This window comes from Helianthus annuus, chromosome 10 (genome assembly GCF_002127325.2).
Source record: "Helianthus annuus cultivar XRQ/B chromosome 10, HanXRQr2.0-SUNRISE, whole genome shotgun sequence".
Classification (NCBI taxonomy): Eukaryota; Viridiplantae; Streptophyta; class Magnoliopsida; order Asterales; family Asteraceae; genus Helianthus; species Helianthus annuus.
In genome coordinates this window covers 87785498-87857586 of record NC_035442.2, presented here as the reverse complement: position 1 = coordinate 87857586, position 72089 = coordinate 87785498, and the positions used below count along the sequence as shown (strand labels likewise).

The window sequence follows — 72089 nt, the reverse complement described above, 5'->3', positions numbered from 1 at the left end:
CAGGATATATATATAGCACACAAGTTCGGTCTCTTGGTTCCTAACTATAGTCTAGGTCTCTAAGACATCTACCCGGACTAGGTCGAGTCTTGCCTAATTCCCTATATTTATGGCTCTGATACTAATATGTCACACCCCAACCGATGACGGAATCATCGGGGCATGGCACTGAGCGAAACAGATTGTCCAGAAGTTTCCATAACAATTATTATTACTATTCAATTTATATAATACGTCCCATACCGTACCTCAAATAGCAAACAAATTATTACAAATAAAATCCAGCCAAATATTCTGTTCTGACAACTCAGATTTAAATATAAATATTGTTTTTCTGCTTCTAGAGACTCATGTTGCAAGATCTACTGACAACTATGCTCTAGACGCTTATTCTAGCCTCGCCTTCCTAGCAGATAAGCATCTTAAACACCTGTCACATACGTTAAAATAAAGTCAATACATAGAATGTAAAGGTGAGCATACAAGTTTGATAATAGCATAATAGAGTTCGAAATAGTTTACGCATAACCAGCACGTAAACAGAGGAAAACGAAGCATGTTAATTATCGACATGGATCTATCGATACCAGTGACTGCGGGTTGACTGCCCGAGGTAGTTCGCAATACATGATTACCACCGTAATCCATGCAAGTAATTGTCCTTAACAACCCCCGTGTGAACGGGTGCTGAGTCCAAACTATAGTACTATCGTCGTTAAGGCAGGTAGACAGCATTCCACGTGTAAAAATAACAACAAGCATTCATTTAGTCATGTAATACATGCGGTAACGGTTAGCGTTTAAAATGTTGCATGGTGTGTTAGATGTGATTTCGTATAAGTAACGTATGTAACACCTAAAAGTGCTAAAAGCAAAAAGGGATCGAGTATACTCACAGCGGTTGATGGATTGAAGGGAGCGCTTGAGAGTAGGGTTAGCCTAAATAGTTCGATAGCATAACGGTAAGCAACGTGTAAAACAGAAAACAAGTGTTGGAGGGTCGGACAGCTGGTCGATCGGATGGTAGTCCAATCGGATGGCTGACCGTTCGGTTGACAGTCCGTTCGGACAGCTGTCCGGTCGGTCGGTAGGCCGATCAGATGGTTGTTCGAGTGGATTGTTTCTTCCTTTGAGAAGGATGTGTTTGTGTATGATGGTTTCACTTTTGAAGTTTTTGTTGTAGCATTTGAGAACATCAGCCCGATCGGTTAGGTACTTCTGGCAAGACAAGTTCTCAGCAGGGTGTCACCTGATCGGACGGCTGGTCAATCGGGTGGCACTCCTAGTGCATTGAACATGTTGAAAATCGACTAAGTGTTGAAGTATAGTATCTCATGATCCGAAGAGTAACCCGATTGGTCGGTAGTCCGATCGAACAGCAGTTCGTTCAATACTAGACTTTTTAAAAAAAATAATTTTATTAAGTGTGGGACCATGTGCTAGCCGATCGGCTGGCTGGTCGATCGGCTGACTGTCCGATCGGCTGGCTGTCCGTTCGGACAGCAGTCCGATCGGTCAGCATCCTGACCTGGTCGGCCTGTTCGTCTAACAGTTGGCTGTTCTAATTTGTTTGTCGTCTTATTGAGGTATTTTGAGAACGAGTTTAAACAATAGAAAACTCGTCTTTACTTAGTTCTCCTGATCGGACGGGAACCACCCAAACCCAGTCAGTGAACTGTTCGGGACGGTTGTTTAATGTTTAACCCGAAATCGGTGAACCTCGTGGATAGAATCCGGATCTTGAACCGTACAGCTACTATAATGATTAGTAAGTCGGCTCGAGCTCTGTTTCTATCGGTTTGAAGGCATTGAGTGTAAAAGAGTTGAAAGAAAGTTGGAAAAACCATTTTTCAATCTTTTTCACCGTGTATATGTTTAGATCTATGAAAGATCTTTGTTTGTTTATGTGGAAATCGGCTACATCCAAGTTATTCTTGGTGGATTGAGGCCAAAACATGAAGTTCTTCAAGAACCCATGATGACATCATCCTAGAACACTTGAATCTTGATGATTTCATGGTTGGAAATCAAGATTTGAAAGATAGAAAGGTGTAGGAGTGCGTGTAGATCAAGAAAGTACAAGATTTAGGATGAGATCTTACCGGAATCGAGAGAAATCTGAGAAAAGGATGAGCTAAGCGTGCTGGTTGGACAGAGGTTTCCAAAAGTGGAAAGAATGACAATGACAGGGGTATTTATAGGATGCCAAATGAGGAAAGAGCTGGCCGATCGGCCAGGCAGCTCGATCGGACAGCCTGTCCGATCGGCTGGCTGTTCGATCGGCTGGTAGCCTGATCGATCAGCTGCACGATTCGAGTGTTCGGTGCAATGATTTTTTGATATTTCAATTTCGATTGCGATTGATGAGTATATGATAGAGTTTCCTATTCAAATTACTTTTAATCCCAACCACTATATCTAACATACAAGCATCTATATCTCGCACTATCTCTTCTCCACCAATTATCATGATTCGGTTTCGATTGAGTTCGATTGAGTTTCGATTTAGATTCGAGTTTCGATTATTTACCACACACAACATAAAGTAAACATGCACAAGTAACACATAAGGCACAAACGCACGTATAATAACAACCAACATTTGCGTAATTCGAGTTTCGAGTTCGATGATGATTAGATTAGTTCGATTACTAATTGATTGACTTTATCGCATTGTTACTTCCTATTATTCACAGTCGTTAAGCGGTTCGTATCGATAAATATACTTCTATTACTTCGATTATAATTAATTACTCCACATAATACAACTAATGTAAATCATAAAATAGACTAACTACGGTCAAAGAAATCAAACAGGGATTGAGCAAGGAGAGACAGATCGCAATTAGCGATCTTTTCTTCCTTTGACTTCAATCTTGACTTCGACTTTGACTTTCAGAAACACGGGGTGTTACACCTACTCTTTTCAACCAATCACAATTTTTTTTTGTTTTTTATATTTAAAAAAATAGTTTACTTCTACCAAGAGAGATCACCACCCCTTATATTTTTGGGCAAAAGGGGACTTAGAGAGGGGAGTTGACATGGTAATAGATTATAGGTGGGTGGAGAGTTTACCTCTTCCCATGAGTTGACCACCCCTTTCACCGTGAGTAGAAAATTTCCAATAGCTAATTTCAATTATGGTTGGCAAAAACCTGAACGCGACGTGTACAATCGAAACCCAAAACATCGAGGATAGGTATACCTGCTACCTAACGAGTATGAGATAGAATAAAAAGAAATTTAACATGTATGGGATTGGGTGATACCAATCCGATTACCCGGAACCATATACTCGTTTATCCAAATTCCCAATATTGTCCTTTGGCCAACACTTACAATAAAGACGCAATCACCAATTAAGGAGCCCATTTTTACTCATCGTGCATGGCATTCGAAATATCAGAGACGGCTCTAAATTACACAATATCTGCGGGTGTGCCCGATACTAGATGATTTTTGAACCACATGTGAGACTAGGAAAAGAATTAACCATATCTAGCCCATTGTTAGGATTAGTCATATCTGGCCCATTGTTGTCTCTAATTTGAAGGAAAAGTTTTCGAACATTTGATTAACATCAATGGTTTTCTGCATAACTTTATAAGTGACATGTAAGTTAAAAAAAGTTATTTGGTATGTACTTACTATATAATTAATTAATGATGACCTCATACTTCATACGAGTGGTGTTGGGTTCGACGACATAGGTCGAGTAATATATGGCTGAATGGTGCGGTACACGTGTGATACTTACTCTTTACAGTTATTAACATTTATTGTGAATAAAGAATAATCAGAGTGACGTAGTGTTATTGTCATGGGGTTAGTTTCAACCCCGTGAGGCGTCTCTAAATCCCCGGAGATAAGCCAATTCATCCCGCTTTTTTTGGGTGGGTCACTGGTTTCGTCCTGTCTTTGACTCATCATAAGAGCGATCCCAGCTCTCAACCAGTGGGGCGTTTGTCGTAGATACGACTAGGCACGTACACATCTTCATTGACACTGACTCCGTCCCCCGATAAAGTCTAGGACTTGCCAGTAACCCAAGCGTTCAAGCACAGCCCATAGCATTGCGACCTTTGAATATTTGGCCCGTGACACTCTTTCACCACCATTTCATGCACGTCCTCATGAATGCTCGCGGTCTCATCCCAGCTTGCATACTTGACTATGCATGGTCCCCTTATGTTGAGTATGATTCATTTTGGGAGGGTAGGACACCCGAAAGCACATCAACAATCAATGGCGAAACCAGAACCTTTTAAGTAAGGGATCGTAATAAAAATATTTTGCATTTGTAATTCGTTAATGTACATGGATTACTTTTTTTACCAACAGTTGTAAATTGTAAACTTCGAGGCCCCGTTACTTGAAATCGATGTAAAAGTGCTTCATTTTGAACACATGTAGAAACACATTCACAAATACTACCAAGAAAATCGTTAATGGGTTTTTTAACTTCTTTTTATTATGAATTAAATGCCCGGATAGTTTCTGTGGTTTGTCTTTTTTCACCTTTAGTCCCTAACTTTCTAAAATTACAGCTATAGTCTCCAACTTTTGCAACTTCGTTCCCGGATAGTCCCTAAAGCGAATGGAGGTTAGTTTTTTGTGTTAAGTGGGTGTGAAATGACAAGATTGCCTTTACTAATAAAATATTAATAAAAACAATATTAATTATCTAATAATAATGGGACCCACTTTTACCCACCCCCACTCCACCCCTTTTCTCTCTTTCTTGTTTGTGTCTGCACCCATATTCAGATCAAAGCACCCCACCACAAATAAATCTCAACCACCACCTCACCCCGTCATCAGACCACAACCACCACCTCATCCTGTCATAACCGGCAGACCACTACTTCTAGACAAATCCACCCCAACCCACCCACACCATCGCCGGAAAAAAGTCAATAACAATTGTCTAATATCTTTATTATCAGCAACTTGACACAAAACTCAATATCTTAGGCAGTGACCGCAATTAAAATCCCATTTGACAAGTAGATTTATTTGAGCGTATACTAAACACCCATTCTCTATGGCCTTGAAGACCATCAGGCTTTAAACTCTAGAATGCAACCATGATATCGGACCTAGGCTTAGCATCAATCCACCCTTTAAACATGAACCCGAATCCTCTTTCACCCAATATGCTATCCGGTGTAGAGTTTCCTATAGCCGATTTCAGCTCATGAAAGTTGAACTGAAGAAGAAGATTTGGGTTCAGATCAAAAGAGTTTCGTGGTTCGTTAGGAGCACACATCAATTGATATGCTATCCGGTCTATAGTTTCAGGTAGCCGATTTCAGCTCACGAAAACTGAACGTACTCCTCAGTCTCTGCAGCTTTTCAAGATTCTTCCGTATGCAATTCAAGATCAATTGATGCTTGAAAGGGACCCACATGGCAATGTCCATGTATTAGTGGTCTTTTTCCGGCGAAGGTGTGGGTGGGTTAGGGTGGGTTTGTCTGGAAGTGGTGGTCTGTCGGTTATGACAGGGTGAGGTGGTGGCGGCGGTTTGATGACGGGGTGAGGTGGTGGTTAAGATTTAGGTTTGGTGGTGGTGCTTTAGTCTGAATATGGGTGAATGTACAAACGAAAAGAAAGAGAAAAGGGGTGGAGTGGGGTGGGTAAAAGTGGGTCCCATTATTATTAGATGAGTTAAATGTCAGGATAGTCCCTGTGGTTTGCCCTTTTTTCACCTTCAGTCCTCAACTTTCTAAAATTATAGCTATAGTCCCCAACTTTTGCAATTTTATTCCCGGATAGTCCCTGAAGCGGATGAAGATTAGTTTTTTATGTTAAGTGTGTGTCAAATGGCAAGATTGTCCTTACTAATAAAATATTAATAAAAATAATATTAATTATCTAATAATAATGGGACCCCCTTTTACCCACCCCTGTCCACATCTTTTCTCTCTTTCTTGTTTGTGCCTACACCCATATTCAGACCAAAGCACCACCACCACACCTAAATTTCAACCACCATCTCACCCCGTCATCAGACCGCCGCCACCACTTCACCCCGTCATAACCGGCAGACCATCACTTCCAAACAAACCCACCCCAATCCACCCACACCATCGCCGAAAAAATGACCACCAATACCTGGACATTGCCATGTGGGTCCCTTTCAAGCATCAACTGATCTTGAATTGCATACGACAGAATCTCGAAAAGTTGTAGAGACTGAGGAGTAAGTTAAGTATTCATGAGCTGAAATCGGCTACAGGAAACTTTAGACCGGATAGCATATCAACTGATGTGTGCTCCTAACGAACCACGAAACTCTTCTGATCTGAACCCAAATCATCTTCTTCAGTTCAATTTTCATGAGCTGAAATCGGCTACATGAAACTTCAGACTGGATAGCATATTGGGTGAAGGAGGATTCAGGTTCGTGTTTAAAGGGTGGATTGATGCTAAGCCTGGGTCCGGTATCATGGTTGCAGTCAAGAGTTTAAAGCCTGATGGTCTTCAAGGCCATAGTGAATGAGTGGTTAGTATGTGCTCAAATAAATACAGTTGTCAAATGGGATTTTAATTGGGTCACTGTCTAAGATACTGACTTTTGTGTCAAGTTGTTGATAATAAAGATAGTAGACATAATTGTTTTAGACTTTTTTCCGGCGATGGTGTGGGTGGGTTGGGGTGGGTTTGTCTGGAAGTGGTGGTCGTCGGTTATGACGGGGTGAGGTAGTGGCGGTGGTCTGATGACGGGTGAGGTGATGGTTGAGATTTAGGTGTGGTGGTGGTGCTTTGGTCTGAACATGGGTGCAGACACAAACAAGAAAGAGAGAAAAGGGGTGGAGTGGGGGTGGGTAAAAGTGGGTCCCGTTATTATTAGGTAATTAGTATTATTTTAATTAATATTTTATTAGTAAGGGCAATCTTGTCATTTCACATCCACTTAACACAAAAAACTAACCTCCATCCGCTTCAGGAACTATCCGGGAACGAAATTGCCAAAGTTGGGGACTATAGCTGTAATTTTAGAAAGTTGGGGACTAAAGGTGAAAAAGGGCAAACCACGGGGGCTATCCAGGCATTTAACTCTTTTTATTAATATTTTATTAGTAAGGAAAATCTTGTCATTTCACACCCAGTTAACACAAAAAACTAACCTACATCCGCTTTAGGGACTATCCGAAAACGAAATTGCAAAAGTTGAGAACTATAATTGTAATTTTAGAAAGTTGTGGACTAAAAGTGAAAAAAAGGGCAAAACCATAGGGACTATCCGAGTATTTAACTCTAAAAGTAAAAGACTATCTAGGTAAGCAAGCAAACATACACACAATTTCCAAATGAACCACCTTTACTTTTCACTTCAATTTACAATACAAGTAATCATTACAAGTGAAATAGTGAACCACAGCTGCAATCAACAAACACAACATACTTCTACCTCAACCAAAAAACCACAAAATAAAAAATTCTAAAAGTGTTGTAAGAAACACAAAAAACCGATCCCAAAGGAATGTTTAGACTTCTTATGTAAACATTTGAAATATGTTTCGGATCGAACTCATTATTGAATTTATAATACTATGATTTCTACATTTACAATTTTATCGAACCTTTATTTTATATTTTATACTAGGCTATCAACCGGGATTGCTTACCGGGCTAGAGAAAGTTTTTAATATATCATTATTTGTTGCTTATGATTCATTTGTATAAATTACTTTGTATTAAAAGAAATAATTTTTTTAGCGTATTACATACAAAAGGCCTCTTAAAAAAGTTAAAATAATTACAAATCAATAAAAAAAATGATGTATTTTTATTACAAATCAATAGAAAAAAAGTTAAAATAATTACAAACCAAAAGCTAAAACTTGCCCTCCTTTGCCATTTCACTAAAAGCTCAATCTAGCTGCTCCACCAGTTTCATTCCTAACATAATTTAGAGTAAACTTCCGTTTTGCTCCTTGTGGTTTGGTCACTTTAACAGTTTTGCCCCAAACCATTAAAAATAGCCATTTTACTCCTTGATGTTTCGATTTTATCGCCAATTTACTCCCCGACTCTAACTCAGTTAAAAGTTTAAGTTAAAAATAGGGGTATTTCTAATTTTATATATAGGTATTACATTTTATTAATTCTTTAAATTTGTTTGTATTTTACTGATATTAAAAACATGAAATTTTAATTATATAATACTTTTATTAACATATACAATTATACATATACCAATCTACCATCACCATTCACCAGAACATCTCCTTCTTTAAAGTTTTAACCGTCCACCAGCACCATTCTGCCACCACCACCATTCTGCCATCACCATCCTCCACTGCTTAAACTATTTTCGGTGTAACAGGTTCTTCGATTCTAAACCATTCTCGGTTTTACCCGTTTCAGATATGCTTACAGATATTGCAAAAAACAAGAAAAAGTAAAAGGAAACTAGGGGCTCATACGTTTCCGGATCTGGAAAAAATAGATCGCGATGTTCAGATCCGGTGAAGATGCAGCGTCTGATAACCAGATCTGGAAAAAATAGATCAGGAGAAAAACGTCGGCAATGCGTGGTGGCTGCTGGAGAGGCAGTGACAGATGGAAGGTGTGGTGGCGGTTGATGGTGGTGATGTCGGGTGTTGGTGAGGCGGTGGCTTACGGTGATGATGTTGGGTGGTGGGTGAGGCGGTAACTAATTGTGGAGATGTCAAGTGGTGTTGAGGCGATGGCTTATGGTGATGATGTCGGGTGGTGGGTGAAGCAGTGATATTGGGTGGTGGCTGATAGTGGTGAGGTGGTGGGTGGTGGAGGTTGGTGGAGGCAGCCGGAGTTGGTGATGAGAGAGACAACAACTCAAGCTTGATAAATATCTCTATATACATGTATATATATGACATAATAAATATATATATGACATAAAAAATAAATAGTTAAACTTTCATTTTTTAATATTAAAATAAATAATTAAATGCTTATGTTTAAAATTACTAAAATACCCTACTGATTGCAAGTAAAATTGCCGAAATACCCTTACTTTTAACTTAAAGTTTTAACTGAGTTAGAGCCGGGGAGCAAACTGGCGATAAAATCGAAACATCAAGGAGTAAAATGGCCATTTTTAAAGATTTGAGGTAAAACAGTTAAAGTGACCAAACCATAGAGAGCAAAACGGAAGTTTACTCCATAATTTAAGAGAAATAGTTGATATAACACTTGTATAAAAACTTTCAAACTTCCTAGATGGATTTATCCAATCGAATTACATACTTTTTTTAATTATACAGTTTTGTAATGGCGCTGAAAACACTACAAGTAAAAATATTATCAACAAAAAAAGCAGTGGGATGTTAACCCAACCTGGCCTGCTTTCAACCTATTAAGAAATCTACTTTTTCCCGACCAGTTACCCTTTAGACCTTTTTTAAAAAAAATACCATTTTACACAACCCATTATGACCCTTGCGACCCAAAAAACCCATATCCGAATCGAGACAACATTTTTTTCACCAGAAGCCTTCCCTTTGCTAGAGCCAAACAACTTTTCAGCATTAGCTTTTTTAGTTTCCTTCTTGGTAGCTCCAACCTTGGCTCTTGCGGATGTAGACAGTTGTCGAGAGTTTCACAACTGATGCAGCGATGGTCAAGGTTGTTGGTCGAGGGTATATAATAATCCTATTGCAAAACAAAATAATAATATAAAGTTAATTCATATTATCTAAGAACCACTAACATGGTGAAATCATGCTTTGCATCAAAATCAACAATAATGGCATCAAAACCATTGAAACTCCCTTTGTAACTTATCACAAGTTGTCCTTCTATGAGAGATCACCAGTTTTAATCCTATTTTTTAAAAGCAGACTTTGATTTGCCTTTTGTTTTTTTGCCTAAGATTTGAAAGCCGTCATTTCACCATCCCATTTCTTCCTGTACTCGTCATACTTGTCATTGAAGTTGGCCTATACTATGAAAAAAACCAACCCCCGTTATTATAATAATAGATCAACAATTTAATCACAGTAGATCTAACTTAACAATATGCAATCAAACCTACCTTAATATCTTCCAGAATTATTTTTCTGAACTCCATTTTATCTTGGATCTTAGGTGTAGTGAAAAACAAAGCTTTTGCGGTTTTTGATGATAATATGAAATATTTTAAAAAAGTAACTTCCAACATTAAAAGCTAAAGGCGTGAGACGTTTAATTCATAAATCAAACATGAATCAAGTACATTGATCATTACAATGCAGTTTTAAGATGCTTAAAAGTTTCCATGGAATTCCTCTACTATGCAACTAACTAAAGTTCCTTTTGTTCTAGTAGCACGTTCGTCTTGAAAGTTTCGGATCCGGTAGGTTTAGAAGGAAGTTTGGATAAGATAACGCTAATTCGGTATAAATCTTGTACGAATAGTTAAAAGTAGAAAGCTTCCATTAGTACCGAAAGAGCATACATCGTTGACAGGCTGGAGAGAAATCAGAGGTCTCTCCAGCCGTTCCTCAAAACTTAACAAATTCTAACACATGACACTATATATAGACATGAGGATTTGGTGAGGATGAACTCATTCATGCAGATGAGTTGTCATCCGTGTGGATCAGTGCCCGTCCTCACCAAAATGTCAAGTGTTCTAATCTCACTATCAACTATACAATATTTAACACACGCTTTATGTAACACCTCGAAATTTTGCGTCCAATGATGTAGTGACGCGTGTCATAAGTATACACGTGGTATTAAATACTAATTAAAGGACTAAAGTTGACAAACATTTGAAGTATGTAAATTCGAGGGTTAAAAATGTCAATGAGGGATAAATATGTTGTACAGTAACCCTAAATGATGCTAGTACCTTCAAACGAATGAATCATGGATTGTACGGAACGAATTGTGAAAGAAAGTGAGGAATTACAAACTACAGGGGCCAAATGTGTCAACATGTTTAAGTTATACCTCTGAGTGACCTTTGGGCATACCCGAGGCTTTGTAATGGTAAATTATACTCACTTGAAGGCGTGGTTTAAATTTCGTGAAGTTCCGTTTTAAAACGAGAAAGTTATGATCAAATTCGTTAAAAAGGGTTGAAAGCGTCAAACAATGAAAGTAAGATTTTTCGGGTAGTAATTAAACTAATCGGGGACTTAACGACGCGGGTAAAAGTCACGGGGCCCTTAATCGTAAATAAACGAGGCCCAAAACGCAAAGTTACCCCTTCGAAACCGAAAGGCCAGGGCAATAATTATAAAAGATTTGAAAATCTTGAAATACAGGCCTCAGGCGGGCCGCGTCGAAGAAACCAAGAAGCTAACACGGGCCGCGTCGAAGAAAATCTTGAAATTCAGGCGACCCGCGTAAAGGTAGCCTGATCCTTAACGTGGGCCGCGTCAGACCGCCAGATGCAGAATACGGGGACAGGTTCACTGTTTGCTATTTTAACCGCCTTAGAATGCCATTATGAGAGCATGGGCGCCTCCTAAACGTCCCCTAGCACCCAGGGACACATGTTGATGATCAAGGAACCCTTGTAGCCTTAGTTGTGATGATCTTGTGCTTCCATTCTCACTATAAAAGGCCATGAGTTGTGCACTTAGTAAACACACCTCAAACCTGCATTCTTGATCACATTTGGAGCTCAAGAGCACTCTTCTAACATCTCTGGTCGTGTACCAAGCTTCTGTAAGTATGCCTAACCCTTTGTGGTTTAGTTTTTACATAGTTATAGCTTGAAAGTCAATCCGTCGTATTTAACGATTGACTTTACGATAAATCACAAATGGTCCAGTGGTTTGACGAATCAAAGGTAGTTATATGTTGGTAATCATGTGGGCTTTAAACCCCAAAAAGGGCACCCTCTGATTCCCACTCTAACTAGTCCGAATGTCGAGTCAAACTTGCTTAGAAAAAGTCAACAGAATGCTATTTTGCGATTTTATGCATAATCAGTAATGTAGATAGCGTGTAAGCTGTTTTAACACTCATATAACATGATATTAAGTATATTAACTAGTCTAAGCTTGTTTGATCCGACCATTTACTGTTTAGACCTGGTTCAGAACCGAAAGTCGCAAAACTTTGACTTTTTCTTTGACTTCAGTTATGACCCGTTATGGTATGAGTTAGATATGCCTTAGGACTCTCTTAGGACCAGGTTACATGATGGTATAACCCTCTGTGACCGGTTCGTGGGTTGTCCGAGTCTTTAGCACATTTCCGTTAAAAGCTTAAAACTTGACCGTAACGCCCTTTTTACTTTAAAAAGAGAATTTTGGACACGTGAAAGGACAATAACCTTAGTTAATGATTTCTAAGCATGTCCCCAAAATTTCACGTCAATCCGAGGTCTAGAATGGGAGTTATGCTAATTAGCGCAATTACGGAAACTTTAGTAATTAAACGGCGCAATTAGCATAAAGCCTGCCTAAACCTAAATTTCGACACCAAACCTTATACACACTGATGTAAAATAATATTTTGAGTTTTTTAAAGATTTTTAATCATTTTTATCATGCTCATAACCTGCGGTTATGGCATCGGTTCGGTAAATACCGAATATACCCCTTTTTGGACATAACTTGAGTTCTACAAAGTATTTTGACCCGATTCCAGTTGTTACTGATTTTAAATAATAAATAGAGTATTTTGGACTTTATAAACTGTTTGGAAAACTCAGATTTCTTGTAGAACTCAGAAACCTCTTTTATAATCTTTAGAATGACCAAAATACCCCTACGGGGCATATAATGGATTTAAACTCGTTACGGGCATTATGGAAGGTATCCTACTGATACCACAACCTCTTTAAAGCATATTAACTTAGGAAACTTGTGTAGGACTCTTACGGTTACCCGCTACGCCTTTTGCGCGCACGGTTCGGTTTATGTAACTAGTTTACATAAACTAGCCGAAACGGGTCAAACCTTATTGTTTTGACCTCAAAATCCAGAGTGTGGTTATTATACCCATATAAAACAGGTCTTCAAACTTGTTGGGTCCAAACCACATTCCATTCCCGGTTTTCGCCTTTCACGCGACTAAACCGTATATATCCTTTGAAACTGACCGGTCTAAGCTAAGGCTAAATTAAAGACCCGTTAGGATTCTAATAGGTTGTTTAAACCTTCGTTCCAGAATAGGAGACCAGTAAAAGAAACTTGCATTTGTTTATTAAGGATATTACTTGCTCAGGTAAATACTTTTAACTTATTTTCCGTTATACGGGCTTGGGTTACGGTATTTAAAATACCGTTTGGTCGGGCAATTGACCCCAACTCATTAGTAGTTGGGTGATTTCAATGTGACCTGTTTAAGAATTGGTTTTGTTGGCTTTACGCCTTTGGGAGCTTAATGACCATGTCCCGGATATCCTTGGCATCATTTTACGAAATGGCCACGATCTCGACACGCGGGTGTAGGCGTACACCCGACAAGGTGTCTATAATTATAAAGGTATAACCGTTGGTTTTCCCGCCATGGCTTTATGCTTTGTGGCGTGTCTATTAATCTTTAACCCGGCACGACCCGGGCGACCGAACGCATAGTGAACATGTAATTCTTTTACAAGATTTAATTATAAATTATCCCAAGTTATAAAGAGTTTGTGCCATGTGCATTCAAATCAATTTTATTAAACATTTTACAAAAGTGTCGGTTGAATGTATTTACCAGTGTAAACTGACGTATTTTCCCCAAAAGATTAAATGCAGGAACTACACGTAATAGGCTGGCCACTCCTTAGCATCGTTAGAGTCTCGCAAGCTTGGGATGCCAATATCTTTTGAACAATTATTTTCTATCTTATTTTGATCCCCTGTGGATTATATTTCGACGATTGTGATACTTGGATATTACATTCAATAGTTGAAATATATTTATCTTTATGCTTCCGCTGTGCATTTATATATTGTGTGGTTTGACTATATTGTTGCCAACTACGTCACGGTAATCCCCCACCGGGCCCACCGGTGATACACGTGGAAATCGGGGTGTGACAGGTTGGTATCAGAGCCAACGTTGAGTGAATTAAACACTATCCTTATGTGTTTAATCTCAATGACACAATTGCACATACTTGAGTCTAGACAAGAACATAGGACAAATTCGAATTGTTATTCCAGTTTGTCTTTTATTGTTTATTGTGATTTAAAGAATTGTTAAGCAGGAAATATGCCACCATCAATTAGAAGAGGAGGAAAAGGCAAAGGGCCGATCACTACTCATAATGATCACGATGCCGGACCTTCGAACATGCGAGCTCCTACCAGCACGAGGAGCGAAGAGCCTCACGACGTAGAAGAAACCTCTTTGAGCCAGCAAGACGGTCTACCTCACACAGTTCGACACCTTCATACCGTCACTCTTTTGGACCAGATTCGGAGAACGATCTCAGTAACCCTCAACCTTCGTTTATACCTCTCCAGCGATCTGCATCGCACCGTTCCTATGGCGATCCTACTCCTTTCTTTCAAGGCCGATTTAACCCGGCTGATTATGTCCAAGAACCAATAGGTTATAACCCTTTAGGACCCGAAGACCATTTCTCCGAAGATAATGCGGTAGATATGGACGAGGACACGGATCCCATAGAACCTGCACGAGGTACTCCCAACCACCCTATCGAGATCTCTGATGGGTCATCCTTTCATGGAACACTCTATCAAGGTCCCGACAGTTACCAGGCGAGGTTTAACCAGTGTGATTGGTACTTCACACCTTCTCACCACTTCTCGCCTCATGAGCAGCAACAGCAGCACGATCCTTCCGAGGATTCGCGCTTCGTGGCAATTACGCCACCGCCTCCACCGCCACCAGTTCAACCAGCACCTCCTGATCCGCCAAGGCACAGGAGATCAGGCGCGCGGATGTCTACCCGAGGAGGGGAATTCCACTTTAGCACCCCTCGCCACTCGAGTGCAAGTCACTTTCCGCCAGTGCATGAAGAACCACAGTTAGGGGAACCCTCTGGTCACCCTGCAGAGGTGAATTCTGCACCAGTTGCACCACCTCCGCCACCATTCGGCTATGACAATCCGACACCAGCGTACGCCGGTTCCACCGCGTACAACCCGTTTGAGCAGCCGACTCACACACACTACAACTATAATTATGATGCCGACCCATACGTGGTAGCGGCTAATTACAACGCCCTCCATCCCGACAGACCTTATGGGGATCCTTGGGGATTAGGATACGCAACTCATGGGTATCCAGCACCTCCTAGACCTCCGGTTCAGCAACCGTCGCATCAGCCACGTTTTTCTCCACCGGAGCAAGAAGAAATCCTCCACCGTCTAAACCGAGTGGAACGAGACTTTGAGCAAGAACGTAAAAGTAACCGTGGATTCCTCAAAGGCCTAGAAAACTTACTAAAAGGGAGGAAGAAACGAGATCATTAGTCTCTTTATGTACTATAGTATTTACTATTACAATCAAGTCCCTGCGAGGACATTTATCGTGTTTTGTCCCTGCGTGGACAATTGCATTTCAGTCCCTGTGTGGACTTATCTTTTTGTCCCTGTGCGGACATCTATCCTTGTATTAGTCCCTGCGTGGACTTGTTTTCTGTAAACCTCCGCGTAGGTATTTGTCTATTAAAAAGTCCCGTTTAGGGCAGTGTGTAAGCATTATTATGATTAATGGAATGTTAAGTTTATAAATTTCATTTTTGACATTTTAATACATTATTATATGAAATAAATCAAAAAAAATCATTCCTTTTAAATTAATCTGCTTAAATAAAGAATCTTAATGGTGAAACCTAGCCTGGTGTCATTATAAGACCCGGCCAAGATGGTAAGACTTAATTAGAAGATTCAGATTCCTGTTAACGTCTGTAAACATGTTAATGTTCTTGGCAAATGTGATTCGTTAAAATCACACGCGTCATTCTTATATAAGAATCCCTCAAAGGATTCCAAAACCCAGGTTAATGATCTGTGAATCATGGGTTAAATCGTCAATAAAGATGATCATTTATTAAACATCCATTAGTGATGTGGTGCCTACGGGCCATACATATCGTCATATAAGACAAAAGGCAGTTGTAGTCTATGACTCCCTATCAGAAAAGGTAAAAGAACTATGGTTCAAACCTTCATGCCTTGATTCTCTGAAATCCCGGCTTGTATTATAAAAACGTCCTTGTGACTAGGCTTTTGTGCCCTTAACAAAATTGTTTGTAATTAGGATAAGTTATATTCAAATCCTAAATGAAAGTGAGTAACAAATTAACCAAATATGGTCTATCTCTACCATGGTTAATGAATTGCCATAAAAGACAATTCCATAATAAAACTCCTAAATAAAACATTGTCATTATCTTCTGTAGCAGATTCAAGTTGCAATGGCTAACCCAAGTGGAGTTAATAGTCAATCAAAGGAGGATGACAACGATAACGCCCAGATTCATATAACGGGCGCTGAATTGAAAGCTTTAGTAGACAACGCTGTGAAGACGGCCTTAGATCGTCAATACGAAGAATACAGCGAGTCTCGAAGCAGGACCTTATCTACACCACACTCAAAGCCAAGAACCCACTCTAAATCTCACAGCAAACCACCCTCAACTCCGTCTAAGCCTAAGAAGGACGACGATAGGCACTCATCCAATGAGAATAGCGTCCACCCTAAGAAGAAAGTGGTCGATGATGCACCTCGCGCCAGGGGTTACACGTATAAGTACTTCGTTTCCTGCAAACCCCGAGACTTTACGGGGGAGAAGGGCGCTGTAGATTGCATGACCTGGTTAGACGAAATGGACACAGTTGTGGACATTAGTGGTTGTGCTGAGAGAGACGTGGTGAAGTTTGTATCACAGTCGTTCAAGGGTGAAGCCCTAGCGTGGTGGAGATCTCTGGTTCAAGCCTCTGAGAAGGCTGTTTTGTATAGTATGACATGGGAGGAATTTATTGCTCTCATCAAAGAAAACTACTGCCCTCAGCACGAGGTTGAGAAGATAGAGTCTGACTTCTTATCGTTGGTCATGAAGAACCTGGATTGCCAGGCATATCTCACGACTTTCAACACTCTGTCGAGATTGGTTCCGTATCTTGTAACACCGGAACCCAAACGAATCGCGTGCTTTATTGGGGGTTTGCCCCAGAAATAAAAGCTAGCGTGAAGGCTTCTAGGCCTGCTACCTTCAGATCCGTGGCAGATATATCTCTGTCTCTCACGCTGGATGCAGTGAGGCAGAGATCGTTGAGAAATGCTGATAGCGAAAAGAGGAAACGTGAGGATGATGATTCACGTAGATCCAGCAAGAAGCATCGAGGCAATCGTGACCACAAGAGGGGGTCAGAGAACAAGAAAAATGACCGACAGTCGGGCGATAAGCCCTTGTGCAAGGTTTGTCAGAAGCACCACTTCGGAAGGTGCAGATTTGAAAAGAAATCCCAGCCGAAGGCCTGTGGGATATGCAAGTCCTCTGAACATAGGACTCTTGAGTGCAAGAAACTCAAGGATGCAACTTTCTATAGTTGCAATGAGAAAGGGCACATCAAGACTAACTGCCCGAAGACAGTGAAGAAGGCTGAAGATGGGAAAAAGACCAATGCGAGGGTCTTTCAGATGGATGTTAAAGAGGCTATCCAGAACGACAACGTCATAACCGGTACGTTTCTTATCAACGATGTATTTGCAAGAGTATTGTTTGATTCTGGAGCAGATAAATCCTTTGTGGATGATAAGTTCTGTGAATTGTTAAAATTGCCTGTTAAAGCCTTGAATGTGAAATATGAAGTAGAACTAGCTGATGGTACTATGGGAACAGTCTCAACTGTTTTAGATGGATGTGTTATATCCATTAGGAATCACTCATTTCCTTTATCCCTGTTACCCTTTAAACTCGCTGGTTTCGACGTAGTGTTGGGTATGGATTGGTTATCGCATAACCAAGCCCAAATCGTGTGCAACCAGAAGCAAGTGGTAATCAAGACTCCGTCTGGAGAACCACTTACCATCCAAGGAGATACTCGACATGGATTGCCTGCACATGTATCTATGCTAAAGGCATCCAAATGTTTGAAGAAAGGATGTGTCATTTATATGGCACAGGTGACTATCGGTGAGGAGAAACCCAGAATTGAAGACATCCCAGTCATCTTTGACTATCCTGAAGTATTCCCGGAAGAACTGCCTGGTTTGCCACCAGACAGACAAGTGGAATTCAGTGTCGACATCATTCTAGGAGCCGCGCCTATTGCGAGAGCACCTTACAGATTGGCACCCACGGAAATGAAAGAATTGAGGACGCAGCTAGATGATCTGCTAGCCAAGGGTTTTGTTAGACCTAGTTCATCTCCTTGGGGAGCACCAATCCTGTTCGTCAAGAAGAAAGGTGGTTTGATGCGTCTATGCATCGATTACCGTGAGCTGAATAAAGTTACAATCAAGAATAGGTATCCCCTGCCCAGGATCGACGATTTGTTCGATCAGCTGCAAGGAGCGAGCTATTTCTCCAAGATTGACCTACGGTCAGGCTACCATCAATTGAAGGTCAAGGACGAAGACGTGCATAAAACTGGATTTAGGACTCGTTATGGTCATTTCGAGTTCCTAGTGATGCCTTTTGGGCTCACTAATGCGCCTGCCGCATTCACGGATCTCATGAATCGCGTTTGTAAGCCTTATTTGGATAAATTTGTCATTGTCTTCATCGATGACATCCTCATTTACTCCAAAAGTCAAGCTGACCACAAGAAGCATCTTCGATGTATTCTTAAATTGCTCCATCAAGAAAAGCTTTATGCCAAATTCTCTAAATGTGAATTTTGGCTACGGGAAGTCCAATTCCTTGGACATGTAGTCAGTGAGTGTGGTATCCAAGTGGACCCCGCCAAAGTTGAAGCCGTTATGAACTGGCAGGAGCCGAAGACACCTACGGAGATTCGCAGTTTCCTAGGTCTAGCAGGATACTATAGACGCTTCATCAAAAATTTCTCAAGAATTGCTGCACCCCTAACCACTTTAACTAGAAAGAGTATAAAGTTTAATTGGGGCCCTAAGCAGCAAGAAGCTTTTGATATCCTCAAACAAAAGCTGAGCAATGCTCCAGTGTTGACATTGCCAGACGGAATGGAAGAATTTGTGGTGTATTGTGATGCATCGCACACCGGTATGGGTTGTGTGCTTATGCAGAGGGGCAAGGTGATTGCCTATGCATCACGACAATTAAAGGTGCATGAGAAGAATTACACCACCCACGACTTGGAGTTGGGTGCCGTTGCATTTGCACTAAAGCTCTGGAGACACTACTTATATGGCATTAAATTTGTGATCTATTCTGATCACAAAAGCCTCCAGCACCTGTTCAATCAGAAAGATTTGAATATGAGGCAACGACGCTGGATGGAAACTCTGAACGACTATGACTGTGAAATAAGATACCATCCAGGCAAGGCCAATGTAGTCGCAGATGCCTTGAGCAGGAAAGAAAGAGTGAAACCAATAAGGATCAATGCCAAGAGCATTGAAATCAAGAACGGTCTCAATGAAGGATTGTTAGCTGCACAGAAAGAAGCTTTGTTAGAAGCTAACTATCCAAACGAAAAGCTAGGGGTAACTGAAGAGCAGTTATCCTATGGCAAAGACGAAATTTTGAGATTGAATGGAAGGATATGGGTTCCTGTTTATGGAGGTCTTCGTGACGTTATCCTTCAGGAAGCCCATAGTTCCCGATATTCCGTTCATCCTGGTGCTGATAAAATGTATCAGGATTTAAAGGCGAATTTCTGGTGGATAGGCTTGAAGAAGTCTATAGCCACCTACGTAGCAAAGTGCTTGACTTGTGCGCAAGTAAAAGCTGAACATCAAAAGCCGTCAGGCTTGCTACAACAGCCTGAACTTCCAGAGTGGAAATGGGAAATGGTGACGATGGATTTCATCACCAAGTTGCCGAAGACAAAGAAGGGAAACGATACAATATGGGTAATAGTTGATAGACTTACTAAGTCGGCACATTTCCTACCCATAAAGGAGACTCATAGCTCCGATATATTAGCCCAGTTGTTTGTAGACAAGATTGTAGCCCTTCATGGCGTACCTGTGTCTATTATCTCTGATATAGATACCAGGTACACGTCACACTTCTGGAAGAGCTTCCAGCAATCTTTGGGTACACGTTTGAATTTCAGTACGGCTTACCACCCTCAGACAGATGGACAGAGTGAGCGTACAATCCAAACTTTGGAAGACATGCTTCGCGCATGTGCGATCGACTTAGGTGGTAGTTGGGATAACCACCTACCCTTGGTCGAATTCTCCTATAACAACAGCTACCATACGGGCATTAAGGCTGCACCTTTTGAAGCTCTATATGGTAGAAAGTGTAGAACGCCCGTTTGTTGGGCAGAAGTTGGAGATGTCCAGATGACAGGACCTGATATAATATTTGAAACAACGGACAAGATTATCCAAATTCGCGATCGATTGAAAGCTGCCCGAGATAGGCAGAAGAGCTACGCAGATTTGAAGCGTAAGCCTTTCAATTTCGAAGTAGGCGACAAGGTATTACTTAAGGTATCACCCTGGAAAGGGGTGATGCGATTCGGTAAGAAAGGAAGCTAAGCCCGAGATATATTGGACCCTTCGAGGTAATCGAACGTGTCGGATCGGTTGCCTATAAATTAAACTTACCGGAAGAGCTCAGTGGAATCCACAATGTGTTCCACATCTGTAACCTGAAGAAGTGTTTCGCTGACGAATCACTGGTTATACCGCATACAGATGTACACATCGACGAGAGCTTAAGATTCGTTGAGAAACCTGTGTCGATCGAAGATCGGCAGGATAAGAAACTTCGCAGGAAGTATATACCGATTGTGAAGGTGAAATGGGATGCCCGTAGAGGTCCCGAGTACACGTGGGAGGTAGAGTCCACGATGAAGGAGAAGTACCCTCATCTATTCCAATAAATCTCCAGGTCGAGATTTCTTTTAAGGGGGTGAGGATGTAACACCTCGAAATTTTGCGTCCAATGATGTAGTGACACGTGTCATAAGTATACACGTGGTATTAAATACTAATTAAAGGACTAAAGTTGACAAACATTGGAAGTATGTAAATTCGAGGATTAAAAATGTCAACGAGGGATAAATATGCTGTACAGTAACCCTAAATGATGCTAGTACCTTCAAACGAATGAATCATGGATCATACGGAACGAATTGTGAAAGAAAGTGAGGAATTACAAACTACAGGGGCCAAATGTCTCAACATGTTTAAGTTATACCTCTGAATGACCTTTGGGCATACCCGAGGCTTTGTAATGGTAAATTATACTCACTTGAAGGCGTGGTTTAAATTTCGCGAAGTTCCGTTTTAAAACGAGAAAGTTATGATCAAATTCGTTAAAAAGGGTTGAAAGCATCAAACAATGAAAGTTAAGACTTTTCGGGTAGTAATTAAACTAATCGGGGACTTAACGACGCGGGTAAAAGTCATGGGGCCCTTAATCATAAATAAACGAGGCCCAAAACGCAAAGTTACCCCTTCGAAACCGAAAGGCCAGGGCAATAATTACAAAAGATTTGAAAATCTTGAAATACAGGCCTTAGGCGGGCCGCGTCGAAGAAACCAAGAAGCTTACGCGGGCCGCGCGGGCAGTGCAGATCCAGTTCCAGACATTAGGATTCAGGCGACCCGCGTAAAGGTAGGCTGATCCTTAACGCGGGCCGCGTCATACCGCCAGATGCAGAATACGGGGACAGGTTCACTGTTTGCTATTTTAACCGCCTTAGAATGCCATTATGAGAGCATGGGCGCCCCCAAAACATCCCCTAGCACCCAGGGACACATGTTGATGATCAAGGAACCCTTGTAGCCTTAGTTGTGATGATCTTGTGCTTCCATTCTCACTATAAAAGGCCATGAGTTGTGCACTTAGTAAACACACCTCAAACCTGCATTCTTGATCACATTTGGAGCTCAAGAGCACTCTTCTAACATCTCTGGTCGTGTACCAAGCTTCTGTAAGTATGCCTAACCCTTTGTGGTTTAGTTTTTACATAGTTATAGCTTGAAAGTCAATCCGTCGTAATTAACGATTGACTTTACGATAAATCACAAATGGTCCAGTGGTTTGACGAATCAAAGGTAGTTATATGTTGGTAATCATGTGGGCTTTAAACCCCAAAAAGGGCACCCTCTGATTCCCACTCTAACTAGTCCGAATGTCGAGTCAAACTTGCTTAGAAAAAGTCAACAGAATGCTATTTTGCGATTTTATGCATAATCAGTAATGTAGATAGCGTGTAACCTGTTTTAACACTCATATAACATGATAATAAGTATATTAACTAGTCTAAGCTTGTTTGATCCGACCATTTACTGTTTAGACCCGGTTCAGAACCGAAAGTCGCAAAACTTTGACTTTTGCTTTGACTTCAGTTCTGACCCGTTATGGTATGAGTTAGATATGCCTTAGGACTCTCTTAGACCAGGTTACATGATGGTATAACCCTCTGTAACCGGTTCGTGGGTTGTCCGAGTCTTTAGCACATTTCCGTTAAAAGCTTAAAAGTTGACCGTAACGCCCTTTTTACTTTAAAAAGAGAATTTTGGACACATGAAAGGACAATAACCTTAGTTACTGATTTCTAAGCATGTCCCCAAAATTTCACGTCAATCCGAGGTCTAGAATGGGAGTTATGCTAATTAGCGCAATTACGGAAACTTTAGTAATTAAACGGCGCAATTAGCATAAAGCCTACCTAAACCTAAATTTCGACACCAAACCTTTTACACACTGATGTAAAATAATATTTTGAGATTTTTAAAGATTTTTAATCATTTTTAGCCTGCTCATAACCTGCGGTTATGGCATCGGTTCGGTAAATACCGAATATACCCCTTTTTGGACATAACTTGAGTTCTACAAAGTATTTTGACCCGATTCCAGTTGCTACTGATTTTAAATAATAAATAGAGTATTTTGGACTTTATAAACTATTCGGAAAACTTAGATTTCCTGTAGAACTCAGAAACCTTTTTTATAATCTTTAAAATGACCAAAAATACCCCTATGGGGCATATAATGGATTTAAACTCGTTACGGGCATTATGGAAGGTATCCTACTGATACCACAACCTCTTTAAAGCATATTAACTTAGGAAACTTGTGTAGGACTCTTACGGTTACCCGCTACGCCTTTTGCGCGCACGGTTCGGTTTATGTAACTAGTTTACATAAACTAGCCGAAACGGGTCAAACCTTATTGTTTTGACCTCAAAATCCAGAGTGTGGTTATTATACCCATATAAAACAGGTATTCAAACTTGTTGGGTCCAAACCACATTCCATTCCCGGTTTTCGCCTTTCACGCGACTAAACCGTATATATCCTTTAAAACTGACTGGTCTAAGCTAAGGCTAAATTAAAGACCCGTTAGGATTCTAATAGGTTGTTTAAACCTTCGTTCCAGAATAGGAGACCAGTAAAAGAAACTTGCATTTGTTTATTAAGGATATTACTTGCTCAGGTAAATACTTTTAACTTATTTTCCGTTATACGGGCTTGGGTTACGGTATTTAAAATACCGCTTGGTCGGGAAATTGACCCCAACTCATTAGTAGTCGGGTGATTTCAATGTGACCCGTTTAAAAATTGGTTTTGTTGGCTTTACGCCTTTGGGAGCTTAATGACCATGTCCCGGATATCCTTGGCATCATTTTACGAAATGGCCACGATCTCGACACGCGGGTGTAGGCGTACACCCAACAAGGTGTCTATAATTATAAAGGTATAATCGTTGGTTTTCCCGCCATGGCTTTATGCTTTGTGGCGTGTCTATTAATCTTTAACCCGGCACGACCCGGGCGACCGAACGCATAGTGAACATGTAATTCTTTTACAAGATTTAATTATCAATTATCCCAAGTTATAAAGAGTTTGTGCCATGTGCATTCAAATCAATTTTATTAAACATTTTACAAAAGTGTCGGTTGAATGTATTTACCAGTGTAAACTGACGTATTTTCCCCAAAAGATTAAATGCAGGAACTACACGTAATAGGCTGGCCACTCCTTAGCATCGTTAGAGTCTCGCAAGCTTGGGATGCCAATATCTGTTGAACAATTATTTTCTATCATATTTTGATCCCCTGTGGATTATATTTCGACGATTGTGATACTTGGATATTACATTCAATAGTTGAAATATATTTATCTTTATGCTTCCGCTGTGCATTTATATATTGTGTGGTTTGACTATATTGTTGCCAACTACGTCACGGTAATGCCCCACCGGGCCCACCGGTGATACACGTGGAAATCGGGGTGTGACACTTTATCTTGCATATTCGCACAGTGGCGGACATACATAATATGCACTAACAAATTCCCCCTTGGCCGTCTCTGTGATGATTTAGATTTGCATTATCTACAATATGAAAGCCATGTTTGAATATTCTGCAACTTCAATCAAACATTTTAATGTCTTTAATTAATTTCCCTTTTATTGATGATTTAGGTTTGCATTATCTCCAATAAGTTCCCCCTGAAATGAATCTTTAGTTCTTTGTTTGCACGGTTACTAACATCCTCTGATTTGCTTAACTGAAATCTTCACGTGTAATCACCAACTTGAAATTAATTAATGTAATTTTTCCATTTCGACTTCAACCATATCCGCGTTCGGTTTTTGATTTCTCCCATCTTGCTCAAATCTTTTAATCTTCAAAAACCCAATCGATAATTGATAGAAACTTCGAACATCACACTAGTAACCTTCAAGTCTGTGAACACCCACGAAAATCTGAAATCCCATCTTCCGTAATCATCTTTATGCCCAACTTGAATGACTGATCAGTGTAAACGGTAATCTCTACAATCACCAAATCTTCATCGAATAATAAATCATCTATTAACACAATGTGATCTAAGAAACATTCTTTCACGATCAAATTCACATTTTTCGATCTAAATTCTTTATTTTTTCAAATTTTATGATAATTCTTCCACATACATGGTTGAAATTCATTATTAATCAATCCTATGGTTTCAAATTTACTTTTTATCCATGGATTGACCTTTACTTTGATCTTTTCGTCTAAAAACCCATAAAAACTCATAAATCATCAGCGTAGGTGATTCAATCAACTGTTAGATCGATTGAATCGGTATCATAGCTCTGATACCAATTGAAAGTTCCGGATCCGGTGGGTTTAGACGGAAGTTTGTATAGGATAACGCTAATTCGGTAGAAATCTTGTAAGAATTGTCAAAAGTAGAAAAATTCCATTAATACCGAAAGAGTATACATCGTTGATAGGCTAGAGAGAAATCCAAGGTCTCTCTTGCCGTTTCTGAAAACTTACCATATTCTAAAATATGACACTATATATAGACATGAGGATTTGGTGAGGATGAACTCATTCGTGTGGACCAGTGCTCCTCCTCACCAAAATGTCTAGTGTTCTAATCTCACTATCAAATATACAATATTCAACACACGCTTTATCTAGCCTATTCACACAGTGGTGAACATACATAATATGCACTAACAAGTTTGTACCAAGGTACATAGACATTAGTAATAATTAAACAAACAATCTTGTATGCAACTTTATGTTCACATTCCTTTATGTTCAATTCACATATTGATGAAACAGTAAAACCAAATCAAGTAACCTTTGATGGATTCCACATACCATTGGGATTCTTCATAAGGTCCAATAGAAGATCTTATGAAATAAGTTGGATCTGAATATCTTTTAAGCAAGATCACAAGGCTATAATATCAAATCTGAAAGTCAAGCATGAAGGTCAAACATCTACCACTATTATAGAACTATAATCAAATACCAAACTGCATTTTCATACATGTCAAACATGAACAAACGCGAGGGATCATGGAAATCTTCATACGTCTCCATAACACAATGTTGCAAGTCACCATAAATGATATGATTTTGTTCGATTCTGAGTCAAGTATGCTTGTGAGAACCTGCAATATATGATAAGACAACATATATTCACGTTCATGTTCATATTCAAATTCATATGAGGGTTTTGAAGTCTTAAACTTGATTGGTGTTACCATTAACAGCTGTGTAAGCGAAATGTAAGTGAATCCTCTGTGTCAAAATAGCCTTCTCTAATGGAGGAAGTTTAGTTTCAACAGTGTGTACTCGTTCTACCGATTTACATATATTTAACCAAATGGATTATCTCATAATTGAATATGAACAACACCAGTAATGATGAAGCTTCATGAATATTGATTAAGTTTGTGAAAACGAAGCATTAAACTAAAACCCTAGAAACATAAAAATGAATGAATAGAAACAAAAACCCTTAATAAAGATTTAAACAAAAAAATAAAAAAATGCATTTGATGAAAAATAACCACTTTAATTAAATATTTATACCATCCATTCCAATCAAAAAATGAATAACTTTTTAAGTGTTGACCCTAACCTGTTGCAGTGGAATAAGATAGTTTACAGAATTTGTAGTTGACATACCCTATTGTTGAAGTCGGTTTCTAATAAGATTGGTAAACAACAACTATTGCGAACCATTTGATGCAAATAGAAGTTAAATACTTTAGCATGTATGAATATTTATACAAATCCATAAGAAAAACATAGTATTCAAGGATACTTTATAACCAAAATGATACGTAGTTGTGTTGGACCTACAAAAGAACAGATCATATCCAAAAGCTAGGACATGATTCAAAGATCATGAAATAGACAATTGATGAAGCAATTCTCTCCCCAAAGATAGTGAATCTTGAGCACCTTATCTTCAAGCCTTGGAACCGCTGTTCAAGAAGAAACATCTGTTGAAGGCTGAAGACTGTTGAATACCAAAGCACTGATGAAGTCAAAGGCCTGATCAAGAAGACCAAACATCTGTATGGCCAAACAGATGTTTGGATAACTACAACAGTGCATAACTTAGACAGTGTTTTCCCAGTGTAACAATACATATCTTGTAACAATGTTTAAACTAGGTAGAACAAATGATAAGATTTACACAGATGTTTGTAACATCTGTGGAATCTTTTCTGTTAGGGTGACAGTGTATCACGAACAGAGCTTCAGTACTTAGTATAAATAGATCTTACCGGTCAGAGATCTATTTTATCACTTCACACATTCTCTTTTGCACGAATAGTTCCAGTGAGTGATCGGCTGAGGGGGAGATTGTAGAATCATTTCTGTAAAACTTTTGAATCATTTGAATCAATTGAAAAATAGTTTATGATAGTATCTCTCTATTTGTGAATTGTATTGGGATAATCAATATTTGTTTACAAATATCAAACTCGGTTCTAACAATTGGTATCAGAGCTTTGTCACGTTAAATTCGATTTCACACTCTATTTAACATACAAAAATCAACTCAACAGAGATCCAATACTATTGGTAGCTCAGAGTAGAAAAGTATAGAATCAAAAAGGGTATCTTATACATACTATGTTCTTTTTCTAAAAGATCAAAAGAGAATGTCACTTAATAACTATGATTCCCTTATCTCCGGTTGTAATAGAAAACCACCGATGCTTGATAGATTAAGTTACAATATCTGGCAATGTTTGATGGTACACTATCTAGTTCAACAAGACTCAGGATGTTGGAGGTCCGTTTTGTACGAACCACATATTCCAATGTTACCTTGTGTCGAAAATCCTAATGTCTATGAGCCAAAGAAACCGGAAGATTACTCTATGCTTGATTTCAAAAAGTTTGAAATAGATGCCAAAGCACTCATTATAATTTCAAAGGCTCTACCAAACGAGATCTATGCAGAGCTATTACACTATAATAGTGCAAAAGAGATATGGGATGAGTTAAAAGAAAAATTCAGTAAATCGAAGGAAACTTTTGAAGACAACCAGGAAACTCTTAACACACAAAGTGTTGAGAATATATCTAACCTAGTACAAACAACAGTTTGTGAAAAGGTTGATGATAGTGTTGTAAAAAACAACGACCCTTGGAATACAACTGCTGGTGAGAATAAGTGCGAATGTGCATTCATGACCGCTAAAATGGGAGCATCTACATGCCTAGATAGCCTATGGTATGTTGACAGTGGAAGATCCAGACATATGACTGGATGCAGAGCTCTACTGATAAACTTCCATTCTCATGGAGGTGGTGACATTTCCTTTGGTAGTAATGCTAAAGGAAAGGTGATAGGGTTAGGGACTGTTCAAGCTGGAAAGTTAAAATTTGAAATTTTAATCTAATAGAAAATTTATAACTTAATTTACTCAGTGTTTCACATATGAGTGACAAAGGCTACGGCTCATTTTTTACAAAGACAACTTGTAAAATCGTTGGACCTGAGGCTGTCAAAAAGATTGACAAAATTATAGCTTAAAGTACTGCACATGTTGTTTTTCATAGAAGTGGCAATGTTTATGTGGTGAACATGTCCAAAGAAAACCCAAAATCCAATGTTTTCCTATTCTCTACTGCCTCAACAAAAGAAACAGAGTTATGGGATGGAAAGTGGGGATATGTTAAGTTAAAAACAATTAACACTCTGACAAAGGAAAAGCTTGTCAGAGGTTTACCAACAAAACAAATCAAATGTGATGAACATTGTGTCTCCTATTCAAAGTAAAACAACACAAGGTATCACACAAACCCATTGAAGAGTCCAAAATAACCAAATATTTACAACGGTTGCATATGGATTTGTTTGGCCTAGTAAAAATCATGAGCTTGAGGAAAAAGCATTATTGTTTGGTGATAGTTGATGATTTTTATAGGTTTACATGGACTTTCTTCTTTCACTCAAAAGATGAGACTGAAGGAATTTTAAAAAATTTATCATAAAAATAGAAAAACAGTAGGATCTTACAGTAAAGTCCATTAGAAGTGACAATGGGATAGAATTCAGAGACCAAGAGGTTGATGAATTATGCATGTCTAAAGGGATACTGAGACACTCACAACACCTAAATAAAATGGGCTTGTTGAAAGAAAAAACAGAACCCTTTTGGGATGAGGTTGAGAATACTGCATGTTATGTTTAAAACATGGTCTTAATAAATCCTAGGCATCAACAGACTGCCTATGAGATTTTGTTCAATATAAAACCATTAATTTCATTTTTCAAAATCTTTGGTTGCCAATGCTTTATCTTGAATCTCAAATATTCAATTTCAAAGTTTGCAGCTAAAGTGGATTATGGATATTTCTTGGGATATTCTGCTACAACCAAGGCCTATAAAGTGTTCAACACAAGGATCATGACTATAGAAGAAACATTAAATGTAAAGTTTAATGAATTATCATCCTTGAAAATCCCTAAAAATCCAGCAGAACTTTTTGATCTTGATAAATTCAATTTTGAAGAAGTAACGGCAAAGGTTGAGGTTGATATGGGTAAACAAAAGGAAGCACAACAGGATTACAGATTTACATTGAGAAGCCATCTCAATACAAAGTTTCTTCTGATCCACAAAGCTCTTCTGCACAAAACAGCAGCCAGTCCACAATAAATGGAACCACTGTTAACCACAGTCAACCACCAAAGTCAACCCCAAACCTCTGATGCTGCTTGTGGTTAAACCACTGATCTATCCACTTCATTAATAGCTCACCACTTGGGCCAATCCCACCACCACCATATCAAACCATTGTTGACCATTTTACAATGGCAACAGAGGTTTCACCAGTAAATTCCCAATTATGCCCCTCACCACAAAATTCCATCATTCTATATACTCAAAACATCATTTTCCACAAATCTCATCCACCAGAACAAGTTATAGGAGACATCAATGTAGAAGTGCTCACAAGAAGCCAAACTTCAAATGTCTGCTTATTTGCAAGCTTTCTATCACTAATCCAACCTGTCAACTACCAAGAGGCATTAAAAGACAATAGTTGGGTAAAAGCTATGCAAGAAGAGCTTCTTCAGTTTAAGAGACAACAAGTATGGGAACTTGTACCATTACCAGAGGACACATGTCCAATTGGTACAAAATGGGTCTTCAAAAACAAAACTGCTGAAAGAGGTATTGTTATCAAAACCAAAGTCAGGCTTGTGGTTCAAGAGTATAAATAACAAGAATGAATTGACAATGATGAAACCTTTTCTCCTATTGTAAGGTTTGAATCCATAAGACTCTTCTTGGCCTTGTTGTTAACAACAACATGAAGGTGTATCAGATGGATATAAAGAGTGCTTTTCTCTACAGAAAAATCCAAGAAGAGATTTATGTGTGTCAATCACCTGGATTTGAAGATTCATTCCATCCTAATTATGTCTACAAGCTAAACAAAGCTTTGTATGGCTTGAAACAAGCACCAAGAGCACAGTATGATACTTTATCCACTTTTCTCCTATCTAATAAATTTAAAAGAGGTAAAATTGATAAAACTTTTTTTTCTAAAATGGGAAGGGAAAGATATGTTAATTGTACATATCTATGTGGATGATATCACTTTTAAATCCACATGTGATAAACTGTGTGATGATTTCAGAAAATTGATGATGGCTCAATTTGAAATGAGTGCCATGGGGGAGTTACAGTGTTTTCTTGGTCTCCAAGTACAACTTGAAAATGGAATTTTCATTCACCAAAACAATTATGTCAACACTCTTTTGAAAAAGTTTGACATGAATGATTGTAAACCATGTACTACCCCCATGAGTACAACAATACCATTCATATATGATGAGAAAGATGACTTGATAGATCAGACACTTTACAGATGTATAATTAGGTAATTGATGTACTTAACTACATCAAGGCTTGATATTATGTTTGGAACATGTGTTTGTGCAAGATATCAAGCATCACATGGAAAGTTAAATTTCATAGCTTAAAAAGGATATTCAGATACCTTAATGGTGCTCCCACACTTGGTATCTATTATCTAGCTAATGGAAATATTGAGCTTCCATGTTTCTTAGATAGTGATTTTGCTGGTTGCCACAAAATAAGAAAGCTAACATCAAGACGCTGCCAATTCCTCGGAAATTGTGACAACCCGAAACCTCAAGGTCCTTTCTCTACGCATCAGTTGTCGGGTAACCCTGTTTCAGCTAATCGTTTGAGGTTGTATTAGTTGTTTAATGATCAAACTTATGAATTGTTATGTTCACCTTGTGAGCCGACGAAACATGTTGTTCACCTCGTGAGCCGAAGAAACATGTTATTCACCATGCTAAGCTGACGAAACATGATTGATTCGCCATGATTGGGTTTCGGCCCAAGAGAAACCCGGTCAGGGCCAGCCTGTTTGCACCACAAACTTATACGCAGCTGTACGATTTCTCAAACCCTACTCTCTCCTTTTCCTGGTGGGACCGACGGCAGCCCTCATCTCCGAGAACTCATCTCCCTCGTCCAACCACTCTCCTTCACGACCCACATTTTCAGTTAGTGAATTTAGTATTGTTTAGTTTGAGATTTCTTGATGTAATTGATTATGAGCATATTTATTGATTATTATTTGATCTGAGATTTTAATTGGAAACCATGTCTGATGTTGCTTGATTGGTTGGAATGTCGATTGGTAGAATGGTGAAATTTTGATGAGTTGCTTGTAACCATAAACTGCTCATGATAATAAATCGATGACATGCATTTGGAACAGGAATAGTCATGAAAATATAAACTGTGAACTAGGGATGCCTGATGAGGAGTATTCAATGATTTCAAGCATGACGAATTGATATGCTTTGAGTGTTCGATGATGGTGTTATTGCTAAATAATTAGGGTTCTTGTTCATATTGGTGTGTTATGACAGTGAACCTAATCGGGTAATTTGGGTTATCTTAATGCATGATATTCAAGAAGATGATGAAGGGTTCTTGGAACTGATTATGCTACATTAATCTGGTTTGGTTAATACCTGCTGTTAATGATATGATTTGAAACGACCATGATTAGGTTAGGGCTGTAGGTGAACATGAACTGTTGTGCAGCGACGAAACCCCCACGAAGAACCCCCAGGCTGACGAAATATGGTGTTTCGTCGCCTGGCCTCGTCGGTGAAAGTTGGTTAACCTCAGGCCGACGAAATATCGTTTTTCGTCGCCTGGTCTTGTTGACGAAAGATGGAAGGTTCTTCGTCGGCCTCCCACTGTGATGATTATGTTAGTAAATGTTGATGTTTATGTGCATTATCTGAGTACATGATGATACTAGTTAAGAATAAGGAACTTGTTGTGATTCGTGTAACATTCACACGGGTATGTTGACTAGTATGGAACTAAATACCTGTTATATGTAATACTATTTGTGTGAACCATTATGATACACATGTTGATATATGTCAATGTGCATTAGAAATAACTGTTGCTTGTGATGAGAAACCTGGTTTCATTCATAAGAGTAGTAGATCCAATTGTTATGTGTTGCTGTGTATTCAAACTAGGTATTTGATTCATGTTATATGGTAAACTTGGCAATGAATACAGTCTGCGTGAAATACGTGATTTAATCTGTTACGAAACTGATAACATTGTTAACCACGGTAGGGTTGGTTGATTAACTTGAACGGGTAACTTTTTAAATACCGAGCAAATCTAAGGTGAGTTCACTGCTCTTTATCCAAGCATGCGTCCCGGTGAGGGACATCTGGTAAACGTTCCGAGGAGGAATGTCGGGTAATGGGTTTGACTGGAATGTGAAACCTGGGCTGTTGGTTAATACACGTATATCTATCATTCAAGTCCCTCCTACCGATTATTGCTTGTAGGGCAACGGGGTATTAGTTAATAGCGCTATTTAGGTTTGACACCCTCACACCGCACCAAGGAGGTCGGGAGTGAACTAATGACCCCCATCTTGACCATTTCTTTGATAAAGGCATTGGGGTTTAGGGCAAATAATCTGGAGCCATCGGCGGAAAGCGTGTGATTAACAACATCAAATCTGTGAAACGTTTTAACCTGGTAACTGGTATCTAAACACGTTAACAAAACTTTGAACTCACCGGCGTCGTCTGACACACTTTTCTGCATGCTTGCAGGTTTATAGGGTTGTAGCATTGGGAACTTGCTGTCTGGAAGGCTGGAGTGGTCATGGGTCGAGATACATGGAATCGCAACACAAGTCTAATGGTTTACGTACGCGTGGTTTATGAAACACTTAACAAATGAGTTATGCTTCTGCTATGTACAATGAATTATTTGTAAGGTTTTGTATCAGTTTTTGATAATGAATGAAAGTTTTATTTAAATATATTTATGAGTTCAATGTGATTGGTAGCTAAGATCCTGGTACGTCACACGCCCCATAGTGTTTCCGCAAGTGGTATTTTGGGGGTGTGACAGAAATGCCTTGGTCTCATGGAAGAGCAAAAAGCAAACAACAGTCTCTAACTCTACAATAGAGGCAGAGTATATAGCTACTGCAAGTTGCACTACACAACTTTTATGGCTTCAGAATCAATTGCTTGATTTTGGTAGAACTGCTCTAAAGACACCATTAATTTTTGGACAATCAAGCAGCTGAAAACATTATCAAGAACCTAGTGTCACATTAGAAAACAAAGCACATTGACATTCGTCATCACTTTGTAAGAGATGGTTATGAAAGGGATTGATTTCACTTCATCATGTTCCCGTTAAAGATCAATTAGAAGATGTGTTAACAAAAGCATTGGATACATCTATCTTTGAAAAGTTGATCTCCAGAATTGGGACGTTAAATAGAGACTAAAAATATTTTTCAGCTATCTAAATAAAAACATTAAAATGTTATCTTGAAGATCTAAAAGTTATGTTTTAAAAACAAAGAAAAGATTAATAAAATCAACAAAAACAAAAACTTTGTTCAAAATAGTATAACATTTGTTTTAGTGGTTTAAAACTTTGTTTAACTTTGATTAACCACTGTTTATGTTTACAAAGAACTACTGATTCACTATCCACTGTTGGACTACAAAAGTCAAACGAAAACACTGTTCTCATTCAAAATCTATTTAACCTAACAAAGGTTTCAAACAAAGGTTTTTCAAAACTATGTTGACCAAAAGTTAAACAGACGTTTCAAAACACTTGTCTAGTTGCTCAAAGGTCTGTTGAGCACAACAGAGGTTTCAAACAGATATTTTGAAAACAGATCTTTCATATCCTCTTCAAGGGCTTTCTTCATTGGGACTCACTTTTTGAATAGAGGTTGGCTACGATAAATAGCAACTGAGCACGTGGATCAAAAAGGTAACCGTTGTCTACGTTGGAATCCCTGTTCCATTAACCTTATATAAACCATGAGAAACAAAGTTTACTTCTATCCTCCGTTATTGTTAAATTCAAAAGCATTTCAAAAGAAAAAAACTCCGAATTTGCTTCCATCAAACTCTGCTTTCAATCAAAAGGTTATCTGCATAAAATATTTTCAAAAAGATTTGAAATAAAGTTTTTCATGGCTCCTGAATTGAAAACTCCTCACAACTACTTACCGTATCTTGTAAAGCATAGCAAGAACATGGATTTTCACTCCATCATTGACGCCCTTTCTTATAACCTCCACCATCAATAAAGAACATGTGGAAATCACTGCAGAATCCATATCCACCATGTTTCGATTAGAGGATTTGATAAGTATGGATTCTTACCCTAAAAATGACTTACATGCTGAGTTCATAGAAAGGGACTATGAAGGTTGAACGATGGGAGCAACACTTTTTAAACCAAATTTCCCACAAGAAATGAAATTCTTTTTTACATACTCACTTGGTTTGTCTGTCTGCGAAAACCACTGCTTTTAACGAAATACCCCTAAAACCTCAGTATTCGGGGTATGCTATTTTGAGAAATTCAAATCATAAGCTATCCTAGACATTGTTTCTATATTTGGTAGTAAATTTAAGGGCAATCAAGAAAGGAACTGGCAATCCTTTTCTCATCCATCCAAGACAATTAAGGTTTTACCTTAAAAATGTTTTAAGAAAAAAAAAACTTTGAAAAAGTGAAGCACATGAAAGTAACAGTCTTACAAACGAAGCTTTTACTCGCATGATGGCTAAAAGCCAAGAAAATGTGGTAAATGAAGATGTCTTAGAAAACCAAGCAATAGATGTTACAACATCTGTTGCTGAGCCCACTGCTCCTAGTTACCATGGTGCCCATCCCAGCATTGTGGAACCCACACCAGACACTTCCATACAAACCACTTCCATATCCATCCCCAAATCCAAATGAAAACACAAAAAGAAAGGGTCTTTGGAGGTTGAGATGCCAGAGATACCTACTATAACACAAATACAGGTAACATCTGTTGTTAGTTCCTCACAATAGATGCACACATCTCCACCCATCTAAACTCCTCACTCATCCTCCCAAAAGGAGAGTGTTGTAAGCACATGGTACATAAATCAAGGGGGAGATATTTCACTTGAATATCTCTTCTCAAGCCCCTCTCCCAGGGCTGCGTCTGTTTATACTCCACCCACAACACTTATGTTATCCATCATCAAACCATTGCTTGATGCACTTGATAACCCAGACTTGCATAAACCTAGTTCCTCTCAACAACAAATCACTGAGAGTATACCTCTTCAAGTTACTAGGGCAAGTCCAAGACTTAGTACACCTCATGTGTCTCAAGAGACACTTGAAGGTATTTCAAATGGGGCAACTACTACAATTGTAGAGAAATCAGTCTCACAATTGGATAGTAGTTACATTACTAAGACCCCTTTAAGGCAACAACTGTTGAGTCTACAATAGTACACTAAAAAACAATTGGAAGTCCCCAGTACTAAGGAAAAGGAGCACCTGGTTCAAAACCAGATACAACCACTTCCAGTGGGAATTCTAATGATCCTATTCGCTTAGGTGATGAGTTAAGATACAAAGAATTGACGACTAGAGTATCTAATTTAAAATCTATAGTGGCTAAGATGAAAGACATGATGAGGATATTGGTACAAAACTCTACTCCTCCATCAAATGCGGATCTTGTAGAGAAAGTTTGATTTCATGCACAATTTTTTCTCCAACTACAAAAGCAGTCTGCAGATGCCACTCATAACATTCACATGGAACTAATCTAAACTATGGTTGATGCAAGATTTTCTGATACACAAGCAGAGATCCATGCCATAAAGATTATCTCCTTTAAGCAACAAGTGCTGCTCCAAATCCTAGGCATCCTATAGACGATGCCAAAAGGGTGAGAGTAGCGATAACCTGAGAAAGCTTCCACCTGCAAATCCAGCCAAAAGGGCTAAGATTACTCAAACCACTATTCCATCTACTCAAACCACTATTCCAACCACTCAAACATCTGCTCCATCACAAACCACTACATCTCAAACATCTGTTGGCATTACAAAAAGGCCAACATATGTTACAACAATACCACTCACCAAATTACTATCACCTATCCCTCAAACTAAAAAAAAAGAAAAATGATTACTTCACCCGTCAAAACACCTACCACCAAAAACTCAACAATTATATCCCAACATCTTTACCACCATCATCATCTATACCATATGCAAACCTTCCTAGCCCAACCAGTGTTAAAGAATACTTAGAGTTGAAGAAAAGGGAGGCCAAAAGAATTGTTTTAGAAAGAAATCAAGGGAAGGATGATAAGCAAATCATGCAGATTCTGACAGAAGAATACAAAAAGGTAGATGCATTAAGAGGCTATGCCAACATGGTATGTAGGAACATATCTTATGGTCCTATAACTAATGCAGATCTTAAAAGGCTACTTAGAGAGGAGTACCTTAATCACATCATTGTGACAAAACCATATGATGCTGATAAGGAGCAGTTTAATGGATGGCTAACTGAATCATTGCTAGATGAAAGAGTAAGGATTGAAAAGTTCAAGCTACTTCTCAGTATCACTCCTTTAATCCCAAATTGGAAAGATGGCAAAAAGCCAAATGACAAAAGGGCTTTGAAGATGAGGAGAATGAAGTAAGAACTGGCAGCTGCAAAAATAGGTACCATGAAAACAATTGCTAAATGGAATGAGTCAACAACCTTTGAAAACTATAAACAATTGTAAATTCAAAGAGGAAAAGATCCCTCATTACTAAAAAGGCTAGAGTATGAGCAACTAGACTTTCCTATCAAGACTTTTGTGAGGCCTTCTGAGCTCCCATCAGCAAGAATGATTTCAATAGTTGCAAAGGAATTTCTTAAAAGAAAATATGAACAGAAGAAGGACACCTGGAAAGAAGACCTAGTTGACACAATCATGGTAAGACTAGTCTCTTCAAACTTATCAGCAATAACTTTGGTCCTGACAAATCCTCCTATCAAACAAAGACACCCTTTAATTGACTTTGCTTAGTTCTAGTGGGGAGGTGGAGAAGATCACAATGAAAAGTGCCCCTGGCTTAAAAATTGAACATCTTCAAGATTTAATAAGTCTACAACTGGAAAGAGACCTAGAAGAGACCGTTTCTCTTGACTTTCAATTACAATTCAAAGGTCAAATATGAGAACAGTTGATTAGAGAATAAAGGGAGATCAAATAAACACCTGTTTTGGCATCATCTGTTCAAGGAAGAGATTGTTGGACCTACAAAGAATAGATGATATCAAAAAGCCAAGACATGATTCAAAGATCAAGAAATAAACAGTTGAGGACGCAATTATCTTCCCAAAGATAGTGAATCTTGAACACCTAATCAAAACATCTGTTCAAGAACAAAGCAAACATCTATTCAAGCCTTAGAACCACTGTTTAAGAAGAAACATATGTTGAAGGCTAAAGACTGTTGAAGACTAAAACACAACACTGATGAAGTCAAAGGTCTGATCAAGAAGACCAAACATTTGTATGGCCAAACAGATGTTTGGATAACTACAATAGTGGATAGCTTAGACAGTGTTTTCCCAGTGTAACAATACCTATCTTGTAACAGTGTTTAGACTAGTTAGAACATATGATAAGATGTGAATAGATGTTTGTAACATCTTTGGAATCTTTTCTGTTTGGAATGTTAGATGTCACTATCAGGGTGATGTCAGCCTATCACGAACATAGCTTTAGTACTTAGTATAAATAGATCTCACATGTTAGAGATCTATTTTATCACTTCACATATTCTCTTTTGTACGAATAGTTCTAATGAGTGATCGGCTGAGTGGGAGATTGTAGAATCATTTTTGTAAAACTTTTGAATCATTTGAATCAATTGAGAAACATTTTCTAATAATATCTCTCTATTTTTTAATTGAATTAAGATAATCAATATTTGTATACAAATATCAAACCTAGTTCTAACAAGTTGATACATGTAAAAACAAACCCAAGTCAAAAAAAAAAAAAAAAAAAAACACAAACTCTAGAGTGTATACATAATCATCAAACAAAAAGAACATTTTTTACCTATCTAAAGATAAACCCAAGTCAAAAGGCGTAAACTTTAGTTTGTATTCATAATTTGCAATAAAAAAGATCATCTTTTTATTATCCTAAAAACAAACCTAGGTCAAAAAGCACAGTCTTTAGTACCTGAATGATGGTACCGATACTACACAATTCCTTATCGACTTAAGGCAGGTTCAATCTCCGAATAAACTTCTGATACTCATCTTCCATGTTTGAAGAGTTAATTCCTACCTATGGTTTCTAAACGAATGAAAAAAAAATCATCCGAAAGCCATAATATTCACAAACATTTCACAAAATTAATCATTAAATAGAGGATTTCGTAACAAAAAATGACATACCAATTGCAAATATTTAAGTGTATGAATCATGTGCAACCTAGAACAAACAACAAAACCACTGCATGACTTTCTAATATCGTGATTACAGAGACAAAGATAAAGAAAACTTAAGAATTGCAACAATCATGAACCATCGTTCCTCTCTCAATCGAATGAAATTTGAGGAGCAGATTAAGTTTGTAAGCACGTGAACTTGACATGCTCTGATAAATTAAGAGACATGTCTTCCATTTTCAGTCAACCCATCGTTGATTGACACAATTCTTCTTTACATCAGCAAAACTTTAAAATCGAATCAAAATCAAAGCTTTAAAGAAGGTTTAAGCGGTCCAAATTTTAGGATGGTTGAAACGCAAAAGAAGATTTAATACCTGATAATCGTATCCCCTGGATCGTGGACTGTTGTTATAAGATCTAATTCTAGACATGATTAATGGGGACAATTGTTATAAGATTGAATTCTAAATTCCATTAACTCTAACTATCAAACGATATCAAAATCAACATTGCATCAAATTAAATAAAAAGCACAAGTTAGAGAAATTACAACGTTCCGTTGATGCAAAACAGATTGAGTAGCTTGTAGTCATAAAAGAACGTGGTGGGGAGAACATTATGCGATGGATGGTAGAACAATGAAGAAGAAGAAAGACGTGTTGATATCAAGGGTTTGAAAAAATTAGAAACTAGTGTAAAGGGAAAAGAGGGGGGGGGGGGGGGATATATACGGATCTGAATTAAATGGGTGGATACGTGGCTTCTCTTATCAAAAAAGCGGACCCGGAAGTTTGGAGCCAAAATGAGAATTAAGAAGCTCTAATAACATACAACATCAACCCAAATTTCTTTCATTTATTATAGATAATAGATTATAAGTAATGTGATTTTTGTAGCAAAATTACGTGTGTACATATATTTAACTAGAAATAGTTTTTACCGACACAAAATTTATGACACAAAAGGTTTTTCTAATTTTGGGGGCAAACAAGTGCCACTAAAACTAATATGGATATATAATAAGGATTACTTTATAAAGGCACAAAAATTGTGTTAGAAAAGTCTTTTTTTATATTTTGGCAAAAAAAGTACCACTAAAAATCGAAAAACTTTCAGCGGAAGGTCGAAAAAGTGCTACTAAAACGCTTTAGTGTGAGTGCTTTTGGTGACTTTTTTTTTTATTTACCTCACATTCCTACAATGTTCTTTAGTGACACTTTTTTTGTTTTTTAGTGGCTTTTTTTTTGTACGTCACTAATGACATTTATTTATAGTGGTGGGTTATTTTGGTGGCCTATGGTGGCAGTCACAGCTGGTGATGGTGGGGTTTGGTTGAAGTTTGAGAGAGATAGAGTGGGTCATATGTGTAGTGGCAATGCCTGCATGTTGCCTTGGGTTATTACGTTTTTATGACACACGTTGCGTGGTGTGTTTTACATAATACATTTTTAATATCAATTTGCTAAGACATTAATATAACAATTAACAAAGAAATCGTAGAAGACATTATGGACAAATCAACCCGAACGTACAACAGAACACATATCTCATGTACAACAAATGTTTAGACCCCAATTTGAAACAGATTTTTCCTAAGTGATAATATATCTAACTCCCATAATCACAAAGCACGGGATAAACGATGCATGTAATCATGCACATACTAAAGTGGAATTGGATCTTGAAGAAACCTTACGAAACGGATTCTAAAAAAATAGATCCATGTAGCTCATTTGCAACAAAGATGAAACATGACCACAGGTGCACAAACGGCACCCTGCAAAATCACTATCTACAAGTCATGTATTTATGAATAGGTTAACATATTATTGGTTTAAAAAAAAATGTGTATGAACAAATAATGAATTAAAGAAAAAATATTTAAACAAGAACGATTGATTGGTTTGTTTGCTAAACAAATCACCAAAAGAAGAATAGTACTGGAAACTGTTGGAAATTTGATAAAAATAGCATTTTTCATGTGGGGGATTGTTAGAAAAATAGGTGAAAAATTGCATTTTTCACAAATATAGGAAAATGATTTTTTCCTATTTTGGACTAGAAATAAATATAATAAAATGAGCGGGTTTTATATATTTATTTGTGGGTTTGTGTTCTATGTTGGAAGAGCTTCGCAACGAACTAAACCACGTCCAAAACCGAGCTAAGATGAATGAGATATCGATGCTCAAAGTTGGGTGTTTGAAACATTGAATGCTGAAACAAAAGGGAAAGTAGCACCTTGTCCCACATCGGAGGAGAGATGGAACTTAAATGGGTATTTAAGGTGGAACTCTCCATCTTCATTGTTTCATTGAAGCACACACTAGTGTCCTCGCGAAGGGTGTGGAGCACCCTAACTTGCAACCGGACACGCGCGCGTGCCGTGGGCGATGAGGCGCAATGTGGCGCTTTGATGGCGCACTTCGCACACTCGCATCGCCGCGAGCCGCTTGAGAGCCGCCTTTGTATTTTTGACCGCGTGCGCGTGGTGGAGCACAAGGGTTGCAAGGACCAAGTGGTAGGTGATGTGTGGCACATGACATGGCAGTCATGCGCATGCGCGGGCGAGTACACATGGCACGGAGGCGCGCGGTTGTGCATGCTGCATGGGGTCTGATGTGACGTGCGCAGCGCACCGAAGTGAGCCAAAATGGCGCGACTGTGTGGCGTGCTCGTAGAGGCTCACATGTGACGTGGCGCACGCGCACATGGACTTGAGTCAGTGTGGTGCACGCGCGCATGGAAGTGAGCCAAGAGGACGCACCGCGCATGGGCGTGCAGAACTGGGCGCGCGCGCACCAAGGTGACTTGCGCACGCGCGCGTAGAAGCTTCCAGCATTGAATGACAGTGCAGTTTCAGTCCAGCTTCGTAACTAACGAGTTAACAGGCTTTGACTGAGAATTAAATGACGTATTAAATTGCATTGAAGACGTTTAATGCAATTTAAACCTCTCATTTAATTCGTTTTTGGCTGTTTCAAACCGGGAGCTGTATAAATACAGCTCCACACCTTGCTGTAGAGAATACTACGAAAACCCAGCAACACAACAGCACTTGCAATTCTCTCCACACATCCTTCTAATCTTCTTCTTACATTCATCAAGGTAACATTTGGGTTGTAGGCGAACTCCGGCAGTACTACTGCTCCGGCTGTTGTACCCTGGGAAACAAAACGAGTACTCTTGGGAGACTCGGAATTTGTTTTAAGGGAAGCGTGTAGACACGTGCCTCAGCCACTCTGTTTCTTCTCCTTCTTGCACTTTGGTTTATTTCAGTTGTAATTGTACTAGAGATATTTAGCTTTCTTATTTCTGTATTGTAATCAAAGTAATAAAATTTTTTTATTTTATTTTATTACGCGAACGGTTCCTACAATCGAAAATGTCAACGTTAACAACACCACAAATGTTGTGATGGGAACCCCCTTGAATGCCACCACTGTGGGAGCGTCCACAGTGGCTAATCATGCTGAACGACCCGAGAAGTTCTCGGGTCTACACTTTAAGCGGTGGCAGCAGAAGATGTTCTTCTACCTGACCACCATGAACCTTGCGAGGTTCTTAACTAAATCTGCTCCCCAACCTGCGGAAGGGGAGACCAACGCTCAGGCTCTGAGCGCGGTAGAGGCTTGGAAGCACTCGGATTTCATTTGTCGAGGCTATGTGTTAAACGGGCTTTCGGATGCATTGTATAATGTGTACTACAATGTCAAGACTTCCAAAGACCTTTGGGATGCCTTGGACAAGAAGTACAAAACGGAGGATGCTGGCACAAAGAAATTTGTGGTAGCCCGTTTTTTTGGATTTCAAAATGGTTGATTCTAAAACAGTTATGAATCAAGTCCAAGAATTCCAAATTATACTTCATGACATCTTTGCGGAAGGCATGACACTTAGCGAGACATTCCAAGTGGCAGCGATGATTGAAAAGTTACCTCCTAGTTGGGTTGATTTTAAGAATTAGCTTAAACACAAACGAAAGGAGATGACTATAGAGGACCTTATTGTTCGTCTTCGGATTGAAGAGGACAATAGAATTGCCCAAAAAGGCAGCCTTGCGCAGACTAGTGCTAGCGCAAATCTGGTTGAGCATGGGCAATCCTCTTAGGGCAATAAGGGCAAGGGGAAAAAGGACAAAGGGAAAGCAAAGGCTAGCAAACTTGGACCGAAGAAAGGGGTTGTGAAAAAGAAACCTCAGACGTTCCAAGGGACTTGTTAAAACTGTGACGAGCCGGGGCATCGGGCTAACCAATGCAAGAAACCAAAGCGTGAGCGTGAGCACATGGTGGATGAAGACGGAATGCCTTTGGTGGCAATAATTTCTGACAAAAGCGCAATGATGGATGAGGTCAATACTGTGACCAACACTCCAAAAGGATGGTGGGTTGATACGGGCGCGACCCGTCACGTTTGCGCAGACAAAAAACCTCTTTACCACCTTCAAGACGCTTTCTGGAGAAGAGAAGCTGTATATGGGAAATGCAGCCACCGCTGACATCATGGGTGAAGGAACGGTGATCTTGAAGTGAACTTCGGGGAAGGAGCTCACTCTAAGCAACGTGTTGTATGTCCCGGACTTGCGCAAGAATCTTGTCTCGGGTTGGTTGCTTAACAAGTTTGGATTTCGTTTAGTTTTTGAAAGCGATCAATTTGTACTAACTAAACGAGGAATGTATGTGGGTAAGGGCTATGCCCAAAACGGCATGTTCAAATTAAATGTAATGGCTGTCAAGAACATGAATAAAATTGCTACTACTTCTACTTAAATTTATCTTGTATAAAAATGAAGTTGAGAATCAACTTCAAAAGAAGATAAAAGCTTTGCGAAGCGACCGAGGAGGCGAATATGTTGCACCTTTTGCCGATTTATGCGCAAAAAGTGGCATTGTACATGAGTGTACACCTCCTTTTTCTCCACAATCAAATGGTGTGGCGGAACGAAAGAACCGCACATTGAAAGAAATGATGAACGCCATGTTGATAAGTTCTGGGGTGAGCCAGGAAATGTGGGGGGAAGCCATTCTCTCGGCTAATTATCTTTTGAACAAGATACCACTCAAAAAGAGAGACGAAACTCCATATGAGTTATGGAAAAGGAAGAAGCCTTCATACAAATACTTGAAAGTGTGGGGGTGCCTAGCAAAGGTGATTGTACCACCTCCTAAGGCTATTAGGATAGGACCCAAAACTGTTGATTGCATATTCATTGGGTATGCACATCAAAGTAGTGCACGTCGCTTTCTTGTACATGAGTCCAAGAATCCTGATGTACACGTAAACACTATCATGGAGGTGAATCCTAACGTTGTGTCTTACTTTGAAAATGTGTTTCCTTTGAGAAGACAAACACATGCAACGTCATCAACACCTAATTTTGAAGTATGTGAAAGTTCATCTACACCAGTTGATGAGGTAGTTCATGATAAGACACATGAACGACCTGAGGTTGAAGAAAGTGATCGTAGGCGAAGTAAAAGGCCAAGGGTAGAAAAATCCTTCGGTCTAGACTTCGTTAGCTATATGGTTGAGGGCGAGCCCAATACATATCGCGAAGCGGTTTCCTCTTCAGAAGGACCTCAATGGAAAGAAGCAATAAGGAATGAAATTGATTCTATATTGCAAAATCATACTTGGGAGTTAGTAGATCTTCCACCTGGTTGCAAACCACTTGGATATCGTTGGATCTTCAAAAGAAAGATGAAAACTGATGGAAGTATTGATAAGTACAAGGCTAGGTTGGTGATTAAAGGATTTAGACAAAAGGAAGGTCTAGATTACTTTGATACCTACTCGCCTGTGACGCGCATAACCTCGATTAGATTGGTTCTTGCTATAGCGGCTTTAAGAAATTTGGAAGTTCACCAAATGGACGTTAAAACCGCATTTCTAAATGGCGATTTAGAAGAAGAGATTTACATGGAGCAACCTGAAGGTTTCTCTACCCCAGGTCAAGAGGGTAAAGAATGTAAACTCGTCAAGTCTTTGTATGGCTTGAAGCAAGCACCAAAACAATGGCACCAAAAGTTTGATCATGTCATGATTGATAATGGTTTCAAAATAAATGAGTGCGACAAATGTGTTTATTTCAAAGCCACAAATGAAGGTTATGTGATCTTATGCCTGTATGTAGACGATATGCTTATCATTGGGAGTAATGATAAAATTATCAAAGCTACTAAAAGCATGTTGAAAGCGAGATTTGACATGAAAGACATGGGTTTAGCGGATGTGATTCTTGGAGTAAAGATCATAAGAACCCAAGATGGTCTTGTGTTAAGTCAATCTCACTATGTGGATAAAATTCTTGAAAAATTCAACTCGGGAGATACGAGTGTAGCTCGAACTCCAATTGATACCTCCCAACATCTCAAGAAGAATAAAGGAGATGGAGTTGCTCGGTTAGAGTATTCAAGAATTATTGGCAATCTAATGTATCTAATGACATGTACTAGACCCAACTTGGCTTACGCGGTGAGTAGGCTAAGTAGATACACCAGCAATCCGTGCGCGGATCATTGGAAAGCTATCACGAGGGTGCTTAAATACATAGGATATACAAGAGATTATGGACTACATTATACCTGACAACCAGTAGTGATCGAAGGATACACTGATGCAAACTGGATATCGGATAACAAAGATTCCAAATCAACAAGTGGTTACGTGTTTACACTTGGAGGAGCTGCCATTGCTTGGAAGTCTTCTAAGCAAACAGTTATAGCAAGATCCACAATGGAATCCGAATTTATCGCCTTGGATAAGTCAGGCGAGGAGGCGGAATGGCTACGTCAATTCGTGGAATATATTCCAAGATGGCCAAAGCCTTTGCCAGCCATATGTGTACATTGTGATAGCCAATCAGCGATTGGTAGAGCTCAAAGCTTGATGTACAATGGCAGATCAAGGCATATGCGACGTAGACATAACACAATACGACAACTACTCTCAACCGGTGTTATCACAATTGATTATGTGAGATCAGCGGATAACATTGCGGACCCGTTAACAAAAGGCTTAAGCAGAGAGTTAGTAGAAACGTCGTCAAGAGGAATGGGACTAAAGCCCATGGTCAATGGGAATATGAGGGAAACCTAACTTAGTTGGCTGGAGATCCCAAGATCTAAGTTCAATAGGACAACTTAATCATATTACCAAAACGGAGTCACTGTGGGGGAGTACCCCAAAACTAAAAGGGAGTTAAATATACTTCCTAGTCCATTCCAATCAGTGACATTGAAGTGAGGATAAGCATATTAAGGTTAATGATTTCGGGAAATCAAATAACCATGATGCTTTTAATGATTCATGGGAATCACCTATGTTAGAGAGAAGTGGGGTCGCTTCAAATGGATTTGTGGGGTGCGCAAATCCTAGAGCTCTCGCAGAACCAGGCTAGTGTTCCAGGACCATAATAGGACACGACAATGAGGAGTTGGCCAAACCAGGGAGAGTATTGTGTGAAGTGTAATGTCATTTACACAAATGGGGGTATGTTCAAGGACATCACGTCTACACACCGCTAGTAAGCTAAGTACGCTTCACAAAAGAAGGTTCAAAGGCTACAACCTACCAATCTTGCAATACTCAACTATCGAAGTTTATCGTTGAAAAGTGTAAGGAAAAGATCGATTTCCATACATGTGGGGGATTGTTGGAAATTTGATGAAAATAGCATTTTTCATGTGGGGGATTGTTGGAAAAATAGGTGAAAATAGCATTTTTCACAAATATAGGAAAATGATTTTTTTTCCTATTTTGGACTAGAAATAAATATAATAAAATGAGCGGGTTTTATATATTTATTTGTGGGTTTGTGTTCTATGTTGCAAGAGCTTCGCAACGAACTAAACCACGTCCAAAACCGAGCTAAGATGAATGAGATATCGATGCTCAAAGTTGGGTGTTTGAAACATTGAATGCTGAAACAAAAGGGAAAGTAGCACCTTCTCCCACATCGGAGGAGAGATGGAACTTAAATGGGTATTTAAGGTGGAACTCTCCATCCTTATTGTTTCATGGAAGCACACACTAGTGTCCTCGCGAAGGGTACGGAGCACCCTAACTCGCACTCGCACGCGCGCGCGTGGCGTGGGCGATGAGGCGCAATGTGGCGCTTTGATGGCGCACTTTGCACTTCGCACGCTCGCATCACCGCGAGCCGCCTTTGTATTTTTGACCGCGTGCGCGTGGTGGAGCACAAGGGTTGCATGGACCAAGTGGTAGGTGATGTGGCGCATGACGTGGCAGTCATGCGCATGCGCGCGCGAGTACACATGGCACGTAGGCGCGCGGTTGCGCATGGTGCATGGGGTCTGATGTGACGTGCGCGGCGCACCGAAGTGAGCCAAAACAGCGCGACTGTGTGGCGTGCTCGTAGAGGCTCACAGGTGACATGGCGCACGCGCACATGGAAGTGAGCCAAGAGGACGCACCGCGCATGGGCGTGCAGACCTGGGCGCGCCCGCACCAGGGTGACTTGCGCACGCGCGCGCAGAAGCTTCCAGCATTGAATGACAGTGCAGTTTCAGTCCAGCTTCATAACTGGCGAGTTAACAGGCTTTGACTGAGAATTAAATGACGTATTAAATTGCATTGAAGACGTTTAATGCAATTTAAACCTCTCGTTTAATTCGTTTTTGGTTGTTTCAAACCGGGAGCTGTATAAATACAGCTCCATACCTTGCTGTAGAGAATACTATGAAAACCCAGCAACACAACAGCACTTGCAATTCTCTCCACACATCCTTCTAATCTTCTTCTTACATTCATCAAGGTAACCTTCGGGTTGTAGGTGAACTCCAGCAGTACTACTGCTCCGGCTGTTGTACCCTGGGAAACAAAACGAGTACTCTTGGGAGACTCGGAATTTGTTTTAAGGGAAGCGTGTAGACACGTGCCTCAGCCACTCTGTTTCTTCTCCTTCTTGTACTTTGGTTTATTTCAGTTGTAATTGTACTAGAGATATTTAGCTTTCTTATTTCTGTATTGTAATCAAAGTAATAAAATTTGTTTATTTTATTTTATTATGCGAACGGTTCCTACAAAAACTTCATACCAAGTCAAAACTAATAAAATACTACCAGTGAGAAAATTAATTTTAATAAGTAAGAAAAAAGTCCTGTGGTTATAGTGTTTTCCGGTGAAGATTCCAGTGTCGGTTCAACTTCAACATGTCCCAATCTCAGCTCAAGGTCTCCAATGCCTCACACACCACCCTTGATGAAGCAGAAGCATAACACCTTGGTTGGATTATTATTATTGTAGTAATCGTAACTAACGAATTACCAATTATAAAAGTGAACACAAAAGTGGTTGCTAACAAACTCGCATCAGGTCGTTCAACCATTACTAAAGTGACTAACTTCAACCGAAACCCATTTCGACCCATTACCTAATGTAATCATTTTCCACCTCTAAAAAGTAGCAACCATATTTATACAAGTTATGTTAGACGGCGTGATATTGACATATCACATGGCCTTTAGGCCTTCATATGACAGTGTATGTCTCTCTACAATACAAACTTAGAGGACAAAAACAACATCCAATTTAAGAAAAAAAGTAGTCTAATACGAACATACCTGACGTAGAAGATCAGGAATATTATCTAGGTCCCCATCTGATACAATCTTGACAACAACAAAATCATGATCCGCATCCCCTTTGTACTTTATTCAAAGTGCATATTCAAGAACCTTGTTGGTCTGTTCAGAAAATATAAGAAGAAGATCAATCTAGGACAATATTCCCAGTTGTAATTAACTCTTAGGTTTCATTGGTAGAAGGCTCAAGCTTATCGATTCTGGTACTTTTTTGTTTACCATAATGAAATGTTCTTTCTTTTCTCTTTATAGGCCTCAGGGCATTTAAGATGGCGACTCTTTCATATACATATGCAAAGGATTCATCAAACACGACAAAGCAAGCAAACAGGTCAGAGTGACGCCATTCCAATGCTTGACAAGAAAATGAGGGAGAAAACTATAATTGTGAAAAGCAGCCTTTCTTTTATAAACTGAATCAAGAGGTACAAGATTTATGCAAACATCAAATGAACAACGGTAAAACAACCGTTTACAAACAGCTAAAAACAGAGCAGATCATCAACTGATGATTCTACTATAATATGATCAGTAGCAGCGACACGAACTGATGATTCTGCTATAATACGATCAGCAGCAGCAACACAAAGGGCACTCGAACAGCAGGAATAATCCAATGCTTGAGACAGTGTTCTAGAGAGCAAGTGAAGAGGGTTGTGACCTTTTGGTTTTTTGGGATGATCGAGAAGGAGAGAAGCGGAGGAACTTTAAAGGGGCGAACCCTAGAGAACAAGCCCAAAAGCAGACCAGCCGAGAGCCCAAACGTATAGCCCAAGAACCTCACAAAAAAGGACAAAGAAAAAAAGGAAAGGATATTATTAGTGTTGGATCGTCGTGGACCCTGAATGAGTCGATCAGAAGAGTCGTTTATCTAATTCAAAGGCGGAATCGATGAATCAGACGCTCAAACTAATTATAATGCTTCTTATATTGATTCTTGACAATGTTTACAACCTGGAAGCAATTTGGCAGCACTTCGTTACAAGTTCAGATCCGTTCCAAATGAACTAAACATGTGCACTATATATAGTGATGAAGGTTCGCTTATGTGTACGCTCAAATAAGCGGACCTGTGTGATGTGTGTGGTTCGCTTATATGGACAATGTCCATATAAGCGGACCTACTTGCTTAACCATCACTTTTCATTTCTCAAACCTCGTGCACTGGATATTCTATCCTATTCTATTACATGATACAAGACGAAGTCAATAGACGTAGTGCACTAACAGACTCCCCCTCAGATATTGACGAAGTCTTCAGTGACCATTCTCTGTTATGCCACCTTTTCAGTCTTGATCATCTTGCCATCTCGTTCAGATTGTAACAATGTAAGTATCCTTCAACCTTTCTCTATTTGACTTTTTCACCAAGATCTCTACACTAGCTCTAACATCAACTTTTCATCGTCAGCTGGCTCCCCCTCTCGTCAAGCTTTCGTGCTTTTAGGGATCGACACCTAGCTTTCCAGCTACAAACTCATCCTCTCTTTCAGCTTGTCATCAGACTCCCCCTCAGACTTTGCTATTGGGATCGTAGCCTGGACTTTTCCTGCAATCACTCATACAAATGATAAGTAACAACATTTTAAAATCATCAATCAAATCCTCTAATCTACTCCCCCTATCAACATTCATTATAGATATGGCAGCATTAAAGAATCCAACTCCCTCACAGTTTATCATCCAAGTTCAAATCAATGACCTTGGAGAAATCACAAACTGTTTTTGAACTTTTATAGAAATTTCAAGTTTCAAGTTAATGAACTTGTTTTATTTTCAGAAACACAATCAGCTTACTTAGATTTTGAAACTCAGCAACTCAGACATCGGTTTATCGAAAATAAAGCAGAAATCAAAATCTTTTTGTATTTTCTGAAAATATAAAGCAGTAAAGAAATATGTACAAACATATTTACAGGTAATATTTTTGTTTGAGTATGCGATAGAGGATCATATCAATTTTGACAAGTTACAAGTACCATTGAGCTTAGTTACACGTTAAGAATTAAACAATTCACTTAGATTGTCGATATACTGATCCACTTAAATTTTCATACAAATTTCAACTGATTCAGGATACGATTAGATGTTTTAAGAACTTAAACTCATTCATGTGTCCCACCTCTTGAATATACTCCCGTATCCAGAATCCCAGATATTCAGTCTTACAGGTGAGTATACCACAGATGATATCTGTAAGGGGTTAGATGCGAAACCGTGAGAGCTCAGGTCAGAACTTCCGTTCAGCAGAGAGATGACGGCTCGACTTTTGGTGTGTCCCCTTTAGAGGATCTTTTAATTACAACAGCAGCGACTATCAATTTTATTGTTTCATCAGCTTGCTGAGGGCGATGCTGTGTTTCAAGCATTTGCAGAAAGTATTATTCGGGGACTAGGTCAGTACTTCCATACAGCAGAAGTCCCGGAATAATACCCCAGATATCACTGAGTATAAAGACCTAGTATCTCAGAATATGGGACCTTTCAAACGAGATTTCAGGGGTTACCTATATATTCAAGTAGTGTTCCCCACAAAATAAGCAAGTTTGAATTTTAGGTTTATATCCCGAAAAAGTTTACTAAGTGTATAAAAACCTATCGACATATCATCAGTGAGACTGTTTAACGCTATTTAATCATTACATTTCTTTAGCATACTGTAACTGTCTACTGATGTACTATCATTTCCTCTTTTTATGCAAAACTCAAATTTTTGAATTTTATCATGTTTTTGGCTTTTTCAAATTTTCTAATGTTTTTGTATTTTCTAACAATTTTTCTCCCCCTAAAATGCAAAATCATTAAAGAAATTTGATAACCGATGTACATAGCTTTGTCTCGCCATCCATTTTCTGCTAAAAGTGTTCTGATTTGCAGAAAATCTATTATCAAGTACCCCCATGATTTACAACCCATTGATTTTGACAGTTAGAAAACCGTTTCTCAATCTGTGACAGTAATCATGCTTGTTCAGCCGTGAGGGTTTCGGCGTAGTCCATCAACACTCATTCAAACAAACTATTTCCCCATTATGATTTCAAAACACTTAAGTTTGTTTTAATCAAAATGGTTTTTCTGGAAAAATAGTGTGCTTTCCAACCATTTGAAGGTTAGGGTTTACATCATCATCTTGTAATTTTAACAATATAAGATCAATTTTCACAAACACTTGTAGAAAATCAAGTACAAATTAATGTCCTTGATTACCCACTAGTAGATCGAAATATCACAGTTACCATCCTGTGAATTTCTCAAGAAAAATGCCGATACCTGCTTCTCGCTTACCAACCTGGAAGCTCCGGCAAGTCAGAATTTTAACCAACCAATTTTGACACCCAAGCCTGACCAGTCTTAGGCGTATTTTGAGCTTTTCTCTTTTCTTCATAAAATTCTGTTACTCCTTTTTCCTTACCATCAGCCATCTTACTAAAAATATGTTTAACATTGCTATTAAACATTTTTCCAGTATCAACACCTTTTGATTTTTGGTTCGCGGCTTGTAATGGTGGAAAATCCTTATCATTCATTAAAAGAATTGTTTCTTCCTTTTTTTACCTCAAGTTGTGGCTCTTCTGATTTTGTGGAATCAGATTCATTGCCCGAGTGTGGCTTGTCTGACTTTGATCTGTCAGATTCATCGCCGACACTTTTCTTTTTCTCCTTTTTCTCTTTTGTCCTCAAATTTGTATCTGATGAAACCGTCTTGCTTGACTGTGCAATCGAGGAAGTCGATTCATCAGAACTCTTATTCTTACCAACCGAAGAACCCGAGGACAAAATCTTTTCCAGATACTCTATGGCCTTCTTCCTCTTCTTTCGCAGTCTGTCTTTTTGCCCCTGAGAAAGTTTTACTTTTGCTTCCTGAACTTTAGGTTCTTGAACCTTCTGTTCTTTGGGCTTGACATTGACTGGTTTCTTCACCATTTTTTGAGATTCAACCCTCGATCTTCTCATCGAACTCCATGGGCAATCTCTGGCAATATGTCCTCTGATATGACATTCATAGCATCTTCTTGATTCAAACCTCCAATTCTGGAAGTTAACAGCGATGTGTCCTTGATAACCATAGTTGTAACACACCCTGTTATCATACCATGTACCACCTTCACCCCAAACGCTCAGATCATAGCATTGTCTGGCTTTGTGGTAGTCATCACTCCTCCGAAAAATTGGATTTGGCTTTGAAGCACTATGGTCAAACCTGCACCACTTATTACCAACACTTTTTGAGTTTTCATTTTTAAATTTTTGTGTTTTTTCATAACGATTGGATGACTTATCTGATGAGCTTTTATTTTCATTTTTAGACTTTTTCAAATTTTTATCTTTTTGTTTCTGTTCTGCACTCTTCTTAACAAGTTTTTGCTTCGAGCATTCACCTACTTCAGTAGATTGCAAAACAGTCTTTTGAAATTTTTCTTGTAAATCTAAAAATATTTTTCTTTTCTTCTCTTTTTCATCATCAGATATTTCATCACAATCTTCAATTTTGACTTTGTCAAAATTTGTGACCTTGTCACTTAATGGAACAGAATTGATTGGTTTTGGACATGAAAACTTCAAACTATCCGATGAAGTCACAAAACCTTTCAATTTCTTTTCAAGTTCCTCAATCTTGTTTCTTGAATTTTCAGCTTCGTTTTCAAGCCGAGATATTCTTTCAAGATGTGACTTGATTAATTTTTCATTTTCAATTTTAACATTTTCAAAAACAAACTTCTCATTTTCCAAAACTCTTATTCGATCTTGAAATTCTGTTTCTTTTTCTTTTAAAAATTTATTTTCTAATTTGATCCAAGAAACCTTTTAATTTTCACTTTTAACTGTTTCTTTCAAAATTTTGTTTTCTAATGATAAACTGTTCAAATCATTTAACAGTTTATCATTTTCAGATTTCAGCTTTTCACAACTCAAGCGTGACTCCAGAATCTGTTCATTATCGGCCTTTTTGCTATCATTATCACACTCTTCATCAGATGAGCATGAATGATCAAAAACTGGAGCTCTTTCTGAAATATCTTCATCTTTTTCAGATTTAACTTCCAAACTCTTTTCAGTTTTATCTGCATCAGCTTTAACCTTTCCTAAGGCTTCCTTTTTCCAATCTTCAACCATCTTTTTCACCCTTTCATCTGTTCTCTTCTTGAATTCTACCACCTTCGGTAGACTTGCTAAACAAACTTCTCTTATCTTTTTCTCCAAATTCGGCAAATACTCTTTATCAGATAACCTTTGTGTGTTGAAAGTAGCTTGCCTTGGAAGCAGATTTATTACTGCTTCAAAATCCACTTTTGATGGATCGACAACTGGATTATCCCATGGATCCATGTAACATTCCAAAACGTCATTCCATCTTTCGGCTTTCTTGGCTTCGTTGAATGGTTCATTGAGTTTTCTGATTTCCCATCTTGCATAATCTGCTTTCCACCATCTATCAGGATCAACATTAGCCATGTCTTGAAATTCTGAAAATACTTGGGCGAAATCAGAATGAACGTATGAGCAAAATCCAGACTTGACAAATAAGCGAGACTCTTTTGAACAAATGAGCGAACCAACAACTTGACCGAATAAGCGAACTTGATTGGACAGATAAGCGGATCTCCGGTTGAACCAAATAAGCGAATCTATCAAGGTATGGATAAGCGGACCAATAGATTTGACCGAATGAGCGAACCCTGACAATGTCCTTTCAAGCGAATCTGGTAAGTGTCTGTTCGAGCGGATCTCACAGGTTCAAATAAGCGAATCTACAATGTATGTTCGAGCGGATCTACTTGATGTCCGTTCGAGCGAATCTTTTGAGCGAACCTTATGATTTTCGAGCGGATCTACAACAACTTATATTCACTGGAGCGAACCTGTGTATTGATCAAAAAGCGGACCTATATTCGAAAGTCATTTTGTCCATTTTTAGTTCGAATTTTAGTCTGAAAGTTTCAAGGGTTTGTTATTATCCACTAATACACATTCTGTGAAAAACTTGTCCAATTTTAACCGTGGAAACTTGTCCAAGTCTAAAAAGAAGGTGTAGAAGATAGAAAACGGATCCAATTTGAGTTAAACTCTTCCTCCTGAGCTCTGATACCACTTGTTGGATCATCGTTGACCCTGAATGAGTCGATCAGAAGAGTCGTTTATCTAATTTAAAGGCGGAATCGATGAATCAGACGCTCAAACTAATTATAATGCTTCTTATATTGATTCTTGACAATGTTTACAACCTGGAAGCAATTTGGCAGCACTTCGTTACAAGTTCAGATCCGTTCCAAATGAACTAAACATGTGCACTATATATATAGTGATGAAGGTTCGCTTATGTGGACGCTCAAATAAGGGGACCTGTGTGATGTGTGTGGTTCGCTTATATGTCCAACATAAGCGGACCTACTTGCTTAACCATCACTTTTCATTTCTCAAACCTCGTGCACTGGATATTCTATCCTATTCTATTACATGATACAAGATGAAGTCAATAGACGTAGTGCACTAACAATTAGAGATATAAAAGAATTGAATTGAAAGAAAAATATAAGAGTTCTATATATTTTAACACCCCCTCTCAATTCAGTACTTGAAACAGTCAAACATGTTAAGGAGAGAACAAACCTTTTCATGCGGACCTGTAGATAAGCCTTTTGTGAGAATATCGGCAGCTTGATCCTTTGTTTTGATTCCCACCGTTTGAATGATGCCTTTAGAAATATTCTCTTTTAAAAAATAAAGGTCTATTTCAAAATGTTTCGTGCGTTCATGAAACACGGGGTTGGCTGCTATGGATATAGTAGCCGTGTTATCACAAAATAATTGAACGGGCAGATTAACATCTACTTTCAATTCCTTTAATAAATTGGAAATCCACATAACTTCACATGTCGCAGCACACATCGAACGATACTCTGCTTCAGCAGAGGATCGAGAGACGGTGGACTGCTTTTTACTTTTCCATGAAACCAAATTATTTCCTAAGAAAACACAAAACCCGGTAATAGACCTTCGGGTTCCCAAGCACTTAGCCCAATCTGAGTCAGAGAAGGGCTTCATTCCCAAAGAGTCCCCTTTTGCAAAAAGAATTCCTTTGCCTGGGGCACCCTTTAGATATCTTAACAGCCTTATCGCAATTTTAAAATGAGCTTGAGTGGGAGAATGCATAAACTGACTTAGAAAATGTACAGGGTATGCAATATCCGGTCTAGTGTGAGAAAGGTAAATTAATTTTCCAACCAGTTTTTGATAAACAGTTATGTTTGTTAAAGGTTGATTATCCTTTTCACACAAATGGTTTAAAACATGATTGGGTTCCATGGGGTAATTAACTGGTTTACAACCAGTCATACCAAATTTAGCAAGTAAGTCCAAGCAATATTTTCTTTGAGTTAGGCATATGTCAGCAGTGTTTTTAACAACTTCAAGACCTAAAAAATATTGTAGTTTTCCCAAGTTCTTTATTGAAAATTTGGACTTTAGTAGCAATTTAATTTCATTAACCTGTTTAGGACAATTACCAGTTATAATAATATCATCTACATAGATAAGAAGAATAATAAAACTAGATTCTTTTGCATAGTAAACATGGAATGATCACACTTACTTTGTTCAAAACCTAGATTAAGGAGAACAGAAACGAGTTTTTCGTTCCACATCCTAGGCACTTGTTTTAAGCCATAAAGGGACTTTTTTAATTTACAAACCTTAGTCCCATTAGATTGATCATAACCATCGGGCAAACACATATAAACTTCTTCATTGAGCTCACCATAAAAGAAAGCATTATTAATATCAAGTTGGAATCTTTCCCAGTCAAAGTGGACAGCTATGGACAAAACACATCTAATAGTGACCATTTTTACGACTGGTGAGAAGGTGTCAAAGAAGTCAATGCCTTCTTTTTGGCTAAAACCTTTAACGACAAGTCTAGCTTTATATCTTTCTATTTCACCATTAGATTTGTACTTTATTTTATATACCCCCTTACATCCAATAGCTTTTCAATTTGGAGGTAGGTCAACAATTTCCCATGTGTTATTTTTATGTAACGCTTCTATCTCTAAGTTCATAGCATCAACCCAGTTACTATCAGTTTTAGCTTCAAAATAGTTTTTTGGTTTACAGCTTTTGTTAAGGATAGTAGCAAAACACATCCCTTCAGGTGATAAGTTAGCATAATTTAGGACCCTTTCTAGACCATATTTAACCTTCCCATCTACCACAAAATCATCTAGTTTGGAAGGGAATTTGATATTTCTAGAAGATCTCCTAAGAGTAGTACTTGGTTGATCTTGTATTCCTCCCTCAGAATTGTTGGTGTCCTCATATTCAGTGTCATGCTCAGCCCTGTCTTGTCCTGATTCTTCACTACTGGGTTGCTGATTATCAGCCATCCCTAAAGTAGCACTTGAATCAGTCGACTACTCAGACCCATGTCCTAATGAGGTGCTTGTTTGAATATTCTCATCATTGGGAGTTTGGTCAACGTTAGGGGTTTGGGTGTAATTTAAATCAGATAAATCAAAAAAGTTTAGGGTATTAGCCTCAGGAAAGGTATCAAGATCAGTAGACATTTTCTTTTCTTTAAAAGGAAAAACAGTTTCATAGAACCTAACATCCCTAGAATAAAACATCAATTTTTGATCAAGACTCCAAAGTTTATACCCCCATTTCTCATTTGAATATCCAATCATGACACATTTTTCAGCATGTATGTCAAATTTATCAGAGTTATTTAACACAATGCTAAAACAAAGACACCCTACTACCCTAAGTTGACTTAAAACATGGGCAAAACCAAACACTAGATCATACGGAGACTTCCCATTTAAAACAGACGAACGGGTCCTGTTAATCAAATAAGCAGCAGTTAGAACACATTCAGACCAAAATTTGAGAGGAAAACCTCCTTGAAACAGTAATGTTCTAGCTACATTTAATAGATGTCTATGTTTTCTTTCAACGACCCCATTTTGTTGTGGGGTATGAACACATGAAGTCTGATGTAGGATACCATTTTCATAGAAAAAGTTATTCATTTGTTTATTAATGAATTCTGTTCCGTTGTCACTCCTGAATATTTTAACAAGTTTACTAAACTGTGTTTTTAGCATATTATGAAAACCTTTAATATGGTAAAAAACTTCATCCTTTGACTTCATGAGATATACCCACACTGCTCTAGTGAAGTCATCCACAATAGTAAGAAAATATCTAAAACCGTCCATACTTGGAACTCTATAGGGAGCCCAAACGTCTAGATGAACAAGAGCACCTAAAGATTTTGACTTGTGGTCACTTAAGGGAAATGGTTCCCTATGTTTTTTTAGCCCTATGATAGGTTTCACAAGGTGCTAACTTAGAGCTAGTTTTAATATTTAATTTATTCCTTAAAACATGCAGAACAGGTTGAGCAGGATGTCCTAACCTAGCATGCCATAGATTAACATCACAACTAGCATTACACAACTTATTCGAAACAGAAGAACTACCACAGAAATAAAGACCATCAAACTGATTACCAGTCACCAGGACTTTCTTTAGATGAGAATCCTGAATATAACAGTTATGTTCATCAAAAGAAAGGGTAAGCTTACAATCTCTAGCAAGTTTATGAACAGAGATTAAGTTAACACAATAATTGGGAACAACGAACACATCATAGAGAATGACCTTGTCACTCAATTTTATATCACAAATCTTAGTTACTAAAGCACTTGTGCCACTAGGGTGTTTGACTTTTATGTTGAATTCAGTGACATCCTTTTGATTTATAAGACACTCATTAGTCATAACCATATGCTGATTAGCACCAGAGTCTATTATCCACCCAACCTTTTCCCCGTTATTAATAAAGTTTGAAAAACAATAGATAGGTTTAAAGTCACAAGTGGGTTTGGATGTAATAAAGCTATCCAGGCATATAGAATTTGCACACATACCAGCAAAGTTGTTATTCTGAGTGTCACCCTTAGGTTTATCTTTCAAGAGACTAAGCAATTGAGCTACCTGATCATTGGTTAGAGAGCTCATAACAGAAGATGGATCAGTATTGTGACATTATTACTAACCCTGTTACCCTTGTTCCCACCAGGTTTTGACTTCATCCAAGAGGGATACCCAACAAGTTCAAAACACTTCTCAATAGTGTGTCCAGTCTTATTACAATGAGAACATTTGAGGTTAGGGTTAAGAGTTCTGTTATTCTTTTTTCTTGAATCAATAACTTGACCAGTTTTAACAGAAAAACCAACAGGGTTATTAGGAGTTTTATCACAAATATTTTTAGTGTGAAGGTGAGATTCTTCTCTCATGATGACTGAAAAAGCATCCTTCACAGAAGGAAGAGTTTATCTAGTTAATAAATTTGTTCTCACAGACTGGTAGGAACTATCAAGACCTATTAGGAACTGCATAAGCTTAATAAGATGATTAAAGTCATTAAATTGTTTTGATGCATCACAAGAACAGGCAGGCAAAGCAAGTAACTGATCTAATTGTTTCCACATACAATTTAACTTATGATAATATTCAGAAACAGGCATGCCATTTTGACTAAAGGAGTTAATCTTTTGATACAGATTAAACATAACAGACCCATCTATCTTATCATAAGTATCCTTTAAATCTTTCCACACATCTGAAGCAATTTAATAAACAAGACCAAGATATAATTCCTCAGATACGGAGTTAAGAATCCAAGTAAGCACAATAGAATTGCAGCTATCCCATTGTCTACCCAAAACCTCATCAGTTTTAGACCTAAGGCAAGAACCTTCTAACATACCCTATCTTATTTTTTACTTGTAAGGCAAGATACATGGCATTAGACCAGATCCTATAGTTTTCTGACCCTTTGAGTTTTACACTGACTATAGATAAATTGGCAGAGTCACTAGGGTGAAGAAACAGAGGATCACCAGCATCTATTTTGCTAATCAAGGTAGCACTAGGAGATGTTATAACAGAGTTATCATCACCAGACATATTGATAACACAGGAAAAAAAAAACAGTTACCTAAAAACAAAAACCAGGCAAAGCAAGAACAGATAGTGTAAATAAAAACACAGATGACAGCGAAGCCTGAACAGAGGTCCGATCAGAGGTTCGTCACTCAATGGTGCCTCCGCAGACGATATTCAGGGAGCTTTGACACACAAACTAAACAAATGCAATAGATAAGCAAATAAGACACGATCAAGTGTCGGCCCGACTAGTCCGGTAAACAGGGGATGCCTAGACACAGACTCAGTGATGCAGGAAACAAAAAATAAAAAGACAGAGATAGAACAATCTCACAGTGGGTGCGTTAAACTCCAAAAAATCACACTTGTAACCTTCACTTAAGGTTACAAGTCTAATTTCAAGCAAAGAGGACCAGTGACAAAACTCGGTTGGTTTGCTCTGTAACAGAGACCAACAAGAGCCCTTTCAGAAGCACGAACAGAAACCATAGAAAGAGTTTCAATCTTTCAGCCGGTCACAAGCCAAACAGCGAACTAGAGAACACCCAACCACAACTGTTCCGAACCCTAGATTTAGGGTTTCAGGCTTTAACCAGATGTATCTTCAGCCAGATGATCAGGAATCGGCGGATTCGAAGTACCACCAAGATTCCTTAGACCTTTAACCACAACCCTAGATCCGAACGGATCTGTTCGTTCAATAGTAGCAGCAGCGGAAAGTGACGAGTACCAGAGAGCCGATTGGCTCTGATACCATGTGAAAAGCAGCCTTTCTTTTATAAACTAAATCAAGAGGTACAAGATTTATGCAAACAGCAAATGAACAACGGTAAAACAACCGTTTACAAACAACTAAAAACAGCGCAGATCATCAACTGATGATTCTGCTATAATACGGTCAGTAGCAGCGACACGAACTAATGATTCTGCTATAAAGCAGCAACACAAAGGGCACTCGAACAGCAGGAACAATCCAATGCTTGAGACAGTGTTCTAGAGAGCAAGTGAAGAGGGCTGCGACCTTTTGGTTTTTTGGGATGATCGAGAAGGAAATAAGCGGAGGAACTTTAAAGGGGCGAACCCTAGAGAACAAGCCCAAAAGCAGACCAGCCGAGAGCCCAAATGTATAGCCCAAGAACCTTACAAAAAAGGACAAAGAAAAAAAGGAAAGGATAGTATTAGAGATATAAAAGAATTGAATTGAAAGAAAAATATAAGAGTTCTATATATTTTAACAATAATATTAGTGTGTATGGTTATACAATAAAAAATGTAACAATATATACCAGGGATCAGATCCTTCTTCCAGAATGGCGTAACTGTTTGATCTTTCTTTGTTTAAAGTACTCCGTCTACACCAAATCAAAATATAAAAAAAACAACTGGTAACATGCAAACTCACACAATTAACTATGTAAACCTTTTTTTGTATCCTAATTTCCTACATGAATCAATTTCTTGGGATAAACATGAGTCTAGGATGAAACTAACTGGTTCACAAGTTGACAATTATAAATCTACCCGAATTTTAAGGTTCTAAACAACTAATTAGGGTTTCTCTTTTTTCAATTTCATGTTATGGTGCATAAAGTTTTCTTAATAAACTCCAAAATGTTCTTTCAAGATGATAAAATATGACAAGTCTTAGTATGAAGTCTACTGTAGGAGTGTTTAGAATTTTTTTGGAATTCGAAAAATTCGAAATTCGATTCAATTCGAGTCAAGTAAATCGAATATGGATCGAATACGAATTTATAATTTCAAATTCGATTCGATTCGAAATTCGAATAAAAATTATATATTTTATTTAGGCATATTGGATTTAAATAATCCCAACTTGCTCAATTTGGCCGATAATAATTTCAAGTCAGTTATTGGCCGATAATAATCCGAACTGGTCCACTTTTGGCCGATAATAATCCGAACTGGTCCACTTTTGGCCGATAATAGTCCGCCGTTAAAAATAGTTTAACGGAGTTAAGCTTTTTTTCCGAATTACAAACCGATGTTTTATGGATTTTGATCAGAACGAGGATACGATTCGATTTATGTAAAACTTACCTCGAAACGGTGCTTCAAACGACTTGATTTTTTTAATTGGAAGTTTAAACACCCGAATTGAAGCACCGTTTTCGTCGTTTGGGACAGTATTTCGAGGTAAATTTTATATCAATCAACTCGTATCCTCGTTCTGATCAAAATGCATAAAACATTGGTTTGTAATCCGAAAAAAAGCTTAACTCTGTTAAGCTATTTTTAACGGCGGACTATTATTGGCGAAAAGTGGACCAGTTCGGATTATTATTGGCCAATAACTGAGTTGAGATTATTATTGGCCAAATTGAGCAAGTTGGGATTGTTTAAATCCAATTTGCCATTATTTTTATATTTAATACATATATAACTTTTATTGTGGTAAACTCTAAATTATTTTCAAAATTTATTCCAAGTATTAAAATCACCCATTACCAAACCCACTACATGGCCTATAACTAAAACCTAAGTAGCAAATCTATCAGTAGATTTCTAACCCTAAAATTATTAACTTGTAGTGGTTATTCCTGAATTCTAGTTTTGAATGTTAGACTTATGGTACTTTATTTGGAATGTTTTATGGCTGCTTTAAAACTTATGTTTCATTTTAATAGTTATTTATATGTTTTAAAAGAAACTGAATCAAATCGAATTTATTCGAATTCGTTTCGAATTCGAATTTTAATCGAATACGAATTGGGTTTTTTATTCGAATACGAATTCGAATCGAATTGGATAGTTTTTAATCGAATACGAACCGAATTCGAATTCAAGGAAAAATAAAAATTATTCGAATAGTTTGATTCGAATAATTCAAAAATTCAATATTTATTATGAATTATTGTATATTTATTGTGTGACTATCCACTTGTGTTATGACTATCCATATACTTAACTCCCATCTCTCCATATACTTAACTCCCATCTTGTAAGCCTATAAATAGAGGCATATGTAACCCCTTTTAGACATCAATAAGATATCCATTTTCTCCAATCTTTATTTCTTATCTCTATAATGTTAATAGGCTAGTTGTTACACAACACGTTATCAGCACGAATTGCTTTGGAGTCGAATCGCATCATCATAAGGTAAGTGGATATTGTCTAATCAACTTATTATTTATGATTTTAAACACAAACCATATCGTAATTCATACTATTTTGGGTTGTGTTAGAGATTTGTTTTGTTTATCTATTAAATCTACCAAACTAATTTATATATATTGGGTTAAATTAAGATTTATAAAATTCTAATACGTTTATAAATTTTGTATGATTCACCAAATCTTATTTTTTTTATCATTATGTAAGATTTGATGGGAAACTAGACAATATATTAAACAAAAATTGTTTTCAATTTGATTTACAATCTGTCTTGGGCGACTAGTTCTCCTCCACAATTTTTTTTCATGAATTAATGCCCATTTAAACAACCATGATATTTATCAATTAAGTTTCTTTTTATTGAGTGTTTAACAAATAAATATAAATTGGTTGCCATAACTATTTTATACTTTGAGATTTTATCTCTGGGTATAATTCAATACAACATTTTAAGCAAGCATAATTTAGATTTAAATTAGAAACCGGAACTTGATTATTGGAAGGGAGTCGAAGTTTTATTTAATAGAGGTCGCGTTAGGTTTATACAAAATTTTAACATTTATTTATAACCTATAAACATGAACCAGTAGTCTGTCATCTATGTATGCAACTTTTCTTTCCTGTTATGCAATTTGCTTTTGAATTATCATCAAGGTTAAGAGTGTGTGTATGTTTTTTTTTTCTCTTTCAACATGGGTACACCTCTTTGTTTCTAGAATTAGATTAAGGTTAAATGCATATATATTTCACTTTTCATTGTCTTTATTGTTGTGTTATTTTGATCGGTTTGATATGATGTGGGTTTCATTACAACTATAAATATTTATTGCTCGATCAATTTAAAACCCACTTGGATTTCTTTTACGTTTTCTCATTGGGAAAATGAAAAGTTTCCATTAGTATTATTAAATTAGAAGATGAAAAGTTATCATTGGTACTATTAAATTGTATTTATCACAACATATAAATGAATATTCATTATCTTAGTTATTTTTTTAATTGTAGTATTAATATGAAAAGTTTCAATTATTTAATTTTATTATATTATTTAATTATTCTTGCTTTATGTCTGTATAATTAAATTATTTGTGTATGAGATATAACTTAGTATTTTTGTTCTCAAGATATACTTTATCTTACTTAAGCTTAATTACTTTATACTTTTAATTATGGGATAAGAACTCGCTATCAAGCTAAGCATCGTATTTATTTATTGTATACAAAATTAAATTAGTATATTATTTTAAAGGTCTTTGCTATTAGATAAACATGGAGTTGTATTCTCATACATATATTAGTTTCTATCATATGTTTAGATAAAATATGTAACTTTAGAAAATTATTGTTAATCTATTTGTCTTGTTTGTACATTAATAACACATGCCTTAAATGATAAGAATGATCAAACCATATAAACATATTCTAAGTCGATATTAGCTTTTATTATACGTAAAGTGCATTTTTAAATTGTTGATTCATGAACCAAAACTATTTTATAACATGTGTTAACTGAATTGCATAATATTTCAATATCAACTAAATCAACTAAGAAGTTGATAATTGTGCATGATATTATCACATATTATTTGGTGTAAGTAATAGGTTTCTTTATTTTGTATTGAATATATTTTATAGATGTTTCTATTTTTTTAATGTGAGAGAAACAAATATTATTGTAAGATATGCATGTGATTGGTTATGCCATCATAGGTTAATACATAATTTATATATTTTGCTTGAATGTGATGACATATTATTATTTCATAAGGTTTTATTTTAACCTTGTTTTATTTGATAACATGAAATAATGTTATGTATTACTTGATTTAACTTTGTAATATATGTCATCTATATGCTATATATTGTTTGTATGTAGATATTTTTTTGGATAAATTAAGCAAACGAAAAACCAAAATTTGTGATTTATCATTACTCTCATAAAAAAAATTATAAATATGTTCACGTTTGATATTCAAAGTGTGTCATACTCTCTGAAAGGTCGTCATATGTTGACCAATAAATCTTATACGGGTCAATCATGTAAGTTTTTCTCAAATTATATATTAATGAGAAAAGAAGATTGTTTTGAAGGAAAAACAAGATAAATTTTTCCATTGGTCACACCTGAGATATACTCTTAAAGTAGCAATATCAAATGAAAAGTTGAAATGATTTCATATAATTAAAAGCTATGAAACATTTTTTGGCTTTCCTTCGTTCTTCGAAGTGAATGTGACTACATATTGATTATTGTGATCATTGATATAACTGAAAAATAGTATGATGATCAGATTAATAATGAAATTGATTATAAAAAAAAAGTGTAATGATGGTCATGTAAATAACGAGATAGACCACCAAAAGAGGTGAATAAAGAGAGTGATCATATGAGAATAAAGTGTTGAAAGTTTGAGTTGCAAATACGATGTTGTCTCGTATTTTATACGTTTAGTATACAAACAATGTGCACATAAAACATAGTGCAAGTAATACATATATGATCATATGCTCATAAAGTAGCAATATTATTAAAGAATATTCAAGATCATTATCAGAATAAAAGTTGTGTGGAGATATTCATTCCCTAAATTGAATGTAATGATATAATGATCTGTGAAAGGTCACAATCATGTAATAACTAAGGAAATTGTAATGATACCACCATGAATGTTGTATGATTATTACTTGAATAAAATGTGATGATATAATAATTGGTGCAAAGATCGTGATCATGGTAATTGAGGAATGATGATCATGTAATGACATCAACCATGTTTATATTGAAATCGACCACAAGAAGTGGCAATATAAGGGAGTTACTATAGGAGAATAAAACGTGGAAAACATGTTATAATATGAATGATTGAAATAATAATTGTTATTCTCTTGTATTTTCTATTTGTGTATTGAACAAACACGAGTGCAACTAAAAGCATATATGATGATCACAAACCCGAAGTTTATGGTTCATAATCATTTAATGATTGGCATGACCGGTTAGACCATACCGAGTCTAGATGATGTGAAAAATATCAAAGAACTAGAAGATTCTTCTTGGTACTTACACATGCAATATTTGCTCTCAAGGGAAGTTAATGATATACCAACTAAAGTATGGTTTAGATCCCTAAATATTTTGGAAATAATAAGGGAATATGTGTATCCCAACATGATACCATTTAGTATTCTGAAATCGATGCATCGTCTAAATGGTTATCAAATCCACAACCTGAAGCTTGTGTGATTGTGGCTTAGCTAATGTGATAGCAAGCATATTAATCCAGATTACTATTGGTTACAAAGCCAATGATCATGAGAGGAGCAAAAGTTCATTTAGGTGCATGTAATTTTATATATAGTACCATCAACTCACATCAAGCCAATAAGTTATAGTTCTCCCCATACAGTTGGTTTTTGGTCAGGAACCAAAGATGTCTCATCAAAGATTTTGGTTGTGCGACATATAATGAAACTCATACACCACACCGCACAAAGATGTGACTTCTAAAAAGTTTGAGAATATGTTGGGTATAAATATTCGTCTATGATTAAATACTTAAAGCCATTAGTAAGAAATTCGTTTATGGCTCATTAGTTTTCACTTTAGTGAATGAATGTTCCCAACATTAGGGGGAGATAACAAGCAGTTGGAAAGTGAAAAATAAAATGAATTATCATGTCATCTTGATCCTCAGATTATAAACTATGAACTAGAAGATTAAAGTATAATTCATTTACCAATATTAAAAAACAAATTACCAGACAAGTTCACTGACCTAAATAGAGTGACTAAGTAAGTCACATAATCAACTGCTTATGCTCCAGCTATATTTGTGTCCCAAGAGGACAACCACATATTTTTGTAATGAGTCTATTGCACGCCTAAAGCGTGGTAGACTAGTTGATTCCAATAATAAAATTCCTCGAAAATTGGAGCAAGTAATTAAGATGGTCAAGTCGAGGTTATAGTAATAGGATCTCCTGCAGAGACATTAGACATGACGGTTCAAGAAGAACCTCAGGTACCTGAAAATAAAGAGATCTCGATAAGTTGTATCATGTCTAAGATATGTATGGAATCAAAATAAAAATCGACGTCATTATACGTTTATAAATAATGTAGCGCTTAAAATGATTAAATGATAAGGATCAAGATTTAAGATCTGCTTATGAATGAATATTAAGAAATGATTGGCCAAAATAGAAAGACGCAAATAAGGCAGAGTTTAGTTCTCTAATGAAATGGAAAGTTTCTGGACCAACAGTCCATAAAACTGAAGTTGTAAAATATGTTGAATACAAAAGTGTCTTTTACGCAAATCATGTGAAAATCAAATTAAGTGATATAAGTCAAAATTGGTGGCACAAGAATTTTCACAAAGACCTATATTGACTTTCCAATATCTTATTAGTCTGGTAATATATAAAAGAGAATTGACATGCGTCTTATGAAAGTTATGTATCACTTGATAATAAGTCATATAAAATAAGTTCTCGAGAATATTATGATTATTATATAAATTCAGATCTGAATACATATACATGTTGTATATGTTATTGAATTGAATATAATTGGAACTCCCCATGAGTATCCTAAAGCATTTGAGTGCTTAAGAGGTTAATTGAAACACCTTATGGATGTAATTATAGTGCACCAATACTCCAATAAACATACATAGAAAATGTGTACCTGGTTATTATGGCATCTCAATGTACACTGTATACAAACATGGTACAATATGAATTTTGAAGATAAAAGCAAGTGTTCTTGATATTTTTGCATATGATACAGATATCTATGTGTTAAAAGGGCAAGTTTATATAGCAAAACTTCTAAGAGTGAAAGCACATGCATATTTGGATAAGATGGAAAAAATTCCCTCATGGATTGATAATGCTAGAAGCATTAATGATGTCAAAACCTCAAGAACGTACTATATCAAGTTCATAGAATATGTATGGACTAAAATAGCTAGATCGAGTGTTATACAACTTGAAATATTTGCATAAAGAGGGATATAAATTTGATTAAATTAGCCATGTTTTATCGACGTTCTACTTTTAAAAGTTCACTATAATCGCAGTTTACAGTGATGATGTCTAGGCATCATCGAGAGAAATTGTCGAGCTTTTAGAGGGAGAATTTTTGAATAACCTTGGCACGGTCTAATTATTACTCGAACTGTAGTTCGAGTATATATGTAATTATATTTTACTAACCCCTCAAGTTTATCTAGAAGATGATGTTTGGATATTTTAGTATGGACATATTTGAACCTTAAAGTACGTTAAAGGTTGTTAAATCATTTGTTATAAGAAATGTCTATTATCATCTCTTACCAAAGTAGAGATTCTCATTCTAAAAGTACCATCGTTAAATGCATAAGTGCATTAATATGTTTTGCTACCCATGTATGGTTATAATATCTTTCACTTGACTATATTGTCATGGTATAACCTTTGTCAAGCAAAGAGACATTGGAATGAGTTCAAAGAAATATTTCAGGTATAAACGATATTTGATTATATTTTACTAACCCATCAAAACAAGTTTGGTTAGTCTTGTAGTTGCAGGAATGTAACAAAACACAGTCGTGGACATATGATATTTTTTTTGGAAAGCGGCACCTAAAGTCACGTTAGAAGATTATACAACATTTCTCAACATAAAGGATTGCACATTAAGGGATCAAGCGACAAATCATTTGCTACAAAAGCTTTATTCGACTTTCAAGGAAGATGGACACACATCACTTAAAGGATACATGTTAAAATGAGGGGGAGACTTACTCAAGTTGCACTCTTTTTCCCTTGACTAAGTTTTGTCCCATTGGGTTTTCTTAGTAAGGTTTTTAATGAGGCAACACACATGATCTAAAAGTATCAGGGGGAGAAAATATGCGCTGCACTTTTTTTTCCTTGGCTATGGTTTTATCCCACTGGGTTTTCCTAGTGTTGGTGCAGTCATCTGTCGACTACGTCTAATGTCGAGTCTCGTTCTCGTTGTGGATCCGGTCAGCCATGACATCTCATGTGACATCATCTTGATGACATCACATGTGATGTCATCACATGTCATCATATGTCAAAAAGCCAATAAACGACAAAAGGCTAAATGAAATTAAAGATCATGATTTCTATTGTGTGATTGGACCATCATGGAGGTCCAATGAGCTTCTTCCTTTTAAAGGTCCAATGAGCATTCACCTTTCCTTGGGCCAATGAGAGGAGTTCACAAGAGGTCAAAATGATTATTTGAACGGTTAGGCTATCAAAGTATGATGAATCGCTCTTTTGTCAAATGATGTCAGAATGCTTATAAGGAACTTGTCGGTTCGCTGATATGGTCAACTTGTGGAACCGCCTTTATGGCATCACGTGGGATCGCTCGTAATGTAACATGCATGAACCGCCTTTATGGCATGTCTCTATGGGCGGTTCATAACTACTATATATAGGTTCTTTTTCATTTCATTTGTAACATAGTTCAGATCTGATACCGAGGTATTGCCGGTTTTCCTTGTAAACGTAAACGTTGTAAAATCAATATACAAGAGGATTAAAGTGTGATACAAGCTGTGTACGCATCCGTTTCCTTGTTTCCGCCTCTGAAACGGAGTAGAGCTCTTCCGAACGACTCGTTTAGGTCGAAATTCGATCCTACAATTGGTATCAGAGCCAAGGAGGAGGAGATATCGCATATACAGCTCGTTTTCATCACTTTTTCTGCTTCTACACCTTTCTTTTTCGAAAAAACGAAACTTTTTACGGTCAAAATCGCTTCAAATTTACATATTGTGTGCGTAATCATGAATTAACAAAACCTTGAAATTTTCAGAACCTAAATCGGCCTAAAATTGGTTCAAACTGAGTTTTTGCTTGCATTCGGTTCGTGTTTCGCTGACATCATCCAGGACCGCTCGAAAAATAAGTCAGGACCGCTCCAAATTATTGATTGTGGGTCGCTCATTTGGTGAAATCTTGAACCGCTTTTGTGTCAAAAGTAATATCGAGGACCGCTTATTAGACAATCTGTGAACCGCTCTTATGACATGTTATAATGTGGACCGCTTTTTATACAAGTCGTGGCTCGTTTTTTTTTTTACAGCTCATAAATGATCATCGTTTATAATTCACGTGATATTGCATTGAATTGTGTGAATCAATTGAAAATGTGTAAACTCTAAAAGTTGTCGGATTCATTAACAAAAAGTCAAAGTGCACCGCCCCACTCACATTTTCTTGCCCAATCAATATCATTTGTCAACCCATGTGAATTGTTTTAGTCAAGGTAGTTGGTCCAATCAAACAGAAGTGTCGTCCCATTTTGCTTTGATTGGCAAATCATACCCACACCGCCCCATTATAAAACTGTCATTCATTTAACAATTGAACTGCCATTAATCTTCGACCCAATCACTGATAGGTGCCGTTTTGTTTTAAAAAATAAACAATCACATTGCACCGCCCATTAGATTTTGAAGGCCCAATCGAAATTTTCAAACAAAGTTTGCCGTCCATTTTTTTTAAAAAAACACAAAGTGTGTTACCGCCCATATAGGCCCAATCATTGAATTTACAATATGTTATGCGGCCCTATCATTTGATTCTGATGATTGTTTTGATATAAAGGTTTGGTAAACTCAGAAGTGTTAGATTATTATTGACATTTGAATTTTTGATCCGGGTCACATTCCAAGCTCAAAGCATTGTGTTTGTTCAAGCTCAAAGCTTATTAGTTCAAAAGAAGAGGGTCGTGTGGTTTTGCCGGGTCATAGCTTTTCGTATTTCCCAAAGCATCATCTGAGTTTTGAAACATGGCTGAAAAATTTTACAATGCTCTTGCTACACCGGTTGATACAATTTCAGCTGAGTTATTGAAGAAATCATTTGATACGTTTGTGGCTTTTGAAGATGAAACAACAATGCAGACAATTGATAGATATTGTCATCTGGTATTGGAAATGGATAGATTGAACATTAAGAAAGAGGATGATGAGTGGATCGATAAGCTAGCTGAGGCTTTACCCCAACAGAAGTGGGGAACTTATCTGTTGATTGTAAAACAAATGAGGAAGTCTCAAGTTATGAATCTGGCACAGTTTATTCAGAAAATTGAAAAGCATGAGTTGGATATCCAGAAAAAAGCAAAAGTTGAAGAAAGTTCAACAAAGGAAGCTGAAGGACAGAAAACTGAAAAAGAATCTGTGAAGAATGACTCTTCAAATTCTGCTTCAGTGTGCTCAAAATGTGACAGCTTCAAGACTGAAAATGACAAACTCTTGATGGATGCGGAAAGTTTGACATCGAAAGTCAAGAAGTTGGAAGATGTGAACCATGCTGATGATAAGCAGATTCTTATTTTGAAGGAAAATTGTGAGAAGTTGAAAGCTGAAAATGACAAACTGTTAAGTAATTTGAACAGGTTGACATTTGAAAACAAGAAGTTGAAAGAAAAAGAAAAGGTTTTTGAAGAGAAAATTAAGGATTTTGAAATTGAAAAATCAAAAAGTGAAAAAGAATTTCAAAATCAACTGAAAATTCTTGAAGATGGAAGAAAGGTTTTTAGCCAAAACAACATTGAAAAGCAAAAATTGATCAATTCACATCTTCAGAAAATTATAAATTTGGAGAAAGAATGTGAATGTGCTAGAAAGAAAATTGAAGTGTTGGAAAAAGAGTTTGAAAGCAAAAAGAAATCTTCAGAAGATGAGGATTTCTGGATTAAGCTGGAAAACAAGAATCTGAAAGCGAATGAATCAAAATTTCAGGAACAGATAAAAGTTTTGATGAATGAAAAATCTGTTCTTGAAAATTTGAAGAATGATAATGAGAAAACAATCAAGTCTCATTTTGGGAGAATATCTCAGCTTGAAAGTGAAGCTGAGAATTCGAGGAACAAAATTGATGAACTTGAGAAGAAATTGATAGGTTTTGTGACTAAATCAGACAGTTTGAATTTTCCCTGTCCAAAACCAATCAATTCTGTTCCAATAAGTGACGATGTCACAAACTTTGGCAATGTCAAAGTTGAAGATTGTGATGAGAAATCTGATGATGTAAATGAAAAAATTGAAAAACAAAAATTGTTTGTAAAATTAAAAGAAAAATTTCAGAAAACTGTTCTACAATCGACTGAAAAGGGTGAATGTTCTAAACAGAAACCTTTGAAGAACAAAGTGGAACAGAAACAAAAAGATAATAAAAGTTCATCAGATCGATCATCCAATCAAAAGAAAAAATTACAAAAAGTAAAAAATGAAAATTCAAAAATTGTTGGTAATAAGGGATGCAGGAAAGATCACAGTGCTAAAGCGCCAAATCAAGCAGAGTTGAGGAAGGAGTATCACCAAGCCAAACAATGCTTTGATCTGAGCATTTGGACTAAAAATGGTGATAGGTACGATAACAGAGTGTGTTACAGCTGCGGCTATCATGGACACATTGCTGTTAACTGCCGGTATTGGAGCTATGAGACCAGGAGATGCTTTAATTGCAACATCAAAGGTCACATTGCCAGAGATTGCCCAAGGAAATCTAGTGAAAGATTGAGGGTTAATTCTCAGAAAACGGCAAAGATTTCAGTCAAAGTCAAGCCCCAGGAACAGAAGGTTTTGAAACCTAAAGTTCAAGAAAAGTCAATTCCGGAAAAGAAAGTCAAACTTTCACAGGGGCAGAAAGACAGACTGAGGAAAAAGAGGAAGAAAGCGAGAGAGTATCTCAAGAAAATTTTGTCCCCGGATTCACCAAATAGAAAGAGTAAAAGTTCTGATGAATCAATTTCCTCGATTGCAA

At 37.5% G+C, this 72089-nt stretch overlaps 2 protein-coding genes and 1 long non-coding RNA gene across 3 annotated transcripts; all 3 read right to left on the bottom strand.

The window, feature by feature from the left end:
* Window positions 1-8520: 8520 nt before the first annotated feature.
* LOC118482652 (extensin-1-like) lies at window positions 8521-8856 on the bottom strand. Its single transcript, XM_035978234.1, has one exon. The coding sequence runs from the start codon at window positions 8854-8856 to the stop codon at window positions 8521-8523; it is 336 nt and encodes a 111-aa protein (XP_035834127.1).
* A 29789-nt stretch (window positions 8857-38645) lies between these two features.
* LOC118482809 lies at window positions 38646-39282 on the bottom strand. Its single transcript, XR_004868869.1, has 2 exons — window positions 39149-39282; window positions 38646-39021 (listed from the first exon to the last, which is right to left on the bottom strand). It is a non-coding gene; the product is annotated as an uncharacterized LOC118482809 (long non-coding RNA).
* Window positions 39283-54770: 15488 nt separating this feature from the next.
* On the bottom strand, window positions 54771-56047 carry LOC110881937 (uncharacterized mitochondrial protein AtMg00810-like). The gene is made up of 3 exons (XM_022130062.1): window positions 55895-56047; window positions 55795-55806; window positions 54771-55691 (listed from the first exon to the last, which is right to left on the bottom strand). Exons 1-3 carry the CDS (start codon window positions 56045-56047, stop codon window positions 54771-54773), a joined length of 1086 nt encoding a protein of 361 aa, XP_021985754.1.
* Between the last annotated feature and the right edge of the window lie 16042 nt (window positions 56048-72089).

Bases quoted from the DNA above. Each gene is read 5' to 3' on its own strand.
- LOC118482652 (XM_035978234.1), bottom strand. From the start codon at position 8,856: ATGTATATAGAGATATTTATCAAGCTTGAGTTGTTGTCTCTCTCATCA.
- LOC110881937 (XM_022130062.1), bottom strand. From the start codon at position 56,047: ATGGTCACTATTAGATGTGTTTTGTCCATAGCTGTCCACTTTGACTGG.